This window comes from Panthera tigris, chromosome E1, assembly GCF_018350195.1.
Source record: "Panthera tigris isolate Pti1 chromosome E1, P.tigris_Pti1_mat1.1, whole genome shotgun sequence".
NCBI lineage: Eukaryota > Metazoa > Chordata > Mammalia > Carnivora > Felidae > Panthera > Panthera tigris.
This window is the reverse complement of record NC_056673.1, coordinates 35,698,919-35,768,192: the sequence shown is the minus strand read 5'-3', so window position 1 is coordinate 35,768,192 and position 69,274 is coordinate 35,698,919. Positions and strand designations below refer to the sequence as shown.

Here is a 69,274-nt window from a genome sequence, read left to right as displayed (position 1 = left end):
GCCATGATTATTTTCTTCATTTCTCAGATGACAAAACTGAGGCTGGGAGAGGTTAAGTCACTGGCCCAAGGCCACACAGCCAGTAAAGGACCAAGGCCGGATGCAGACCCAGGTCTAACTCCTCAGCCAGAACCTGAAAGCTGACCTGAGCGTACCTCCCACCCTCCTGGGACAACTATTCGGGGCTAGGGTTTGTTTTATTGATTTATCTTCATCCAAATCGCGCCAACCAGTTGGCCTCTTCCACCTGGAATCCTCTCCCTCTTCAACTCTGTCCCCAGCCTGCTCGTTCTTTTGAGCCTAGGGCAATGCCTGCCTCTTCTGGGAGGTCATCCTGGATTTTGTAAGCCTTCTCCGCACACTGGAGATAATCCGCGGAGTGTACTTGATGATGAACCTCAAGGCAATACTTCTTCCCCTCTGCCCCCCCCCCCCGGTTCCTAGAGTCCCCCATGTGGGGCAGGCCTGCCCTGCACAAGGCCCTACAATGTTTGTCCACGTTGCCCTGGACGGCCTGGGATGGGTCTTCTCTTCTTTTTTTCTTCTTCTTTTTCTAAGGTTTATTTCTTTTTGAGACAGAGACAGACAGAGCATGAGCATGAGCAGGGGAGGGGCAGAGAGAGAGGGAGACACAGAATCGGAAGCAGGCTCCAGGCTCCGAGCTGTCAGCACAGAGCCCGACGCGGGGCTCGAACTCACGGACTGCGAGATCAGGACCTGAGCGGAAGTCGGACGCCCAACCGACTGAGCCACCCAGGCGCACCACCACCCCCCCCCCCACCCCCCCAGCCCAGGATGGGTCTTTTCCTTCTCACAGAATGGTGTCTTGGATCCCTTGGGCATCTTTGGGCCGCGCCCGCTACCACCCCAGCCTGGCACCACGCCCCAGGTAAGTACCCGCTCGGTGGCTGTGTCCTGAGCCAAGTGGCTCCTGGCTGCCCCCCAAACTCAAGTTCATCCCTCCCAGCAGGAGGCTTTCCCTTCACCCGGGACAGCCAGAGGCCTGAGGGGCTGGCTCCAAACAGAGTCCCCCCCCACCCCCACCCCCGATGGTGGGGGGCGGGGCTGCTAGGAAGATCGCTCTGCAAAGGACCACACGTGGGTGCTCCTCCAGCAGTGCTGGCTTTGTGCCCCTGGAAAAACAATCCACTAGTGCTCCCCACCCCGCCCCCCCAACTCCGCCCAGCCTGGAGGGACCTTTGGTAGAAGCCAGTGGAGCTGCAGTAAAGGGAGAAGAGCCCACTGTCCTTTGCCCCGAGGGGGCCCCAGACGAAAGCAACCTAAAAGCCTTGGGTTGGAGACCACACCCGGATCCAGGGAAAAGATTTCGAACAATGTTTTCAGCTGCGATCAGGAGACCTGTGGGGCCCTTGGAGGCGCCGAGGGGGTAAATGGGCGTCAACTCCCTTAGTCTCCCCGTAAATTTCTTCCATTCCTGGCTCTCGTAGTCATTGCCCACACGGGCTCTCCAACTAAGCTGCCTGGGTTCGGCCGCCTCTGCCCCTTACTGCCTGTGTAGCCCCGGGCGGGTGACCTAACCTCTCACCTGCAATGGCATGATGACAGTAATCACATCTACTTCACCGCTGGGCTGGGACAGTGATAAAACCCGTAGCATCCGGTGCCTGGCTCTCCGTCGGACTTTATAAAATTAGCTTGTATTATTTTAACCATCTGCTTGTTTTCGTGTTTTTGAAAATTCTCTCTGGCCTATCTGCCAGGCTGAGGGAACAGCTTGATACAAGGCAGGCAAATGCAGAGGATGTCCCCGAATCGGTCCTGCTTCCTGGGAGGCCTTCTTTCCGGCCAGCCAGGGCTCTGGGCACAGAGGCGGAGAGCCAGGTGTCCCATGGCCTAGTGCTTCCGGGAGACCCCTCGGCCTTCCCACCTCTGAGAACATTAGGCCTTTGAGACATGGCCCCAGCCTGCCCCCCAGCCCCCCAGCCTGACAATGGGGGCTTCAGAGGGGACGGGTGGCAGGACACAGCCCCCTCTGTGAACTGGAGCTGAGCGCCAGGCTCAGGACGAATTCCTCAAGGGGCAGGGAAGGACGAAGGGAGGGGGCTGCGCGTACCAGTCCCTCGGCCTGGCCCTGACCCGAGGAGTGGTTGCTGCTGGGGGCTTGGACAAAGGTCCCCTCTTCCCGCTCTCTGTCCTCTTGGCGCCCACCAGGGAATGGTGCCATCAAGGGTCTGTCCCAGGGCCAAGGAGGAAGACACGAGGCTGGGACGCGGTAGGGGTCACCGCCAGGTTGGAGCACAGCACCCACGGCGCCGTGGCAGGGAGGTGGAGACGGGGCGCTCAGCCGTCCAGGGGACGGTCTGCCAGAGCTCTCGTCGCGGCCCCACAGGCCCGGACGCCCTGGCCTCCTTCCCTGCGTTCTCAACCCTCAGCCTCTGGACCATCTCTTGGACACCTTCTCCGTCTTTCCCAGAGTTCTCGTCTTTCTCAGAGTTCTTGTCTCCCGCTCGGGTCTTCCTGGAGTGACCGAGGGGTTGCCTGCCCTAGGCTCGATTCAGTTTTCGCAAAGAAATTCCGTAAGGTGGGAAAACTCTCTCCCCTCATCAAGGTCAGTGTCCAGGGAGCCACGTCCCTTACCCTCCAGCAGGGTGAAGAGAAGTCGGAGCCAGGAAGTTCACTTGCCCTAATACCACTGGCTCCCCCAGGGGGCCCCCCGGCTCACTAGCTGACATCTACTGAGCCTTTACTGTTGTAGCCTTTTTTTAATATTTGTATTTATTTTTGAGACCGAGAGAGACAGAGCACGAGCAGCAGAGGGGCAGAGAGAGAGGGAGACAGAATCCCAAGCAGCCTCCAGGGTCCGAGCTGTCAGCACAGAGCCCGACGCAGGGCTCGAACTCACAGAGTGTGAGATCATGACCTGAGCTGAAGTCGGCCGCTCAGAAGACTGAGCCACCCAGGCGCCCCGACTATTGTGCCGGGTCTTAACGTGCATTTCCTCATTTCATCCTCTAATGGTCCCAGGAGAGAGGTGCTGTGATGATCCCCAACATAGAAGACCGAAGCTTGAAGAGAGTAAGCAACCTGCTCAAGGTCATAGAAATAGGAAGGGGCAGAGCTGGGATCTGGACCCAAGCAGTACTGCTCCCCGCCCCCCGAGATTCATTCATCCGAAGCAGAACCCCGGGAATGATTTCCTCATCTCTGCAAGAGGCCATGTGGGCCGGGACCAATGGTTGCTTGGCTCCTAGAAGGGATTCTAGCTGATAAAGGTAACAGAGACAGTAGAAAGATGAGATTGATACCAAAGAAAAAGGATGTGTCGATGAAGAGGTGATTCTAGGGAATTTCTTCCTAGGAGTCATTAAGTTGCTCATTCATTAATTCCATGCTTCCATCTAATGAGCTCAGTAGAGTACAGTGGTAAAGAACCCGAGCTCTGGAGCTCTGAGTCCAAACCCCGGCTCTGCCGTAATTCGCCGTGTGATCCTGAGGAAGTGGATTCACTTCTCTGAGCCTCAGACCCTTAATCAATAAAACACCCTCCCAACACACACACGCGCACACACACACGTGCACATATGTTCACATACATACTTGCTTCCTCTGCAACATAGTATAGCAGCCAAAATTTAGGTTCTGGAGGTAGGTAGGCTTCAGCTGAAACTTGGCGACCTTGAGTTGAATTAAATAGTCTCTTAGTAAATCCAGACTATCAACAACATTTACCTTATAGGGTTGTTGGAGTATTATCGGACACATTGTACTAGTCAGGATTCTCGAGAGAAACAGAACTCTGTGTGTGTGTGTGTGTGTGTGTGTGTGTGTGTGTGTGGCAGAGAAGGAGAAAGGTTGAGATTTATGTCAAGGAAGTGGTAAATCGGAAATCTGCAGGGTAAGCTGGCTGGCTGGAGACCCAGGGAGGACTTGCCGTTCGAGTCCAGAAGGCAGTTTGTTGGCAGGATTCCTTTTTGCTCAGGGAAGGTCAGTCTTTGTTCCATTAAGGTCTTCAACTAATTAGGTGAGGCCCACCCACATTATGGAGGATAACCTGCTTTACCTAAAGTCTACTGATTTTTTATTTTTTTAATGTATGTGTTTATTGACAGAGAGAGAGAGAGAGAGAATGAGTGGGGGGAGGGCAGAGAGAGAGAGAGAGAGAGAGACAATCCCAAACAGTCATGGATGGCCCTGGGACCATGACCAGAGCCAAAATGAAGAGTCAGATGCTTAACCCACTGAGAGCCACCCAGGCGCCCCTAAAGTCTACTGATTTAAATGTTAAATCGCATCTAAAAAATACCTTCAACAAAACATCCGGAATACAATAAACGTTATTTATCGCTATTCCTTCTCTCCCTTGCCGGGTGCTTGGCTCCTGTACCAAAGTTATAAAGATCTAATGGGCTGCCTCTTCCTCACAGTAGAAGAAGTAGACAGGACACACACGATGTAATTGACACACACAATGTAATAGACACACACCATGTAATAGACACGGGGGAGGTGCCTGTACAAACAGCTTCAGATACATTTACTGCGCCTGGAGGATTAAGGAGGGTTTCCTGGAGGAGGTGACCTTATCTGGGACTTGAAAGCTAAATAGGAGCCGGTAAGGGAGACGGGCAAAGAAAAGATAAAAAGCCATCCCAGCAAGGGAACAGCAGATGTAAAGTGCTCTAGCGTAGAGGAAGCAACATCAAGGAAGCGGTGTGTGTTTTTGTAGCGGGAAGGTACTGGGTTTGGTGTTAGTGTTAGATGAGGGGTAGAGAGAGCAGGAGGCGAGGCTTTACACAGGGGCAGAGCCTCTGAGATCCTGCTGGACCTTGATGCCCCTCCAAGGACCCGGCATTTTCTCTTATGGACAGAGGGAAACCGGCGAAGAGCTTTAAGTAAAGGCAAGGACTGAATTATACATAAGATGCTCTCAGCGAAGTGAATCCTAAGAATTTAGGTTGGACGTGAGAAAGAATTTCTGATGACGGGGGACCCTGGGGATTTCTCACAGCGGAAATCGGGGAGACGGTTGTTGATGCTGAAGGAGCCAGTGGACACAGCTCCTTTGGTGGAAATGAGAGCTGAGCACTGAGAGTTGTTCCTGATGGGAACAGTTTGGCCATAGGACTTGGGACACATTCCGGGACACTGATCCTGCCGACCTCGGACTGCGATCCGGGACGTGTGTGTGCGCATGTACGAGGGTGAGGGCAGGTGGGGCGGTGAAGGGAGGAGGTGTACCCGGCCATCCCTCCACAGGAAATGAATCTCAAGAAACCAGAATCCTAAGAATAAAGCAGAGACAGGGATGGTGAGCACCAGAACCTCTTGCTTTTGGAGCCTGAGGGAATCTTTTGCTACCCAAACAGCTTGGAAGTACCGACCTGGAGTCTTGTCCGCCGCGGACAAGACCTGCACCAATCCTCATGTGCAGTCAGGCCGAGAAAGAAAAACTACTCCAGAATATGCTCATTCAGGCTGGGGCAGGGGGTTCAGAACTCCCTTCCCAGCGGATAATCCAGAAATAGCATGCGAGCCACACAAAGTCTTAGCCCATGGCCCCGTGAACAGCTTTCCTAGTAACCCCAGAAGGGCAAGTGAGGGGTATCCATTTCAGGAAGGGGAAGGGGCAGGAAGGGCAGCCCCCTCTCAACTCTGTCCCCGCCAGCCCCTTGGAAAGTGGCTTTGTCCAGTGTTTGAGGCACAGGGCTAAATATAGCCCGGGCTGGGGGCTGAATTCAGGCTATTGAGGGAACAGGCCTCTCTGTTGCCCTGCCCCAGGCCCAGGCTGCGAAAAGCTGGAGAAGAGGAGGCTGGGAAAGGAGGGAGTAGAGGTGGGGAGACAGAGTGGGGGCCCTCCCAGAGGGCGGCGATGGGTGGGAGATAGTCGGCCTGTGGAGTTGAAAGGGGAAAATGAGGGGTGCCTGGGGGGGGGCTCCGTCAGCTACGCGTCTGACTTTGGTTCAGGTCATGATCTCATGGTTCGTGAGTTCAAGCCCCGCGTCGGGCTCTGTGCTGACGGCTCAGAGCCTGGAGCCTGTTTCGGATTCTGTGTCTCCCTCTCTCTCTCTCTGCCGAGGGTGCAATATGGAGAAAATGGGGGGGTTTCCTTACCTGGTGCTATGGGCTGAACGGCAACACTCCCACCCCCATTCGTATGTTGAAGCCCTAATCCCTAATGTGACTATACTTGGAAATATCTCTACTTAGCCTATAAGGAGATAATAGAGGTAGAATGAGGTCATAAGGGTGGGGCCCCGATCCCAGAGGATTAGTGCCCTTATAAAAAGAGACACCAGGGGGGCGCCTGGGTGGCTCAGTCGGTTAAGCGTCCGACTTTGGCTCAGGTCACGATCTCACGGTCCGCGAGTTCGAGCCCCGCGTCGGGCTCTGGGCTGATGACTCAGAGCCTGGAGCCTGCTTCCGATTCTGTGTTTCCCTCTCTCTCTGCCCCTGCCCCGTTCACGCTGTGTTTCTCTCTGTCTCAAAAATAAATAAACGTTAAAAAAAAAAATTAAAAAAAAAAAAAAAAGAGAGACACCAGGGGCGCCTGGGTGGCTCAGTTGGCTGAGCATCCGACTCTTGGTTTCAGCCCAGATCATGATCTCATGGTTCATGGGTTCGAGCCCCATGTCGGGCTGGGTACTGATGGTGCAGAGCCTGCTTGGGATTCTCTCTCTCTCTGCCCCTGCCTCGCTCATGCTCTTTCTCTCTCTCTCCCTCTCAAAATTAATATTAAAAAAAAGACAGAGACCCCAAATAACTCCCTCTTGCAGTCCATCTGCAAGCCAGAAAGAGCACGCTCACCAGACACTGAAATGCCTAGACCCTTGCTCTTGAACTTCTGGCCCCCAAAACTGCAAGAAAATAGATTTCTACAGTTTAAGCCACCCAGTCTGTGGCATTTTGTTATGGCGGCCAGAGCGGAGGTATCTTAGAAGCATAACCTGCTTGCCCGTCCCCCTTACCACCCTTCAGCCATCTCCCCCAGAGCCAGCTTCCCTTCCAGAAACTTCTTTAAAGGGAAATCTTTCACTTCCTTAAAGGATGGTCACTGTGGTGACCACTCAACACTCATAAGGAAGTTCTTCTTGCGGTCTAGCCACCAACTCTACAGCCGCGACTAGGTGTGTCTAAAGGCAGGACTTCCCAACCCCTAAAAACACAGTTCTTTCCTTTTTTTTTCTAAAATTTTCATTTCCTCATTTTGAGAGAGAGAGAGAGAGAGAGAGAGAGAGAGAGAGGGAGGGAGGGAGAGGGAGAATCCCAAGCAGGCTCCGCACTGACAACACAGAGCCCAACGTGGGGCTCGAACTCACTAACCACTAGATCATGACCTGAGAGCCGAAACCAAGAGTCTGGACGCTTAACTGACTGAGCCACCCAGGCGCCCCCCCAAACACCTTCCTTTGTTGAAATGCCTACCAGAGCCTTTGGGTAGGCACAGAGGTGCGGGTAGGGGTGGGGGACACAGCTGTCCACCCCATGGAGCGGGGGGCAGACCCAGCCCTCTCCTCTCGCCCAGCCGCTCCTCTTACACACAGCCACTCAGGCGGCCGGGCACCCCTGCAGCACACGCAGCATCCTGGGTACTCAGCTTGGTACCAAACCCCACCCTGCGGAGTGTGGGCTCTGTGGCTCGTCCCCACCGGCCTGGAGTGTTTAAGTGGTGAATTTGCACAGCAGCGAGGCCAGAGGCACATTAAGGATTAACTTCCTGGCTGCAGCCAGCCTGGCTCAGCCTTCCTGTTAGACTATTCTGTGGGCAGCCTCTGCCCAGAGACACGGTTCTGCAAAACCGCAGCCCCCTCCCAGGCCTGGGCCGCCCCTCCCCCCCCCCCCTTTCAGCCCCCGGAGCCCCCTCTGGCGCCCAGGCAGGAGCTGTTCCTACGCCTCTCGCCAAGGCCCTTCCGGGTGTCTTAGAGCAGCTGGCCAGAGCCTGGAGGGGTCTCGGGTAGGGGGGAGGTGTGCGCGCTGCCCCTGCTCTGCTGTCTCAGCTCCCGGGACTGATGCTTCCCAGTCTAAAGGGCTAATTGGTCTGATTACCCTCTGGACTGCCCACCCGGCTGCATGCAGTTCCCAGACTGGATTCAGGGGGTTGGGGAGGACTTGAGTCCTCAGGACTTCGAGTTCTCTGCCCTAGAGGAGACAGTCCCTAACCGCTCAGGGGGCCCCAGGCTGGCGGGGGAGACGCCGCCCTTGCGCTCAGGGCTCCCACTCTGACCAGGGATGTGGAAATGAAGGCGGGGACATCACGGTTGGGGGAGGCAAAGAAGGGATGGCTCTGCTGGGCTGGGGCAGAAGCGGCGGGGGAAGGGGGGTGGCTGAGAGAGGCCAGGGAAGAAGAGGGCCCCGTGGCGGGGTCTAAGTGGCTTTCACTGCAGACTTCTTTTAGAAGTCACCAGGAGGGCCCCAAAGGTAGGATCTGTGCTGTCCATTGGGGGGGGGGGGGGAGCAGGAGGATGGGGTGGGGAGGGCTCTGCCTGGTCCAGGGCTGCTCCTGGCCTTGTCCCCCCCAACTGACAGACGGCCTTGGGGGGGCCCCCTTAGGGCCCAGACTTGCCCGGACTGGTTCAGCCTGTCTCCCAGTAGCCGGCCTGCTGGGCCCTGGGTGCTTTCTTCCATCCCCCCAGCTCTGCTCCCCTCGCAATGCCTGTCTCACAGCCCCAAGTAAGCCAGAAAAGTCGCCCCTGTGGGGGGTGGGGGTGGGTAGTCAGTGTGTGGAGGGGAGGGGGAGCCATTAGGGAGCTGAGTTGCTGCAGGACTAGAGGATTCTAATCGATGGGCTCATGTTATATTTATCAGCCACAGTACTTAGGCGCTGCCCTGAGCAGGACTAATGGTCTCCCCATTGGAGACGCCATTACAGGAAGTGTAGGGGGAGGGGCCGGGGTGCCGAGAGGAGATGGGGACCCGGCAAGGTTTACTTCTCCGGGTGGCCGCCCCCAGCCCCTACCACGGGGGCAGCTGTCCTGCAGGCTGCCGTCATGGAGGGGGTTCCAGGCTTTTCCTCTCCTCCACTGACTGGGAGCAACTACCCAGAATCCTCAGCCAGAGGTCACCCCAGTCACCCCCCTGCGTCCCCTTCAGTGCAGTCTCTGCCTTGACCCTTTCCGGTTTCCTTGAATGAAGCCACGCCCCCTCCACCCTCCACCGTTTGAATGGTGATCACGTGGGCCAACCAAGTGGCTCCGCCTTTCCTGGGGCGGAGCCAGCAGTGGTTGCCATGGCGGTCTTTGGGGTGGTGGGTGGAGGGGGGGGCGCGGATACTTCCTGTAACAGCCTTAATTGCTCATTTATTTAGGGCAATTAGTCCCTGGTGACCCTCCTTTCCTTGACCCCAGCGATGACTATTCTCAGCTCACACAACATTCCACCAAGATGGGGTGGGGCCTGGTCCAGAATGAATCGGGTGAGGGGGTGGGGGGACAGGGAGACAGGGCGCTCCCAAAGTCTGAGAAGCTCCCAAGTCGGAGAAGCCATATTTAGAGGCTGACCTGGTCAGACCATTCCATGCCCTGTCACTGGCCCCTGCTCCCGGCATGCTCTTGGCCCTCTCTGGCCACTCATTCAGCTCTGAGGGTGGACCCACCCGTCTACACTCCCAACGCTGGTGGCCTCTGGATGCCGCACTCTCCACCAATGGCACCACTGTCTTCCTGGCCTGCCCCTAGTCGGGGTTGGCTCCTACGGGGCTTTGCGCCCTCCCTCTCCACAGGCAACTGCTCCAATAGCTGAAGCTCTGGGGTGGGGGGGGGGGTCCTTTTCCTGTGCGACCACCATGCACTGCGTCTCATCAGTGACTGCAAAGGCCCCCTCCTTCTGCGCCTCAGATCTACATTAACGTAGCCTGCTTCCTAGAACTTCTTAGGACTGCTGGGACATTGGCTCCAGAAGGCTCTTATTGCCCCGATGGGGGACACTGAGGCCCGGAGAAAAGAAAATAAGCCCAGGCTTCCTGGGTGAGTTAGAGGCAGAGCCAGGACTAGAACCCAGTGCCGTTAATTCTCAGCCTCGTGCTTAGCGACGCCGCGATGACCTCTCCTTCAAACTCCACTTAGACCACCCCTTCCTCCAGCGGGCCCCTCCTGTCTACCTTCATCGCATCCCGACAACAGAGCCCCCCCCCCCCCCGAAGGCTTCCTATCTGGGCTCCTCGGAAACTCTCTGGTTCACACTCCAGCTCTGTTGCTTTTCCAGGCCATCAACACTTTTCCCTGCCTTCGGCACCCCTAGGTTTTCCTCCGTCGTCTGGGCCCCAGACTCTTCCTCTGTGGAGGGGCTGCTGGGGCAGCGCCTCTGGGGACTTCCCGCTCAGCCCCTTTTCCCAAAGGCTTGTTGGTCACAAGTTGAAGCAAGCCACTGGGGCCTCTAGACCCAGACTCCTTAGTTTTTCCTTTTGGGTTTGGAGCCATCTTTGTAGGCCAAGCCACATGAGAGTCTGGAGACCTTTGTGAGGCAGGGTCCCCCTGTAAGCTGGGGACTTTTTCTCGGCCCCCTTCTCTGGGTGTACCCATCCCGAAACTTCTCCACCTCTACCAGTGCCCGCCACACCAGCCTCCCTCCTTGTCTGAGGGACAAGGGGAAGTCCTTCTTTGGTGTGGAGGTGCCCAAAGCCTTAGGGATAGGGGGTTGGGACAGGGCCTGGACTCAGCCTCGGTGTCTCCTTGGCTGCGGGACAAAGAGAGCCATGTTGGGGGTGACCTCACTCCTTGGGCATCCTCCTGCTGGACAAAGGGCTCAGTTGTTCCCCAGCCTGGAGGCAGGAGGTAGAAGGATGACACTTCAATCCTTGGACCCTCTTTAGAGACCTCGCACTCTCGGCTCGGCATGGGGGGTGGTGGGCCAGTGCAGGGAGGCAGGAGGAGGGCCCGATCTGGATGGCAAGAGAAATGTTTGGAGTATCTGTTAAGCCCTTCCTAGAATCTCACCTCAACCTCAAGACGCCAGAGTCCACTGCTCTGAAGTTAGAGGCAAACACTCTCTGCTTTCCTTTTTTCCCAGGAATGACCTCTCTTTGGGGGGGCAGGAAAGGGGGGCTTTTCTTCTCTTCCCCAGGAGAACAGTGGTTTTCAATTTTTTTTTTTTTTCCCCAATAGTATCAGGACCCTTCACATGAAATCTTCCTAGAAGTCTGATCGGGAAAGCAGATGAAAGTAGAAACTTCTTTGGCTGAGGGGGTGGGAGGGGTGGGGCAGGAGGCAGAGGCCTCCCATCCCTCATCCCGTCCACCCCGCCTATGGCAGCATCTAAGTGGGGTGGGGGTGGGGGGAGGCCACAAAGCCTTGTTTGAACACCACCGCTTTAACCACTTGTGTTCCTTCCTGCTCCCCAAGCATCCAGGGGCCAGGCTCCTGGAGGCGCTTGAAATCTGATTGTTAAAGAAATAAACGAATGGATGTCTCTGTCCCCTCACTTATGTGCCGTGAGGTTTTGTGCTCAGTTCTCATCCGGGCCTGGGCTGGGGCAAGACTCTCCCGTGTGTCTGCTCTAGGTGTGCCTAGAGCTCCTGGAGCTGTCCAACGTCCCCAGGTGGGAAGGGCCAGAGCCAAAGACATCAGCAGGGGCTGCGGAAGTAGCAAGCGAATTGGGGACGCGTGTGCAGAGATGGGCCCGGTCAGCGCACACAATCTGCCTGTAACAGCCGGGACCCCGATGAATCGCGAAGGCGGAGCCTGAAGCGTCACAAAGCACCGGAGGCACGCTCCACCCATCCCCCTTCCTCCTCCGCGAGGCAGGGGCCCCGGATTCTAGCCCCGGCTCTACCATTTACTGCCACGGACCCTTGGGCAAGTCACTTCCCTTCTCTGGGCCTTAGTTTCCTCCCTGGTAAAAGTGAGCGAGCAGGACTAATGGAACGCCCCAGGCCCCAGGGTGCTGAGCCGTGCTCCCACGGCGGGACAGGAACTGGGGACAAGGCCCAGAGTTGGTTGGCAGGGTGGAAGGGGAGGCTACAGAGAAAGGGCGAGACATAATCCTTGCCCCGGAAAAGGTTCATCAGGAAGTTATAGAAGAGAAGGATGGTGACAGAGAGCCTGGCCCATCCTGCAGGGTCCCCTCTTGTGCCCTTGGTTGCACAGCTGGGCTCTTGGTTTAGCTTTTCTCCCAGGGCTAGGCAAAACGTCAACTCCCTTTGTCCCCATGCTCATCATCCTTTGTCACCTTGCCCATAGGGCCTGTGGTCCTACCTCTCCCTGAGAATGAACTTCCCCCCACCACACGCATTCTTTTCTCGTCCAGATCTCCCTGCACTTTCATAATCCTCCTCCTCCTGGAAGTCCTCCCTGATCTCTACTTCCATGTCACTCCCCGCTGGCCTGGGTGCAAAGTCCCCTGAGCTGACGGCTGTCAAGCTGCCATCATCCTTTCAGTTGGAAACGTTTTTGAGGACAGGGACCCTGTCTTTTTGTCCTGGAATGTCCACTCCCTGGCTCACAGCAGGGCCCTGTGGAAGGAAGGACCCAGAGGGGAGCACTCAGCTTGGGGCTGGGGGCGAGTGGCCTTGTGTGCGCTCGGCCAAGCAAACGCTCCAGACCGTCAAACTTGCCCGCAAGCACACACGCATCCAGACAGCCCGGCGCGGACACACGCACCCGCGAGCCAGCGCCCTCTCTCACGCTGCAAACCCCCACATGAGGTAGGGGGTGGGATGTGGGGGAGGAGGCGGAGGGGGCTGCCCTCCAGATGTTGTTGGAAATCCAACACGTCCCCTCCCCCCCTCCCTCTCCCACTTCCCGTTCCATTTCCCCTAAATATTTACTGATTTTTATTTACATTCTTTGCCCGAGGTGCCCGGCCCCTGTCAGGTCCCATTTGCTGGGCCTGCTTCCCTCCTGCCAGCTCCCCCCCTCCTCCCTCAAATCCGGAGCTGGGAGTTGTGTGTGGTTGGTAACAGCCTCCTCCTGGCCCGTGGGTGTTGGGGGGCGGTGAAGGCAGGGGGCTGGCAGCTCTGGGCAGAGCTGTGGGGGGGAGGAGGGGGCTTGGGGACAGGAGCAGCTCACCCACACATTCCTGCCTGCCCCCAGTCTGGGATTGTTTTAGCCCCCCCCCCTTTTTTTCACAGGGACTTCTGGAAAGGACTGATGGATGCCAGATGCCAGGAGCACTGGCACCGAGGGAGGACTCTGAAGAGAGAGGAGGGAGCGCTGGGTCAGACGTCACAGGGCGTGGGGCAGGCGTGCTGGGCGACTACTCCCGAGCTGACCAACCACTCTGGGCCGCCTTACCGCCAGCCAGCGGATCAAGGAGCTTGAAGAAGTGATTTCCCGCTCTGTTCTCAGGCTCCCCGCCCCCTTGGACCCTGCCCTCCTCTTAGCCATTTCATCCATCAGTATGGGGCACCTACTACGTGCCAGGCACTGTCCCAGGTGCTGATGAGACAGCAGCAGACTGTCCCTTATTCTTGCCCTGTGGAGTCTGCTTTCTCGGGAGAGAATGAGTGGGCTGTAAGTGTCCCGGGGAGGAAGAAGCAAGGTAAAGGGAATGGAGAGTGCACTGGGGTGGGGGGAGGGTTGCGATTTTAAATAACACCCTCAGGGGAGGCTTCCTGGAGAAGGTGACACTTGAGCAAAGCCTTGCTGGGGGGGGGTGGGGGGTGGGGAGCGGCCAGGAGGAGGGAGCTGCCTGAGAGCATGGTGAAGTGTTGGAAGTCTGGCGAGGAGCGGTGGGAGTCAGGGTGGGTGGAGACAGGGGATGAAGGCAGGGAGCAGGGTCTCTGGTTTTTGTCCGGATGACATGGGGGCCTCTGGAGGGTTCTGAGAGGACAGTGATATGACCGGACAGATCAAGGTGGAGGGGTGATTCCTACCCCCCTTGTATCTTCCCTTACAGTCTGGTCACCCCACTTCTCCTTGCCGGCTGCCTTCTGCTTCTCAGCTACTCTGCCAGGCTGCCTGTGGCTTCCAGAAAGTTCCTCTGCTCCAGAAAGCCCTCCAGGATTTCTCAGGGGAGGCTGCCAGGCTCTGTCTGGGCAGTAGATGGCCTTTTCTTCATTTCTTCCCTTCCCATGAGAGAGATGCCAAAGAGAGAGATTGTGATCCCGCCCCCCCCCTCCCCGGGGCAACCCAAGGACCAGAGTGGGTGAGTCGCTTTCCCAAGGTGTCTCCTCAAAAGGCCAATATCCTGCCTCCCATGAGCCCTGCTCCTGTCACCCCAGGTTTTTCACGGATGCTCTGTCTTCTCTTTTCTTCCTTTTCTTCCTTCTCCTTCCCACTGGGTCTGTGCCCTTTCGGCAAGGGACTGAAGTCCCCCCCCCCTCCTCTGCGTTGGCATGGGCCTGGGGAGCACCCTTTCAAGGGTAAAGGTGTAGCCAGCACTGGGCTCCCAAGGCTGAGGGCCAGGCCACTGAGGGGGAGCAGCCGCAGTGGGGACTGTGGTAGGATTCATTACTCTAGCTGGCACCCTCCTCTGTACCCAGTCCCTGGACACTGCCTGCCGTGTAGCAAACTCTGCTGGCAGAGCAGAGCGATGGAAAAGACGGCGTGGCTTCCCCAGCTAGACCCTGGGAGTTAGCCCCAGGGCTCCCAGTCCCTGGTCCTAGCTTGACTACCGCCTACCAGGTGGCTTTCCACCAGGTACTTCCCTCATCCGGGCCTCACTCGTTCAACGGCAACTGTTTATTGAGAGCCTGCTATGTGTCAGCCACTACATTAGCCTGAGGATACAGAGGGAGCAAAGGCAACCTGGCTCTTGCCCACACGGAACCCGCAATCTTGTGGGGAGCAGACCTCAGTTAAATGGCCACGCCGATGCAGTCAGAAGGACGATGGTCATCAGTGCACAGGAAAGGGAGGACGTAATGCCCTGAGAGCATATAGGGAGCATTTGAGCAGCCAGGGAAGCTGAGGGGCTTGCCCCAGGGAGGTGATGTCCCAGCTGAAACCTGAGGGAATAGAAGAATAGCCCAGGCAGAGAAAAGAGGAAAGACGTGGCTCTACCTTCTCCTGGCAATGAGTGAGTTCGTGGAGGCAAAACTTCTCCTCCTCGGGAAGGCACTGGAGTGAACTATACGAACAGCGTAAGAATACTCCCCTCGACCAGAGAGTTCTCCCCTGGGTCTACCCCGGGGTCCTTCAGGCTACCCATCCCCCTGCACAACCCTGCACAACCCTGCACGAAACTGCAGTGAGCATGATTTCGATTAGACTGCTCACTGCCAGCAGGGCTAGAGCAATAACGTGGGTAAGAACCAGAGGCAGGGGATGAAAGAGAAGGCAGGGTCCAGGCAGAGGGCCATGTGCCAGGAGCGCGGGAGACAGGCTGTAAACACCTGCGGAACAGTCAGGATCCGGTGGAGTTGAAGGTCTCTGAAGCTGGTGCTGGCCTGGGACCCGGGGGAGCTCAGGTGCAGGAAGCTTCGAAGGACGTCGGTACTCTGTGCCTGCAGAAGGGGCGCTCTCCAGAAACCTGCACAGTCTCATCGGCCCCCTCCCGGAGCCCCCCCCCCCACCCCCATGAGATGGAGGGGATAGAGCATGCTCAGGACACGGGAGGGTGTAGATACAGGAGCTGGGCAGACATACAGGGAACACTCTGGTGTCGTGCAGATGATCTGAGGGGTCTTTCTGGAGGAGGGGGAGGAGGAGAGGGAAGGGGGAAGGAAGGGGGAGGAGGAGGAGGTACTCAGAAGGGGTTTGGGGACTGGGTTCGTCAGCCCCATCTGGTCCAGCTGGGAAATGCTCATTTAAGCTGATGGGAGTTGGGTGTTTGGTGCCCTTATCCCCCCTCCCATGCAGCTCCTCCGTCCAGAATCCCATCTTGCCTTCAGCTCCCAGCCCCCCCGCCCCGCTCCCCGTGAAATGATGATGGGCTCATCACTCTGCCCCCTCACTACTCTTTCTTCCTCTCCTACTCTAGTTGTTAGCCTCCTTGGCTTTGGAAGATCCGCTTGGCTCCCTGCTCCTCCCCTCAGCCCCAGGGAGGCCCATAGTGAACACCTGCTTGGTTGCTGGTGCAGGTCTGCCGCGCCTTCGGTTCATATACTGGCATTTGGGGAGAGGCTGTGTTGTTCCGGTCTTCCCTGAGCACTGGTCCACTCAAAAGAGCCCCCGCGAGGGACCAGCTTTGGCCTGCAAGGTACAGAAGTTCAAGTGCAGGAAGGATTTCCTGGGCCGTGAAGGGGGACAGCTGAGCGGCTGGAATTCGGGGAATCAGTTCATGTGCACCCTGCTGTGTGACAGGTCCATGGCTGAGGGCCTGGCGAGGGAGAGTCAGGGTCTCAGAGAGGACGAAGGAACACAGTGACAGGCCGGCAAACAAAGGCTGTCCGCTCCATGCAGCTGGCCTGGACGTTTGCACCGCACCGTGAACACAGCATCTGGCCCAGAGGAGGCCTTCAGTGAATTCCTGCCGAGAGAAGAGAATCTTGGTTCCCGGCTCAGGTTCCCATTTGCTTTTCCTGAACCTGTAGTTCCCTATCTACAAGATGGAGTAGTAACCCCAGCACTTTCTGTCTCGTCACATTGTCACGGGGAACAAATGGAACAACGATGGCAAAAGCGTTCTGTGAACACGATACACAGGCCGCAGCCCAGCACCGTGGCGGGCCTGCGGTGGTGGTGGCTCGGTATTGAATAAATGAGTAAATGACTCGATCTCCACCAGATGTGAGCTCCACGTAGGCAGAGACCTGGCTTGTTTTTCCTTGGCATTATTTCCCCAGTGCGTGGCACACTGTAGGTGCCCAATAAATATTTGGATCGAATGAATGAATGAATGATACGACTTAACCCTACCCTGGGAAACTTCTAGAACTTTGGAGGTGATGAGACAAACCACAGGGCCATGAACCCAAATGGCTTTGGAGGCATCAAGATCTCGGTCTGAACGCTGACTTCACCAACAAGGTTGAAAGCAGCTGTTATTTCCCCATTTTACGCAGGAGGAAACAGGCTCAGAGAGATTGTGTGACTTACCCAAGGCCCCACAGCTCCCAGTAAGTGAGGCGATCAGGATGGGGGCCCAGGATTCTGCCTCCAAAGCCTGTGCTTTTTCCTACCATAGAAGGTTCTTGCTGTAGCTGATCTGTTGGGACAATGGCCTCTATGACTGTCTACTTGACAAGCTGGAATATTCTGTTGGGGGGAGCTCTCATAATCGCATACCATCTCAGAGACCCCCCCCCCCCCCAGTTGGGGACTGCTGGGATCAATGAGAGGCCAAGATCTATTCAGGGTGTACCAGGTCCAGAAATGCACACACTTTGCCCATGACATCCGTGTTCAGATGCGGAGACAACGTATGGAAGGGAGCTGTTGGAGGGCTCTCCCGGCCCAGGGTCTCTGTCATACCCCCTCAAAACCACACCTCCTCTCTGGCACCCTGGGCCAGTGCTGCTCCCTGAATGCTCCCTGAGTGCTTCCTTAGGCAGGGCCGGGTCGTGTCACAGCTGCCCTTCCCCTCCCTGAATGGACTTGGGGCTTTACCATTCAGTTCCCTGCTTCCCCAGGTATGTTTCATTGAACTGTATTTTGGCTGTTGATAGGTATTTCTTGCAAAAAAGATGGTGTGTGATGGCGTAAGTTTGGGAAGCTGTAAACAAGCTGGAACCTTGCAGGACTTCTCAGGGCCTTTATTGTGCTTATGTTGGACTGTGAATCTCCGAGGGGTGGGGAGTTCCAACAAAGAGCATTTTCCCAAGCGTGCCAGCCCCCACACTCTTTCTTCAGGAGCATCTCGTGGGATTGGTGTGCTCCCGGGCACACTTTGGGGATTATTGCCGTGGCTGTGAAGAGTCCTTGAAGGCATTTAGGCAGAGTTAGAGGATCCGATTGGTGTTTCTCGGAAGACCACCGGGTGGACCGCGGGAGCCAAGACGGGCTGAGGAAGCCCTTAGGAGGCTGAACTGACAGTCTTCGAAACAGGAGCCTTGTCCGTGTCCGCCTGCTGTGCCAAACTTAGGTCTCTGTCCCCAGTGAGCTCGCAGTCGGGGTGATGTGGGAGAGGCCAAGGTCCTACCAGGAATTCTCCTCCGGGGCAGAAGATGCTAAGTGCTGTAAGCACCTCCGATCCAAGAAGACTTCCTGGTGACTTCCTCAATTGGCAGCCCAGAGCTCTGGCCGCGCGCCTCTCCTGTCTCTTTTCAAGAATCAGTGAATTATTTGAGATGAGCTCAGGGGGTCCTTTGCTGTTTTTTCACCTTTATTGGGGGAGGGGGCGTTGATGGTCTCCGCCTTCATCCCCCAAAGTACCATGGAGTCATGCTACCTCCTCACTGGGACACAGAGACCCAAGTCATGAGACTCAGGTCTACGGCGTAAGTGGCAACGCCTAGTTTATTTTTAGTCTATCCTGCTGACAAAGGTCCCGTCTCTTGGCACCGAGGCCAGCTTAGATGAGGCCAGGCTGGGGCGCAGGGCGCAGTACCACCAGCCTCCTCCCCTCTCCCCACCTCTGCTCTATCTGACTCCTGCTCTGCAGCTCTAGTTCATGGGGAAATGGGCTAATGCCACACCTACTCCGGCTCCCCAGGCAGCTACCAAGTCCCCAGAAAAACTGGACAAAAGCCTAGACTCCCTTCGCCATCCCTCCCAAGAGCCAGCATAGGGGACTGGGAGTTCCGCCTAAATCTCAGATCCAGCCTGGGTATTTGTCCAGCTGTTGTGGCGGTTGGGGTTCCCTGGACCTCATGTAGACAAGGGGTACGTGGGCCTTGTCCTCCGATCTGCTGAAATCCTCGAGCCCCCTCCTCCTTGAAGGTCTTCTGTGGGTTCACAGTGGGAAGCATTAGAAACGCCTTTTCCTGGGGCGCCTGGGTGGCTCAGTCGGTTGAGTGTCCGACTTCAGCTCAGGTCACGATCTTGCGGTCCGTGAGTTCGAGCCCCGCATCGGGCTCTGGGCTGATGGCTCAGAGCCTGGAGCCTGCTTCCGATTCTGTGTCTCCCTCTCTCTCTGCTCCTCCCCCGTTCATTCTCTGTCTCTCTCTGTCTCAAAAATAAATAAAAAAAACATTAAAAAAAATTAAAAAAAAAAAAAAAGAAACTCCTTTTCCACTCTGTGCCTACAGGCTGAATTTGAATGGAATCCCTCCCCCAAGCTCTCCTCTCTCCTTGGCACTAACCCAGAAAAACAGGTCTGTTTTCCAACGCAAAATCTGATTGGGTCACTCCCCTCTTCAACAACCTTCAGTGGCTCCCTATTGGCTTCAGGGTAAAATTATCCTTAGAATGACATAAAAAGCCCTTGGTCATTCAGCTCCTGCTTACTCTTGAGGCGTCTCTCCTCCTTCTCAGCCACTTTAAGCTTCAGATATTTGGATTGAGTGAATGAGTGAATGACGAGACTTGACCCTGCCCCTGGAAACTTCTAGAACCTCCGAGGTGATGAGACAAACCACAAGAGCAATGAACCCAATGAACTCTTGGCTTCGGGGGCATCGAGATCTGGGTTCGAATCCTGAATCTCGTTGCAATTGCCCCCCCACAGTTCCATGGTCCACCCCTGTGCCTGGCTTTTTTTTTTTTTTTTTTCTGCTTAGAACAATTTCCTCCTACTGGTTTACCCAGCAAATTCCTATCTGGCCTTCAGTTCTAGGCTCAAGTTCTAACTCCTCTGTGAAGCCCTTTCCTGTTCTCTGAGAATTTCCTATGTATGTGCCAGGCCCCTGTGCCAAGCATTCTCTGTGCACCACGATTTAATTTTTCTTGTGCTTCCGTGTCTGTCGTCCCACCGAACCGTCAGCTTCTCAAAGGCAGGGGACAGAGGTGGGCGGTTAATGCTGGGGGAGGAAGGATGGAAGAACTTGGGGGGGGGCGCTCCGCAGGGTTCCCCACCCGAGCCACCCCAGCCCTGTGCAGTTAGTAATTCATTAGCAATTAGTTACCGATTGCTGCCGTAACTCATTACCACGGATCTCGTGGCTTAGAAAACAGACACAGGTCAGAGGTCAGAAATCTGAAATGGTTCAGCAGGACTGGCTCCTTCTGAAGGGGAGAATCGTTTCCTTGCCATTTCCAGTGACTAGAGGTTGCCTGCACGCCTCGGCTCCCGGGTCCTCGCTCACACCCCTCTGATAGCTGCTCTCATCGCCACATCTCTGTGACTCTCCTGCCTCCCTCTTTCCCTTATAAGGACTCTCGTGATTATGCTGAGCTCCGATATGATCATCCTGGATCATCCCCAAAACAAAATCCTTAATTTTTTTTTTATTAAAAAAATTTTTTTTAATGTTAATTTATTCTTGAGAGAGAAGCAGACAGAGACAGAGTGTGAGTGGGGGAGGGTCAGAGAGAGAGGGAGACACAGCATCGGAAGCAGGCTCCAGGCTCCGAGCTGTCAGCACAGAGCCCAGCGCGGGGCTCGAACTCATAAACTGTGAGATCGTGACCTGAGCCGAAGTCGGACGCTTAACCGGCTGAGGCACCCAGGTGACCCAGCAAAATCCTTCATTTGATCCCATCTGGAAAGTCCTTTTTGCCATGTAAAGAAATGCATTTACAGGTTCCAGGGATTAGAACATGGACATCTTTGGGCAGGGGGTGGGGGTGAGGGGGCGGTGCCATGATTCTGCCTGCTACGTGCTGGAAACTGAGAACGGGTCAATTTGGGAAGAAGGAAAGTGTTTGGAGTCTCAAATGACACCCCTGTCTGGCCTGAGTTTCCTCGTTTGTAATCAAAGGAATGGTGCCACAGGGTCCCCGATGTACTCTTGGGGACATTTTATGAGCCCAAGATTCTACCTCTGCGGCAGGAGAGGATGAGGTGGGAACACTTCCTCCTGCACAGGTGACATCTGCCCATCCAACTTTGACTCTGACTATCCTCAAAACCCTCCCCCGCCCCCCACCTGCCTGCTCCTTCCCCGGTGCCCTTGGCTTCTTTTCCTGGGACGGGATGGAGGGCTCTGTCTGGGTGCTCTGTGTACCCACGGAGCCCCGACCCATGGCTCAAATGGGGGCGCAGGTGCCCCCCCCCCACCCAGGTCAGTCAGGTGCCCTCAGCAGGCAAAGCCATAGGGTTAAAAATGGCACTGCTTCTCACAGCTTTTTCAGGGAGAGGTTAGAGAAATTTAACTGGGAGACGAAATATTTGCATATAGAACGCCACGGGTGCCTTACGGTGTAGAACACAAAATTGGCTAGAATTTTGGAAACAAAACTGGAGAACTCATCGCGGGACAGCCACTGGAGGAAAAGCTGGAGGAAGCAAGGCAGAGGTCCCTACTGGGGGGCCCTGGAGAGGCTGCGCGGAGGAGTTGAGAGAGAAAACAGGTGTATGTTGCGGGACAACTGGGAGTGAGCGAATAGAGGAGATTAAGGGCGAATCTGTGCTGCGTGGGGCCTGGGGGGAGGCAGGGGATGAGGAAGATGCCCCTCCCACTCTCCCCATCTGTTGCCCCTGCTTCGGCCTTGGCCTCCCCCGGCCCTTCCTCCAGAGCCTTCACCGGGACCTTGTGCAAGAGAGGCAGATGTTTCCAGATGAGGCCAGATGCTGAGACTCGGGGAGCGGGTTGGCCCCTGTGGGCTTGGAAGGGTGGGGGAGAATGAAGGAGGTACAGGAAATGAGCGAGGAGGGAGTGTGATCTCTAGCCAGGGGTCTCCGCTAATCCTCACCACAACTGGGGAGGCAGGTGTCAGGTCTGTTTTTACAGATGAGTCAACTGAGACTCCGCACGACCCACTTTCCAGCCCCACCCCTTACCACTGAGTCCGCACTTCAGACGGATCAAGCACCCAGGGCCCTCCTGTAAGGCCCCTGTCCCTCTCCTAGTCTCACCATAGACCCTTCCTCTTTACCTTTGGCCCTGCTGCTCTGTCCTCACCTTGCCTCCTCCTCCAGGAAGCCCACCTGAGGCCTCCACTCAGCTCTGTCCCGCTGGACTGTCTGTCCCTTCAATCTGTCAGCCTAGATGTGTGTCCCACCTGCGCCCTCCCCATCAGACTGGGAGCCCATTATGAACTCCAGCTGCCCCTCCCATCGGATCACCTAACTCCTCTGAGGTTGAGGGAGGCTCACTTACAGTCCCCGTTGGAGGTGGGGGGCGGGCCGGTCACCATGGCAGGCGACGGGCAAGAGGAGAAGTACAAAGGCAGCCGGCTGGGGCCCCAGATGAGGTGAGAGCCTTGGCTGTGTCCCAGCCCCATAAAGAAGGATGTTAACGGCCTCTTAGGGAGCAGGCGAGGGTCGATCAAAGGGGTGTGCGGGGGTGGGGGGTGGTGGGCTCACTGCTGAGGGAACGAGGGGGAACGGCTCCTTCCAGGTTGGGGGGTCAACCCTGGCACCTCCTTTCTGCCCCAGCAAATGGAGTATCTCATCCTAGAAGGCTACTGATTGAAGGAGAATGATTTCTTCCAGTCTCCGATTCCTCCTTCCTGCCAGGGTCTTCATGATCTCGACTACCCCCACCGGGGTCCACCTCTTCCCCCCCCCCACCCCGGGGACACCCAGCAGTGGGTCCTGAGGAGTGAGAGAGGGCTCGGGTGGTATCAGCTGGGAGAGGAGGAGGGGAAAGCATAGGAGGTGGGGCCGGCTTACCACAACCTGTGCCCCCACGAGCCTGACTATGAAAATCAAAAGCAGTTGGCCATCCCGCTGGCTGACTGACTCAGAACCGGGATCTGGGAGCGGCTGGAAGGCCTGCTTGAAAGTAGGAAGTAGGGAAACAAACGGTGATTTGGGGAGGAGCCCAGGAGAGCCAGTGTAGACACCCGGGCAGAGGCTCAGATGTGGCAGACAGGTGGGGTGCGGGGGGGCTGAGGCTGCCAAGGCCTTGGTGGGACCACGGGATGAGCCCATGCCAGGCCCATGGTCCTCTGAGCCTGTCAAGAGCAACCTACTGTTTTGCACATGAGGAAAGAGACGCTCAAAGACAAACAGGGTCTTGTTCAAGGTCACACACCCCTGAGTCAGCGGCAAAGCCAGGACCAGACCCCAGGTTACGATTTGAGGTTGGTGGGGCGGGAGGCCTTGCCTCCAGAACCATGTGTCCGCTTGAAGGCGCAGCAATGAAATTTTCTTTAGTTTGCTTATGAGGTCTATGTTCATTGCCCTCCCGCCCTCCCCCCCATGAAAGGAGACGCAGAAGGCTGCTGGGCCGCACTCTATTCATTCCTGGGGACTCTCCATGCCCCAGGTCTTTTCCTGTCCCCTGCCTCTGGCCAGACCATTGATTTCCACAATTAACCAAATCACAAGACCTAGAGCCCTCCTCTCAGTGTGTGCCCAACGGGCCTTCTCTCCAACTCCCCTTCTCCCAGGAGCCACCTCCTGGGACAGTTGCTTGTCTACTCTGGGCAGCCCACCCCCAAGGTACAGCTTTTGCTTCTCATCTACCTACCACCTTTCCAGGGTCCTCCGCAGGCCATGGGATCATGAAGCGATACATTTACACAGCCTCAGAGCTGGAGGAGAGAGAGAACCCCAAGCAGGCTCCACGCTGTCAGCACGGGGCCCGACAGGAGGCTCGAATCCACAAACCGTGAGATCGTGACCTGAGCTGAAACCAAGAGCCGGGCGCTCAGCCCGCTGAGCCACCCAGGTGCCCCTGGAAGGGGTTTTAGAAATGTCATCTGTCTCTGCCCATACCCTCACTTAACATAAGGACCCGGAGGCACGCAGAAGAGAAATGACCTGTCAAGGTCACGAACTTCAGTTCCGAATCTGGACTGCCTGACTCCAGTCTGTGTTTTCTGGTCCCTGTGGTTCTCCAGATTGGGTACTTGCAGTGACAGGGGTCACACAGACCTTGGCCAACTCCCAGGACCGCCTGCCTTCCACAGGACTCCTTTAACTGGATGGTTTTTCAGCTTGGGAGCCAGGCCAGAAAAACAGGAAGTTGGAGAATAGAGAAAGAGGAGCGAGAGGGCAGTCCACCCATCTATCAAACCTTTATTGACCGTCTCTGATGTACCAGACCCTATTGGGAAAGCAGAGCTGAACAAGCCACGGCCTCTGCCTCTCAGACAAGGAGGGGCAGACCCCCGCTAACTGTGGTGCTGGTGTGGAATCGCCAGGCTAGCAGTTTGAGCAAAGTGCTGTGGGAGCACAGAGGAGGGAGCACAGCACATCCTCCTGGGGCAGGGCGGGGGAGGCTTCTCGGAGGACACGTACCTGACCTTGGAAGGGGGAGCACAAGCGTGCCAGGTGGAGATGGGGGGCATTCGTGACAGAGGGACAGCAGGAGCGAAGGCCAAGAGGAGTGAAAACCTGGGGACGTCCTGGGGACGTGAGCCAACCCACGTGGCCACCAGCTCACTGGCTGTTGAGAAGGAAGTGTGTTTACCCAGAGGTGGGTTTAGAAAGGTATGCTGGGCCTGCTGGTAGAGGCCTTGTGATGCTCTGTCTTGAAAGCAATGAGGAGCTAACCTGTTTAAGGTAGGAAATGGCGATTAGCGTGTATTTGAGAAAACACACTCTGGCAGCAATATGGAAGCAGGAATTGACTGGGACGCCCGCTGGAAGAGTTCTGGAACTGTCCAGCGGAGAGAGGCCCAGGGCCCGAGCCACACAAGTGTCAGACAGCTGGGAAGTGAGGGCCCAGAGGGGGCCCATTTCATGCAGAACGGATTCTACACTCACCGACCTGGTCACATATGGAGGACGAAGGGGAGAAAGGGGGCAATGTCTCCACGTTGCTGGCTCGGGCAACCAGTGGCTGAAGGCACCTTTTACAGGAGAGTGGGCTGGGCTGGGAGGGAGGGACGGATAATGAGCTTTGAGTTCGACACATTGAGTTAGAGGGCCCTGTGGCACAGCTGGTTGGCGACAGCAACTAGGCAGCCGTCCAAATGAGGCTACGTTCGGGACAGAATCAGAGTCGGGCGGCTCAGAGGCCGTATCTGCTCACGCGCTGAAGTCAGCCAGACGGGGGTTCAAATCCCGTTCCCGTGTTCTTGTTCTGGGACGGTGGACAAGTCTCTGAACCTCTCCAAACCTTAGTAGTCTCATCTGTAAAAGAGAGAGAGGAGTAGTGAAGATCAGATGAGGCCCGGTCGTTGGCCCGCACTTGTCACGTGGCACGCAAAGTTCTGGATGTTTCCCCCTCCGCCTGCTCTGTCTCCCCCGCCACAACTTCCAGTTCTCCAACCGTGATGCCGAGTGTCCCCATAGAGAGCCCACCCTTCCTCCTCTGCTGCTGCCCAGCCTGGACTCCAGGCCAACCATCGCCAGAGTTCAGCTTTGGGGCTTCAATTCAGCCTGCTGGGCTCCCAAGAGCCCAGAGAGGCAGCTCTAGGCCCTGGCAAGGCTGACAGGGTGTGCGGTCCACTGCCAGGCTGAGTTGGGTCCCTGATAAGACCCTTATCTTCTGTGGGCTTCCTCTTCCTCCTCTGTCACGGGAGGGGCGGGTTTGGGTGATGGGGGCTGACCTGGGTCATCCCTGAAGCTGGGTCGGGGGCAGACAACCCCGGATGCAGCCCTCTGTCCCTGGAGGATGGAAGAGAGGGGCCGGGCTCTGGGGTCACCAAGTCTTTTCTCAGGTCTGACCAGGTGGGCTAGAGGGGTGGAGGGGGCGCGTCTGGGAGCGTCCAATGCCCTCGTGCCATGCAAATGTCATGCAAATGCCATGCAAATGCCATGCAAATGACCGCATGCCCTGCTGCCTTCCCCCCTCCTCCCCCCCCCCCCCCCGCGGCTTCCACGACGTGAGGGTCTTAGCGGTTCTAAGACAGAGGGTCTCTGGGGAGGAGGAGGCCCGTCCGGAGGGAGGAAGGACCCCCGCCCTCCCGGCCAGGACCCCACTTGGGTGGGTGGGGGGAGGGGCGAGCCGGTCCGACTAATGGGCTCATGATTCATGGCTGGGCTCTTGTCTGCGCTAATTGGCTCTGCCGGCCGCCTGATTCATGGCAGGGAGCCGGGCTCTAGGGGACCCCGGTGTCCCTCCCCCGCCTCCCGCGCAGGATGGCTGCGTGAGGCTTTTAGACCCAGGATCCGTTCCAAGGGACTGCTGCCCGGCCATCCATCACCGCTGACAGACTGGGGCTCCAAGGTGGGGGGCGGGGGCGCCGGCACCGAGCTGCCATCTGATGTTTCCGACCCCCTCCCCACCCACCTCCCAGCCACCGAGGGGCATCGGAGGGCAGCAGGCCCTTGGCCTTGGGTCTTAGGGAGCCACGCGGGGTATTCAGGCAGGTGTCAGCGGTGAGGAGGGGGGGTGTTTCTAGAGGAGGGGAGAGAAGATGCGGTGGGAGGTGGGAAGGACTTTGGGGGCAGGAGAAAAGGCGCGGAGGCAGGTGAGGGAGGGCCGGGCTCCAAGAGCAGAGACTCGCGACACAGGAGTCTGGTGACTGCCAGCAGAGATCTGTGGCAACAGTACTGACTCCGAAGCTTCCTCTGAGGCTGCCCGGAAGAAGACTAAAGATACCTGAGGCTTTGAGACCTTCTGGACGACCTATGGCAAGTCGCTTAACCAGTCTGAGCCTCCACGTCTTAGGACCTTTAGAAGAGAATCATGCCCAGGCGTGGGCACTCATGGGAAGCAACCTCTGGCAGGGTCTTCGTCTAGGCGTCCAAGATCCCCAGGAGTAGTGTCTTTCATTCATTAGAACCTCGATGACAAAAAGTATACATTGGTCCCTGCCCTCCCAGGTACAGGGATTGGTGGGGGCTGTGCTCCCTGAACAGGGACATCTCCCCCCACCCCCCGCCCCCACCCTACGATCTCCGCCAGAGCGTGTCACTGCACAGTTTTTTCAAGCTCTCCAAGGCCCCCCATGTCTACGCCGCCGCATCTGGGCTGAGGCAGTAGAAAAGGCCACACCCACCAGGCTGAGGGGGAAGCAGCTGTCAGCCCTGACTGTCAGAAAAGGGGGCGGGGGTAGTTCAGGGTCAGGGACTGGGGGCTGGAAGGAGCCTAGCCGAAGCTGAAGGAATACCTCCTGCGGGAATGAATCCGTGAATGAACAACCGTCCCGCAGCCTCCGCAGAGGGAGGCCTGGCCTTGCAGCAGGAGATGAATGGAAAACGGTCCGCAGCGAGGCGCCACCAGCCTCGTGTCTCCACTCCTCCTTTTGACCCGCAGCCACATCCAGGTCCTGTTGGCTCTACTTCTCAGCCAAACCCCGATCGGGCTCTTCTGTCTGTCCGGGCTGTGGGCCGGACGCTGCCGCCAGCGGTGGGTCCCGTCTCCCCTCCCAGCCTCCGTGCTGGCACCTGTAATCCATTCTCCATTCAGCAGCCGGATCTTGTAAAGACATAAATCAGATCTCATTGCTCCCCTACGCAAAACTCTCTCATGGTTTTCTCTCACATTCAGCAGAAAATTCAGCCTCCTTGCTTTACCTCACGAGGCCCTACGTGATCTGGCCCCTGGCTACTTCTCTGACCACACTCGTTCTGGCCTGCTTGCTCTGGCTCAAAACCATTCCCATTTCAGCACCGTGGCACTGGGGTTCCTTCCGCCCAGAAGGCTTTCCCCCCACCCCCACCCCCAGTTCTGCACGTGGCTGACTCCTTCTTGGCCTTCAGATGTCAGCGGAAATGCCACCGCCTCAAAGAGGCCCTCCCTGACCATCCCATCTGTCGCAGCCCCCAGGAACTCCCTACTTATCACGACAATCCATTTGTCTTCGAACCCGTAAAACTACCTGATGAATTCTCATTTATCTGCTTGAAAATCTGTCCTCCCCGGGGTGCCGGGGTGGCGCAGGTCATGATTAGTGAGTTCGAGCCCCCGCATCGGGCTCGCAGCTGTGGGATCCTCTGTCCCCTCTTTGCCCTTCCCCCTCTTGCGGGCTCTCTGTCTCAAAAATAAATAAACATTAAAAAAAAAAATCTGTCCTCCCCCAGAGAGTCCTGTCTCCTGAGGCTTCCCTGCTCTGGCTGCTGTGTCTCCGGGATGTCCGGGTCTCTCCCAGCATTCCAAGGGTTGAAGGAAGGACTCACAGGGCAGGCCTTGCCACCAGCTTTTCCTAATGGAATATTTTTCTTTTTCTGTGTGGAAATATTGTCTGCCCGATGTCCTCCCCCGGTAGTTGGACGGCTGCCCCTCTCCACCATCCTGCTCACGGCCACCTTCTCCCTCCCCACTCATCTCACCCCACTGCCTCCCCTTGGCAGGAAGTCTGGGGTCAGAGCTGCGGTGGGGGGGGGGGGGAGGGGAGGGACGATCGCGGGAGGGTGGGGTTGCCCCTCCCCCCCGCCCCGAAGGGCTCCGTGGCTTTGTAATGGCACAGGTGGCTTGTGGGTTTGTGAAGGTAGTGAGGAGAGATATCCCAGCAGCGTCTGGGAGTCTAGCACCTTCCACCACACCACAGCCTCCCCTGCCCCCAGGGAGGAGGAACAAAAAGAGGCTATGTCTCCCGAGAGAGAGGATCCCCATCGCAGCCTGGGGGCTGGGGGGGTGGCTATGCCCAGCAGGGTCACTGCTGCTAGGCCAGGAAGTCCCTCTAACCTAGTATCCATCCACTCTGCAATTTGAGCTCTGGAGTGACCCTCTACTCCTCACGTAGGATTTATTACCCTCCCCCCCGACCCCCGCTGCAGAGGAAACTGGAGGTCAGGGGTCAGGAGAGAGGAGGCCAAGTTCATGTCCTCAGTGCTTAGAAGCCGGTGTCCACGGGGAAAAGCTCTGATTTACAATTAGCAGTGGGGCCAGACCGGAAAAACACAGCCCCATTTTCCAGAGGGAAAAACTGAGGCCCGGAGTGTTCACTCTACCTGTCTAAAGCCAGGGCGCCAGTTTCCTCCTGCTGCCCCTCCCTCCCCCTTCCTCTGGGGACTCCACCTTCTTCAGGCTTCCACCACAGACCCCTCTGGGGACCCCGCCCTGACAAGGGGAGCCCCTGAGATTTCTGTGCTGCCTCTTCCCTTCCTCCTCCCTCTCTCCTCCTTCCTGAAGGAGTGTGGTGACTCTTAACCCCGATGATGGCCACTGCTGCCTCTGCCTGGTGCTGGCACCTAGGGAGGGCTCCTTGCCTCTGTAGCTGACTCCGTGGCACCCCGAGGCGAGTGTTGTTCCTTCTCTGAGCCTCAGTTTCTCCATTGCGCAGTGAGTCCAGGGGTCCTTTCTAGTTCTGTGAGTTTGCCTTTTGTGAAGTCCGTGTGACTGCGGTTTGGGAGAGGGAGGTCGATGCGCTTGACGAGGGGGTGGGGAGTAGTCATAAAGGGGAGCGGGGTGGAGACTGTCCTACTGTTCTGAGACCTGTCACCGTGGCCACTCTCTGCCCTACCTTGCTGCATTTCTTCACTGACCCCCCTCCTCTCCAGGCCCTCCCTGCTAAGCGGGAGAAGATACCAGGCAGAGGGCTTATGGAGGAAAGCGGCAGAAGGACCCTAAATCACCCCCCATCTTGCTCTAGCTGCCAGCCAGTGACCTTCTCTCCCTCACCACCGTCAGCTGGAGTGGAGGAAGGAGGCGTGGCCCCATACTGGGGGCTTCCACTTATTGGGACCCCTAGTCCCTGTCCCTTTGCTTTGGGATCCATAGGCACAACCCCTGCCCTCGGGTCCTTTTGAAATGAGAGGTGTCCCCGATCTCAGACAGCTCTTGCCCAAAGTCTACGGATATCAAGACATGAAGGCTGATGTTGCCCCAACATCAGGAGGGACTTGGCACCCGCCCTGGCTCCCGGGGGGGGGGCTCAGAGAGGGTGAGTCAGGGGTCTGAGACCACCCTGCGAGTGAGCCACTAAGGCTGTGGAGGGTAGGATAAGCCCACTCTCGGGGGGCACCAGGAAAGGGGCAAGAAACCCAACAGGTTGAATTTCCGAAAAACGCACCAGGATCACGCGTATTTTCCCCAGCCATCCTAAGTGTGGTTTTAAATGGAAAACACAGCCCATCAGGGCAGAAGCATGTTTAGATGAAGCGAGCCCTCTCCCTCCCCCACCCGGCTGGAAGCTTTATTTCTGCTGAGGCAAACATGTGATAATATTTATTTCACAGGCCTGGGAGGCCTGACTGTCACCCCTCCCCTCCACCCAGCTGGGGGCATGAAGATTTAGGTTTCCCGGTCCGTGGTTTCTTCTTCAGGAGCTTGAGGGTGGTAGAAAGTTGCTGGGGGGGAGGGGGGGGAAGGGTATCAGGGGTCAAGCTTCCTCGCTTCTCGGCCTTTTGGCTAAGATCAAGTGTAGGGGTCAAGCCTCTTCTCTGGGTGAGCCTCGTGTTTCTCCATCCGTGAAATGGGGGTGATCAGCTCTCCTGTGGCAGCCAGCCTCCAGTGTGGTCCCCATGAACCTCTCCTCCTGGTTTTCGTGTTCGGAGTCCCCTCCCACATTGAATAGGGCCGAGGGTGTAACCAATGGAATATCCTAGAAATGACAGAGTGTGACTTCATGTAACTTTCTCCTTATTCTCTCCTAGATCACTTAGTTGGGGGCGGGGGGGGGGGGCATTCGCTGCCATGTTGGGAGAACACTCAAGCAGCCCAAAGGAGAGGCCCAGGTGTGGAGCGGCTGAGGCCTCCAGCCAACAGCCGGCGTCAGGTGAGTGCGCCATCTTGGAAGCGGGTCCTTCAGCGCCAGTCACGCCTTGGGATGACTGCCGCTACCAGAGGACATCTGACTGGGACCTTTCAAGAGACCTTGAGCCAGAGCTACCCAGCTAAACGTCTCCCAACTTCCTGACCCGCAGAAACGATGCGAAATAATACGTGGCTGGACTTGTTTTAGGCCTCTAAGTTGGGGGGTACTTTGTGACGCAGCAATAGATAACTAACGTAGCCTGACAGTCCCTTTTCCTTCTGGTTTGGGCCGCCCCAGCAGCTGCCTTCCTCATCTGTAAGCCTTGGGTGCCCCTCTCCCAGTCTTGCCACTGGGAGGCGTGGATCTCCCAGCGTTAGAACCGGCCTTCTTTTGGCTTTCGTCCGCTGTTAGTGTTTCCCGAACTTGCGTGAGCTTAACAATCAGCTGGGACCCTTGTTATTTTTTTTTTAATTTTTTTTAACGTTTACTTATTCTTTTTTTTTTTTTTAATTTTTTTTCAACGTTTTTTATTTATTTTTGGGACAGAGAGAGACATAGCATGAACGGGGATGGGGCAGAGAGAGAGGGAGACACAGAATCGGAAACAGGCTCCAGTCTCCAAGCCATCAGCCCAGAGCCTGACGCGGGGCTCGAACTCACGGACCGCGAGATCGTGACCTGGCTGAAGTCGGACGCTTAACCGACTGTGCCACCCAGGCGCCCCAACGTTTATTTATTCTTGAGAGACAGAGAGAGACAGAGCGTGAGCAGGGGAGGGGCAGAGAGAGAGGGAGACAATCCGAAGCAGGCTCCAGGCTCCGAGCCATCAGCACGGAGCCCGACGCGGGGCTCGAACGCGCGAACCGCGAGATCGTGACCGGAGCCGAAGTCGGACCCTAATCGACTGAGCCACCCAGGCGCGCCCCTGGGACCCTTGTTAAAAACATTTTGTCCCCCTAGCGGATCTGGGTCACCCCCAGAGAGTCCTCAGGACCCAGCAACTCTGGAAAACTCTAAGCTGTGTAGAAGCTTCTTATACAGCTCCTAGCCCATAGCAGTGGTTCAATAAGTATCTTCTCAAAAGTTCTGTTTCTACTGTTCGCATGTTCTCCATCGTGAACACACGTGCCGGGGGGACACGCTACGTGTTAACCTGCTTACTTCTCACTCCTCTGAGGTGGGGGAGGGTGGGGGGGGCCAGAGAGCTGGAAACCCGGCTCCTTCCCTCTCTGAAGCCGACCCTAACCACTCTCCCGGCTGAAGCCCAAAGTGTCTGGTGTCCCTCAGGAGTGCTGGCGGACCCTTCCCTTGCTGTCATACCAGGTCACCCCACTCCGGCTCCGTTCCAGCCAATAGGCAGCACGGCCACCGCCCCTGTGCCGGGTGAGCTCAGCCTGTCGGCCAGCGACTGCCCCCGCTATTTCCCACTGGTACTCCCTGCCTCCACCCCTCCTCTGCATCCCAACCAAACTCGTGGCTCCCTCCGCCAGGAAGTCTGCCTGGGCTGCCCCTGCCTTCTTGCCCACTGCTTCTCTGTTGCTGCCACGCCCACCTGGTGCCTCAGTCTGGATGCCCCACCCCACCCCTGTCTTTCACAGGGGCCAGGGACTCCTCACTGGGCTTACTCAGTTCAGACGCAGTCGGCTAATCTGACCCCTAGCAGCAGATGAACTCGGGGTCAGTCGCTTGACTTCTCCGAGCTTCCGGTTCCCCGTTCGTATACTGGACATCTTGCCCCCCTGCCCCCCCCCCCCCCGCTTGGGGTGAAGGTTTGATGAGATTGTGACTTTGGAGAGCACCCTGCAGATTATAAAGTGCTGTGTAAACGCGAAGGGTTGGTAAGCATGAGCTTTTTCCAACACCTCCTCTGCCCACCCCACCCTGCACACGTTATCACAGCCTTTGCTACAGTCCAGGGGTTACATTGGTCCCCCCCCCACCCCCACCCCCAAATCTGTGCTTGTGTTGCTTTGTTGCCTGGAAGGTTCTGGAAGGCTCTTCCCCCTTTCTCTCTGCCCGGCTTGCTCATAGTCACCCTTCGCAGCCCAGCTCAAGTGTTTCCGCCTCCATGAAGCCCTCTGCTTCTCTCCCTGGTGGAATTAACGCCTTCCATCCACGGCATTCGTGGGTGCCTTTACTGTCCTTGTCACCATGCTTATGTCTGCTTGTATGTCTGCCTCCCCCACTGGACCATCTCATTCACCTTGGTATATATGCATGCCGCAGGCGCTCAATAAGTGCACGTTAGCTTTGCATTCCCTGCTCTCTGTTCCAGTCCTACTTAATAGCAGTTTGCTGCCCTTCCTAGCTCTCCACAGACACTTCCTCTTCCAGATGAGTCTTTACCATTCACTCCCTGCCTCCCCCGCCCTCCAAAATCTTGATCAATTACCTGCCCTCAGCGAAAAGAACCAAAATGAGGCATGACTGTGGTCTGGCGCTGAGCCTCTCTCCTAGGGCCTGGGACAGACAAGAAAGGCATGGGGAGGGGTGCGGGTGGGTAGGAGGCTCCAGCACCCCACCCCCCACTCATGGGGAATTGGCTTTGGCTCCGCTGCTGTGGGGAGGGGGGTGGGGGTGGGGTCAGGGTTTGGTTTTCTGGCATTTCATTTATGCCTTGGAAGTTGGTTTGGGCTGTCAGGGGATCTGGGGAGGGGAGCCAGGCTGGTGGCAGGGGGTGGCTGCATGAGCGGTCTCTGCCATCTCATTGGCTTCTTCCCTGCACTGAAGGCAAGATCAAACATCAAACGCAGCCGGCTGGTGCCTGGCCTAATGGAGGGAGCTGGGCAAGCATCTTCCAGATGTGTGCAGCTGTTTTCTCCCACTCCCCGTCCGGGTCTTGGATTGGAGACCCGTGTCAGCTGCTCCGTGGGTCCCGGGGCCCCGGGTTTGGGGCTGAGGGGGCTGGCCTCCTCCTCTCCCACCCATGACCACAGTTTTCCACTGACGGAGTCTCTCTCACCTTCCTCCGCTCCTCTCCTTCTTTCTAAGGAGTCTTTTCATGCCCTACCCACCCGGAAGTCCTTCTTGCTGTATAGCCCCCATCTTTCCTGCTCTCAGGGACTATCTTCTGGGACTGGACAAAGGTTGCGGGGGGGGGGGGAACTCTCTCAAGCAGAGAGGAAGGAAAGAGAGATGCTCCGGATGATTCGACAGGGGGAAATGTGGGGAGATAATGAAATATGTGAAGCCCAAGTTAATTTGAAAATGGGAGCACTCCACTCCCAGGCACTCAAGCAGTCAGGGAGGATATCAGCCTCTTAGCCGCCCGAGTCCCTCTTCCCAAATGCTATAAGCTTCTAATAAGGATGTAATACAATTGAATCTATTACAAACTGAATTGTTTACAGAAATTTACCCAGCTGCAGACATGGTCAGGGAAGACTGGCCCAGTGGGAAGGCAGGAGGGCTGGAGAAACAGATGAGGAGCAGGGAAAGGAACGGCGGACGATGATGGAGAGATGGGAAGGGAAGGGGTAGAGAAGAACAGAGGAGAGGGATGCAAGGAGGAGAAGGAAGGAGGGACGGTGTCTGGAGGCAGAGTGAGGCAGTCCTCATCACTCCGGGCGGCCCCGGGGCCATGTTGGTGAGAGAGAGCTGTGTGCAAGATGGGCCAATGAGCCTCAGAGGGACAGGCTGCAGTGACACCTCACACAGGTCCAGATAGTGGCCAGTGGGGGGGTGGGGACACCATGGGCGGGGCTTGCGGCAGGGCAGAGTTTCAGACAGGGATGCCTGTGGTTCGACTGTGTGGAATGCTTCTGCAGGAAGGCTCATGGGACTGAGCGGGGCAGTGGGCTGGCTTTTCTGGATCTAGGACTCCCCAGGTCCCTCTGCTCTACATACTGTTGTACCTTTCCTTGGCTGCCTGCTGCCTCAACGCTGGTAAACACCGGAGAGATAAGCACTCGCTTATTCATTCAAAACGAATGCAAGCAAGAAGCAGGTGTCGGGCGCTGCCCTAGGTACTGGGGATTCACCAGCATGGCGCCCATCGTCAAAGAGCTCACGGTTTAAGAGGCAGAGGTAGGGACAGCTGTAGACATAGCCCAGGACATTAGGACGGTAGGAAGAACCACAGAGCCCCGTATGTAATAGGTGGCCACGGAATATGAGCATACCTCCAGGAGCGGAGGGGAGAAGGGGACTCACTGTCTGTGGAAGCTGGCCATAGCACAGAGGGGCAGCATTTGGAAGATCTCAGGTGACTCTGAGCCCCTTGAAGGCAGGGGGCTGTGCCTCAGTCCCCCCCTGCCCCTTGGATTCCACCACCCAGCTCCTGGCACAGAGCAGGAGCGCAGTGACAAATTAATGGTGCGTTAGTCAGGAGCTCTTGGGTTGTAAGTGACAGAAAGTCATCGCAAACTTTTTAAGGGAAAAAAAAAAAAAGGGGAGAGAGAATATTGTTCAACATCATGGAAATTTCCCGGAGGAGGCAAAGTCCGGCAAAGCCAGGCGCAGGTGCTACCTGTTGTCACTGAGCACCTCTTGCCTCTGTCTTCTTCTTGCGTGAGCTTCTCTCAGACCATCTCAGTCAGGCTTTCGTTCTTAGTCAGGGTCTCCCCAAGGGACGGTAAGAAGGCTTATAATAGTCTAGGTCAACATCCCCAGCACAAAGAAAGCACTTCTTTCCCTGTAGTCCCAGAGGAAGCCCAGGACTGGCTGTCACTGGGTGGATTCAGTGATATGCTCACCCTTGAGCCAATCGCATGACAGGGGCATTGTATACACTAATTTACCAGGTTCGGGTCATAGGACCCCTCCCAGAGTGGCCAGGGGGGTAAAAGCAGAACGAAAGTAACCCTCTCCCTACAAGAGAGTTGGGGAGAGGAGGTTTCCCATAAGCTAAAAAGAGCAAAGTGGTGCTAGGCAATAGGTGTCCGTGACGAATGAATACATGAATGACTGGATAAATGAATTGGGCCTTGAAGGGTGAATAGGAGTTCACCAAGCAGTGAGAAGAGAGAGGGTCACCTTATATGTGTGTGTATACGCACAGAGCCTGCTTTAACATTCTCTTTTATTTTTGTTCCTGGCTGCCCATCCATGTCTGTTCCCATCTGTGTGTTTGGAACATTCTGGAAGCCCCAGAGGGCAGGCATGATGTCCGCCACACTCCATCTGGGCACTGCCCAGGCCTGTCCGTTGAGACACTCAATCAGGGCTGTTTAGGCTCTGTGGCCACCCTCCCCTGCTCTCCTCCCCCTCCAGCAGATATGGGCTAGGCCAGGCCACCACCCAGTCCTGGACGAGCAGGTGGGAACAGTGAGGAACCAGAGACACAAGACGGGGAATGATGGGGAACCCCCTGCCCACAATCTCTCCTGTGCATCTGGGGGTTTCTCCCTGTCCCTGACGGCATCGGAAAGTCCTTAAACAGCCATCTGTGAATTGTAAACACGAGAATCTGACATGAAAGGAGGATTCTTAAAAAAAGGAAAAAAACACACAATACAATTGCTCCCTTCTGGCCCTTGGGCGCGTGGCATATTGGGTCGCGTGAGTCGCAATTCTGCTTTTTCCCACTTACCCCTCTCCCTGGGCTGCCCCCTGCTTGCCAATCACGGCGTTTGACAGTCGCTTGAAGTTCATAGAGGGGCGTGTCTTTGACCTCCCCGGCCCACTGCTAGCTGGCGTTTAGGCTGTCAGTACGTCTGCTCCTTCCTTCCTTCCTTCATTCCTTTGTGTGTGCATTCGTGCATCGGCAGTGATCGCATACTTGTTACCCGGGCCAGGAGGACACCAGATGGATAACAGACACAATCGCCGCCGTCCCCAAGGGGCTCAGCGCCCAGATGGAGGGACAAGGCAATCCCCAACCCCCCCCTCCGCGGCACATTGTGCTGGTGGCCGGGAGGGAAGCAGGGTGCCTGGGGTCCACGCGGGGCTCACTCAGACTGGAATAAAAGGGAGGGCTTCCCAGAAGAGGTGATTTCCTGTGCTGGCGAGTAGGAGAGAGGGAGATAGTTCCGGAAGGGGACGTGGTGGGGTGATGAGGCTGGAGAAATACCCAGGGGTGATGAACTGAACGTCATTGGCGGCAGGTTTTTTCTTTGGCTGAGTTCTTTCCCCTCCCCCGCTGCCCCGACTCGGTTCATTTGTTAGCTGGACCATTCGTGCCGCTTACGTATTCCTGCCTGCCTCCCTCAGTGCCAGGCACAGGGCTTAGGCTGCAGCAACCCCTTCACCCTGGCCGGGACTCTGGGGTGTATCCCGCAAGAGGGGGAGGGAAGGACAGGGGGCCCAAGCAGAAGGAAGGGGTGAGAAGGGAGTTATTTTTTTTTTTAAGTTTATTTATTTATTTTGAGAGAGACAGAGCATGCACACGAGTGGGGGAGGGGCAGAGAGAGAGAGAGAGGGAGACGGAGAGTCCCAAGCAGGCTCTGAGAGAGCAGGTGTGCAGCTGGCCCCGGGGCTCGAACCCACGCACCGTGAGATCATGGCCTGAGCTGAAACCGAAAGTCAGACGCGCAACCGACTGAGCCATCCAGGCACCCCCAGGGTTATTTTTGAAATTGATTTCTTATGATTTTATTTTAATGTTTTTAAGTTTGTTTATTTACTTTGAGAGCGAGCGAGCAGGGGAGGGGCAGAGAGGGAGCGCAAGCGGGCCCTGCCCTGTCAGCGCGGAGCCCCATGTGGGGCTCGAACCCACCGACGCAAGAACGTAACCTGAGCCGAAACCAAGAGTGAGACGCCTAACAGACCGAGCCACCCAGGCACCCTCCCCCCCCCTCCTCCAGAGTTATTTTTTATTTAGGAAGAAAGGCAGCATTCTGCTCCTTGAGGGTCCGGAGCTGGGCTGAGATTGAAGGTCACATCGTAATCCCCTCCCCATAGTGCTTTGGTGACTCTGTGCTCCCAATGCCTGTCCACTAGAGGAGAGGTCTCCAGAGAAGACTGGGGTGGCGGGGGCACCTGGGTGGCTCAGTCGGTTGAGCGTCCGACTTCGGCTCAGGTCATGATCTCGCCGTCTGTGAGTTCGAGCCCTGCGTCGGGCTCTGTGCCGATCGCTCAGAGCCAGGAGCCTGCTTCGGATTCTGTGTGTGTGTCTCTCTCTCTGCCCCTCCCCACCTCATGCGCGCTCTCTCTCTCTCTCTCTCTCTCTCTGTCATAAATAAACATTAAAAAAAATTAAAAAAAAAAAAGAAGACTGGGGTGGTAGAGGGACCTCAAAAGGCAGAGGCAGGAGAGAAAAGCCGCCGGGAAATTACACGTTTCCGAAGCCTCCGGGGCTGCACTAATGAGAACCAGAGAAGGGTCTAATGGAGATCAGATTGCCCGGGGGCTGGCTCCCAGCAGCCCCCTCCCCAGCCTGCGGAAAGGAGAGGCCCGGGGACAGGATGTAGGTGGGAAAGGGGCCACTCTCCCCACCTGGTCCCTCCCTTAATCTCCCTCCCTTAATCTCAGCTGGAGTGGAGGGGGTCGAAGCTGGAGGAGTAGGACCAGGTGGGGAGAGCGGCCGCATCCGACGGGGGAGGCCACGGCGGTGGGGAAAGAGGCCGGCCAAAGGCAACCCCCCTAGGGCCTGGGGTTCCGTGGTTTCCCCAGGCCACTCGGTCAACCACCTGCCCCACACGTGGAGCCCTCTGGCTGGGAAGGACCAGGGCAGGGCACTCAGAGGGAGAAGAAAGCCCGGGCTGCCCCCCCCCACCCCCCGGAGGCATTCCCAGTCTGAGGGAAGAGACACAGTCCAGCAAAGCCCCCGGCCTGGGGTGCGGGCCACAGCCCTGCTCTCTGGACCCCAGTCTGGTGGCTGGGCCAAAGCTCCACTGCAGGGGGGAAGGGGGAGAGAAGACTATGCGTCCATGGTGGGGGGGGGGGGCGGCGCTCACAACCAGGGGCCAGACAAGGAAGGGGACATCAGCCCTACTGCAGGACCCCTCTCTCCTCGTACCACTAGGAGTAATGATATAGCCTAATGAGGGTAGTAACAGCAGCCATCTTGAGGTGAGCACTCCTTTCCCGCCAGGCCCCTGGGTGAGAGTTTCGTGCATATTAAAATTTTTTTAACGTTTATTTATTTTTGAGAGAGAGAGGGACAGAGCACGAGCAGGGGAGAGGCGGGGGGGGGGGAGGGGCAGAGAGAGAGGGGGAGACACAGAATCCGAAGCAGGTTCCAGGCTCTGAGCTGTCAGCACAGAGCCCGATGCGGGGCTCGAACTCACGAACCGTGAGATCATGACCTGAGCCGAAGTCCGGCGCCCAACCGACGGAGCCACCCAGGTGCCCTGAGTTTCATGCATATTTACTCTCGTTCAATCTTCACAACCACCTTGCGGGGAGGAAAGGGCTGATCTTAAGGCCATTTTGCGGGGAGGGAAGCCGGAGCTCAAGAGGAGCGAAATTCAGTGCTCCCAGCCCTGGCCTCCCAGGCCTCAGCACCCCCTCTCCTTCCACCTCTGTCCCTCTCTCTGTCTGTCTCTCAGTCCTGCTTTTTACTCCTTCCTCTTGTCTCTTCACTGACTTAGCGCCTCTTTCCCCTTCCCTCTCTGAGTCCCTCCTCCTCTGACTCAGTTCTGTCCCCTGCCCCCCCGCCCCCGCCCCCCCGCCCTGTCCAGCGGGGCATTTGGTCCTGGAAGGTCATGCACAGCCTGCCCCTTCCCCTACAGCAGGGAGCCAGGCTGCTGGGGGGCTGCTGGGGGACCTGGGTGGGGCACACAGACCACAAAGGTCACCGACACCCAGGGAGAAGAGGCGCAGAGGATCTTGACAGGAGGCAGCTGGACACAAGGCTGGAGCAGGTCGGTGGGTCTCCGGCGAGGGTCTCTTGCAAGGTGGCGATGAAAATGCCTCTCCCCCCACCCCGCCCCGCCCCCACCTTCTCCTCCCTGACACTTCCCCTAGACTTGCATTTTCTCTCTTTCTCTCTCTCTCTCCCCCCTTCCCCACCCCTCCTCCTCTATCGATCAGTCTCCCCGGCCCTAGCCAACACGGAGGCCTTGGATGGTGCTCACGGTCTTGCTTTAAATTTATTGCCCAGTAAAGGAGGCAGCAGGTTGGAAGCCTCCATCACCCGGCCCCCACCCTCTGCGTCTCCTCATCCCAACAAAAGCCAATCGAGACGCGAACGTCGTCCATCAAATGCACCAATATGGGGTTATTTATAGGCTACCCCCTTCCAAGAAAGCAGAGTGTTTTTCCTCCTCTCTTTTCTCTTTGAGCTTTCACGGCTCAGGAGCGAGGGGACGGTTGGGTTCGTTATTTGAAAAGCTGCACAATGAGATTCCCATGCCTCGGATTCTAGGGTAGGGGGGCCTAGAAGTGTCTTGATTGGAAATGAATTAATTAGAAGCGAGGCTCTTCAAGTCTCTGAGTTGGGTTATTTATAGTGTTCGGTTAATTTTGATAATTAACACCGGGGAGGAAAAGCGAGTTCCGGGCAAAGCGGGGCCCGCCAACAGAGACACGCTTCCCGCCCCGTCTGCTCCCCTCCCCACGCTGCTCCATTTGGGCTCTGTCTAAATAGGCTACTCCCTGCCGTGGAGTCCCTGGGTTTTCTAAAAGTAGAAGGAAGGAGACAAAGCCCAAAGCTGGGGGGCTGCTTGGGTGAATAGCTCTCTCTGAGAAGTGGGGGACTCAGGCTGTTGGGGATCCAGGCGTCCCGTCCACCCGGCAGCGGGCCAGCACCGCCCCCCCCCCCATCCTCTCCCGACCACGTGTCCTTCCTGGAGGAGCAGGTGCCAGGCTGAGGATCTGGGTGGCATTCGGCAGGGTAGCCCGTGGAACTGAGAGAGCGGGGAGGGCTGTGCCCAAGAGCTGGGCAAAGACGCCCATTCTACCAAAGCAGGCAGGGAGGGAGAAGCCGGGGGGACAAGGGCGAAACAGAGACAGCCATTCCCCAGCCGCCTGGTTTGGAAGGAGAGAAAGGGTGGATTAGGAAGATTTTTGGAGAAGCAGGAGGTTTGGACTATGATCCTGCCAACTGCCACCCCCCCCCCGCCCCCCGCCAGGAGCAGGACGGGCATTTCAACAAGGAAGGGTGATCTATCACTAACAACGGAAATGGGACTTCTGAGTGCCCCCAACCGGTGTGGCCAGCTCCATCCGGGCCCATTTGCTCCCCCATCCCTCGCACAACCCCCACACTGATCGCTCCCTGTCACCCCCCTATACCCCCTGTTCAGAATGTCCTCCCCTCCCTGCCCTGGGAAGGTCCTTTCCTTGGGCATAGTTCATGGTGCACGGGACCTCCCCGGGGCACCTTCGCCGAGTTGGTGGTTCTCGCTGCGCCTGCTCCCCTGACTTCGTCAGGTGCATCCTCAGTGGTGGCAGGGGGCTGGGGCCAAAAGACGGGGGGGGGGGGGGGCGACTCTGAAGCGCCCAGCTGGGACCCTCTCACCAGAGCTGAGCAGCGGGTTGAGGGTTCTGGGCTGCCCCCAGACACCCAGGGGGTTCACCAGGAAGAGAGCGCTTTTCTTCCCCGGGATGAGGACCAAGGGCTGTCCCCTGAGTGGAGGGCAGGTGGGACCACCCAGCACAGGTACCGGAAGCGGTGGGAGGCCTTCCTCCCCGGGCCTGGCGGCTACTTCGGCAGCCTGGCCTCTTTAGCGCAGAGGCGGTCTGGAACACAAGAGGAACTTCAAGGCAACCGTCCTCTCAGAGGGGAGCTCTGCTCCAGGGCTTGCCAGGGGCTGGGGCCAGACCGGAAATGGGATCGGTGACCGAGGGCTGTGGGCTCCTGTTGTTCCCGAAGCCTGTGCCAGCTCCCCCCGCCCCCACCCGCCTTCCTCCTCCCCTGCGGATGTTCTCAGGTGTCTCTACCAAATCCCTTCCTCTGCCACTCCTTCCCTTCTCTCCAGCTCCTGATCCCTGATAGGAGGGAGAGAGAGAGAGAGAGAGAGAAGGGTTGAGTTCTTCTGCTGGCTTCTCCCTGCTCTCTATCTCCCCATCTTCTTAACAAAATGCACCGTGTCCTGGTCTGGCTCCCCATCCCGAAGCCTTCCCAGCCTTCCCACCACTGTAGGCTCCCCTCCCACGCGAGCACCCCGTTCTTCTTTTCCCTATGCTGGGCCCCTGCTGCGTTTGCCTCTGGGTTGTTTGGAAGCTACTAACCCGTCTCTCTCTCTCTTTTCTTTTTTTTATTAAAAAAATTTTTTTAATGTTTATTTTCGAGAGAGACAGAATGAGAGTGGGGTAGAGGCAGAGAGAGAGGGAGACACAGAAGCAGCCGCAGGCTCCAGGCTCTGAGCTGTCGGCACAGAGCCCGACGGGGGGCTCGAACTGACAAGCTGTGAGATCATGACCTGAGCCGAAGTCGGACGCTCAACCGACTGAGCCACCCAGGTGCCCCTAACCCATTTCTTATTTTCTATCCTGTGTTCTCTGGGTCAGGCTCTACCCCTTCTTGAAGGCATGTTCCCACCCCAGACCAGGACGGCGGGGGGTGGGGGGGGCAATCGTGAGGGTTTGTGGGAATGGAGTCCCTTCTGCTTCCCAGCCCATCCCCACCCTAGATATGGGGAGCTCAGCTCCCCTGCTTGTTCACCCACCTGCCTGTGTCCCTGCTCTGTTCCTGGGCCTAGGGGACTCCAGGCCCCCTCTGTCCTCTGCGGGCAGGGCCTGTGGGCGGGTGGTGGCTGTGCAGGCCAGGCCCCTGACCCCAGGCCACCGCAGGCCAACCTTCAGACATCTCTTGAGTGTTTTTCCCTCAGTTTTTCAGCCCAGGGGCCTTCGGGGAGCCGCTGTTCTGTCTCCAGCTTCCTCTGAACAGAGAGCCCATTTTTAATTAAAGTGGAAAAAGAGCTGAAAATCTGTTCGCATTTAATCATCTTGACGACCTTTTTGCTTAAGAGTTTCCAGCTGAGGGGGGACGTTGGGGGGTGGGCAAAGGCTTTCCTGGAGACTGGGCCTGGGTCAGAAAGGAGGCGGGAGAGCCTCTTACACGGATGAATAATGGAACAGGAGCGGAGGTGGCTGAGGCTCTGAGTGCCGACTCAGCACTTTCCTCCGCCCGCTGGCTCCTCCAGGAGATCCCCCCTCCTCGTCCCCCCTGCACCTCCCGCACCTGCCTCCCCTCCTCCGGGCACCGTGGGCTGGACAAGGCTGGGGCTGGACAGGAACCTGGCTTCAGACTCCCTAGAGAGGGGGAGCAGGGGTGGTCTGGGAAGGACCACTTTCCTCTCATGGCAGGTGGGGAACAGGAGAGGCCCTGGGAGTGGTCTCAGGTCACGGAAGTAGGGGCAAGCTGAGGGGACAACCCTCACCTCCTGCCTCCTTCAGCTGAAACTGCCAAAACGGGTTCGTAATCCCCTTCTTTGCAATGGACCCACTGAGCGACTTGGAATACATCGTGCGCTTCTCGGGGCCTCAGTTTCCCCAATTGTAGACGGCCGGGGGGTGGGGGCGGTGGTGGCTTCCACTCCTGAGATCCGAGTCCTGGCCTAGAGTGTGTAACTAGGAGCACTCTTGTGCTCCTGCCCCAGGTGTGAATCACTGTTTGACTGGGAGCCCCTTAGACTGGGAGATCCCTAAGGCCATGAGTTGCCCCTGCCCGCCGCACCCCTGTCCAAGCCCAGCATAGGAGTGGAAAGTGGCGTTGAAGTTCCTCTCCATGTTCCAGACCCGCCTCTCCGCTCCCTTGGGCCAGCAGATTGCAGCCTAGAGACCACGTCTCTCTCTCTCTCTCTTTAGAGCAGGGGGACTTCCAGGGCGAGGGCTCGAGGGCTTGGTCTCCTGCCTCAGCAGGACCTGTCCCCAGGGCAGGGTGGTCTCTTCTCTTTCCTCCGAGGGAGGGGGCGCTCATGGCCAGTGGATATGATAGGACCGAGAGAGCAGGCGGGTGTAGGGAGAGCTGGCTGCCTGGGGCCCTCTGTTCTTACACGTTCAGCCTCGTCTCAGGGCCCCCCCCCCCCAGCCTTGGAAGGGTGGGACAGAGAAGGGATACTCCTGCTTCAGCTCCTTCCCCTTCCTGGGCCCTCTTGGGGGTCTTCCCTTGACTGAGAGACTTGCCAGACTGTGCATTCCTCCCCTTTACCCTCCCCTGCTAGGAACCAACCCAGACAATTGCACTTGACCCTACTTCCCAGACGCGCCAGGGAGAAGATAAGCTCGAGCCTGGGATAGCTCCTCCCCGCAGTGATTCCCGTGGGAATTGTGCGGAGCCCAAGGCCCTGTCACAGGTCTGGCTCTTATCTGCAGCAGGAAGGCCCCGGAGCCTGGGTCTCCAGTGCTGACATGTCATCTCACCCCTCATCCGGTCCCCAGCCTGCAGGCCAGAAGCCATCAGCAGCAGCAGCAGCAAATAGAACGAGAGTAATTGACATCTCACAAGCCCCCTTGACTTTCGGGGCACCCTCACTCAATACTGCTTTGACTCCTTGCAGCAGCTCTGGGAGACTGGGATCTCACACCCATTTTTACAGATGAGGAAACTGAGGCTGAGGGGAGGGGGTGTGGGAGGGGACTGGGCCCAGGGCACTGGCAAATAATGGTAGACTGGTACCTGGGTCTTCTGATGCCCCATCCTCTTACCTTCCCACCTGCTGGCTTTGCCCGGCTCCAGCCATGGTGTAAGCCTGCTTAGTTTTTCTTTAAAATGTCTTGACTGTCTTTGGATGCAGAATAAAAAGTGAGACGGACGACTGAGTCCTTCAGAACTGCGGGACAGCGCTGCGATCCTTGAGGGCTGGCAAGGAGGAACTTTCTGGAGGATAGCCACCCACAGAGACGAGGGCAGAGGCTCGAACAAAAGGCCAGGGAGGGTTGGGCCCTGGAGTTAGCAAAAAGGACCGCCTCCCTGGGGCTTGGGGTACCTGAATCTCTCCCCCACACCCTTACCACAAGGCCTGGAACACTCCACCAAGCCCTCAGGTAGAGCATTGCCCTCTCGGGGCACCCCTTCTCCCAGTCCCAAAGTCTGGGGGAATTAAGTCCCTACTGCGGATGATGTCTGATGAATGGATCGGATCTGTGATTCCTTGATGAGAGATATGGATGCGAAACAGGGCACAGGAGAGAGGGTGGTTTCTGAAGGAAAAGACTACAGATGGGAAGGTAGAAGCCTTGACCAATTTCACTGTTATGTCAAAGGAAGAGAGAAGACCATTCTGAAGGAAGCGGAACCCAGGCAAGGGCTTGCGGTGGGGGGTGGGGGGGCGGCTGATGAATATGGGTCAGGCAGGGCCCTTGCAGGGGGCGAGTGGAGGCCTCTGAGGCTGGGGCAGGAGGTGAGGGAGGGCCCTGTGAACTGGCCCGCTTTGACACTCCAGTTAACCCAACTGGACTCGGAAACTGGCTAATTTCTCCCACCCCCTCACATTTACTGACGCTGCTCCAGAATCAAACTGCACTGACCCAAACCAGTCCCAGGGCGCCCACCCTCCCCCTTTGTGGGTCAGGGTCCCCCTTGCAGCCCAGAAGGAGTCAGCTCAGAGGTAATCACTGCATCACGCTTCAAAGCCACCACTGAGCCAGCTCCTAATGGGGGGCAGCGGGTTTCACTTACCTTGCCTGGCCGCCTGCCCAGGGCAGATGGGCTGCAGCTGGGGGGGGGGAGGCCCCGCACCTCCTCTCCCCTCCCCTCCCCCGCAGAAATTGTTGTCTTCTTGCCCATCTCCCTTCACCCCTTCTCTGGCTGGATTTTGGAACCGGGGGTGGTGGTGGTGGGGGTGCGGGTAGGGGAGGCGATTCCCCCAAAGCAGGAAAAGTGAGCGCTCACTGAGAGAGCTTGAACATCATGCCTTGGAGCAAAAGACAAAGATCGTCCCCGGGGTTACCTCCATTCCTCCCACCTGGGCCCCCAAGCCCAGATTCCATGAACGGGTGTCAGGAGGGGGCCCCTGAGTGGTAGCATGGAAGGACAGAGTACAGTCTCTCTGACATGGCAGGTTCTATCCCCCCAACTCAGGGTGAGGGCTGGAGGGGCAGGGATGGAGGGAAAGAGTGACAGGGAGAAGTGTGGCTGTGGGGGCCTTGTGTATTACACTGGCCACTTACCCACTGCTTCCTGCCTGGGGTGGGGGCAGGGGTGGTTCCTTGGGCCAGTGGCTTACCCTCTTCGAGCCTCAATCTCTTATCTGTAGAATGTCAATCCCAGCACCTCCTTCAGGGGGACCCAGTGAGGATTCGAGGAGGTAATGTGTGGATCTCCCTGCCCATAGGACGTCTCCACAGATGCGAGTTCTCATGGTCTGGCTGGGGCTTCAGGCTGGTTCCCCAGGGACTGCTGGGGACGGGCACAGGGAGCTGTGAGTGGTGTCTTTCAGGGGGCCTGAGGTGAGGGGTCCCCGCGGGACGGGAGGACAGGGGGTGTGTATTAGGAGCTTGCCTCCCGGTGGGGGAGGGCGGGTGATGGAGGGGTGGCCAGGTGCATGCGGGGGGGGGGCCACACATGTTGACTTCTGAAGATGTCGCTTGACCCCCAATGCTACTCCCATTGACATCCTCACCTTCTCACCTCAGGGTCACTATCAGGTTCGGGAAGCCTTGGAGAGTGTGTGGTGGGGGTGGGGGCGCAGAAGCAGGAAGGCGGTTGGCCCAGCAGTCATGGCGATGATGGTGACGGTGGTGGCGATTGTCCCACTGTCATGGTAGTGATGGGGGTGATTGTGGGTGTGGCCGCGATGGCCGTGCTGGTTCTGGTAGTGGTGCTGGTGTCACGGGGATGGTGGTCATAGTACGGGGATGGTTTTGGCACAGGAGGCCGTGATGGTGACAGTCGCGGTGACGGTAATGGTCCCAGCGAAGGAACGTCCCGATCACAGCCACGCTATCTACAGGATGGTCGAGTCAAGGTGCCACCTCATAGAATAGTACTTCACATCAAATACCTAGAACCTGGAAGCCTCCACGAGGGCAGCTGCTATTCACCGCTGTGTCCCCAGGGCCTCCAACAAGCGTGTGGCATGTAGTAGGTGCTCAATAAATATGTGCTGAGTGAGTAAAATGAGATCAAGTCTTTCCTTGTGGTGGACACTGTATTACCTCATTTATTCTTCACCAAGCCCATTTCAGACTTTTTTAAGTGTTTATTCATTTTGAGAGAGAGAGAGAGAGAGAGAGAGAGAGAGAACCTGAGCAGAGCAGGAGCAGAGAGAGATGGAGAGAGAGCATCCCAAGCAGGCTCTGTGCCTTCAGCTCAGAGCCCCATGCAGGGCTCGATCTCATGAGCCACACACAAGATCATGACCTGAGGCGAAATCAAGAGTCAGATGCTTAACTGACTGAGCCACCCCAGCCCCCTCACCCACGGAGCTTTTTATTTTTTTATTTTTACTAAAAAAAAATTTTTTTTAATGTTTATTTATTTTTGAGAGAGAGAGAGAGAGCGAGTGGGGAAGGGGCAGAGAGAGAGGGAGACACAGAATCCGAAGCGGGCTCCAGGCTCTGAGCTGTCAACACAGAGCCCAAGGCGGGGCTCGAACTCACCTACCTCGAGATCATGACCTGAGCCGAAGTCCCACGCTCAACAGACTGAACCACCCAGGCGCCCCCCCACGGAGCTTTTAAAAAAATTCCCACTTGAGGGGTGCCTGGGTGCCTCAGTCGGTTAAGCATCCGACTCTTGAGCTCCGCTCAGTTCTTGAACTCAGGGTCATGAGTTCAAGCCCCGCATTGGGTTCCGCACTGGGCATGAAGCCTACTTACAAAAAAAAAAAAAAGAAAAAAAAAATCCCACTTGATAGGCGAGGAAACTGGGGCCGAGAGAGATGACATAACCCACCTAAGACAACCGGGAGTGCGTGGTGGGGATGGGGTGCGTAGACGCGTACAGCCAGGCCTACCTGACTCTCAGTTCAGTGGTCTTCCATCTACATACTTTGCGGCCCCTCCCCCCGCGGGTTCTCAGCACTACATTGTGGTCTTGCGCTCAGGCTTAATCATAGAAATGCCGCTAATAATAGTAACAATTGCTGTGTGTAATTGTCGAAGTAAGGCTTAAATGATCAAGACCATGGAAATTATTAATAAGCCAGGGCCCAGCCATGGTAGTGTGGGTCATATTAAATCGTGTTGAGACGGATAACCTTAGCAATAATAGTAACCGGGATCATAAATTAATAACAGGAGTATTTAAATTAATGCCACATTGTCGATACCCTTGGTAGTAAGCAGCTCAGATGCCCCTTCCTGCATCGAGGCCCCTTCCTGCCTTCCATGAACTCGGAAAGGAGAGGCAGGGCTGTGAAAAGCTGCCAGAGGAGGAGACAGTTTGGAGGTGGTCCCTGCTGGGGAGGAGGGATTCCTCAGGGATCTCTGGAGATGGGCTAACTGCCTGGCCTCTCCTGCCCAGCCGTGGAGGTGGTGGCTTATCACACTCGTGCTCAAGGACCCAGGGATGCCCACCTGTTCTTTCTGAGGCTGTCCCCTGGACTTTGTTGGATACACGGGAAAGATGCTCCCAGGGCAGATGCCCCCCCTCAGCCCCCCAATGAAGAAATTAGCTTCAGCTGATCTAGGGAGTCACCTACCAACTGCTGAGATACTCTCTTCCCAAGTGTACTTGATCTTCCCCCCTCTTCCTGTCATGTGGGAGGGCAGTACTATTTTTTTTTTTTTTCCTGAGTCAAAACTGAGGTCGACACATGGCCAAGATCAGGGTGTGGGGATGGGCTTTGTAGATTTGCTCCTTACAGGCTCTCTGTTCGGTGGCCTCCTTGTCTGGGAATCAGGAATGTGTGGGGACAAGCAAGGAGTAGGCATTGAGGTGGGGTGCTTCCCCTCAAAAGACTGGTGGCACCCTCCCTGGGTTGCTGGGGGGGGGGCCTGCGATTGGGACCCGCTATGGTTTGTAGGGCACGGTGAGTGTGGTCCTGGGGTTGCTTACGTAGTCCGTGGTATGTAGGTGTGAGCGTATCCAACCCCCTTTCCTCGTAAACCCTTCTACAGACCTTTCCTGAACCAGGCATTCAGATAAGAAACCGAAGTCCCCGCCGGCAGGCAGCTCATAAGCTAATGGAAACACTCGCAGTCTAGTGAGGATACACGTGTGCTTGCGCATGGGTGTGCATGTGTGTTCATGAATGTGTGAGCACCCGGCCGGAAGACTGCACCTGCGAGGGCTTGTGTGGTGACTTGCATGGAGGTGTGAGTGTGCAGGTGAGTATGTGTGTTTGCACGTTATGACCACAAGTGCAATGAGTGTGCACCGCGCACGAGTGTGTAGGTGCACATGCATGTGTAGAATGCACAGGTTTACACGAGTGCAGGAGGGTGGTGTGGACACGTGCGTAAGCACATGTATACGTGAGCTTGAGGGTGTGCGTATTCCTGTGATCTTGTGTGCACACCTGATACCCCGCCCCCGCCTCCAAACCCATCTTTTGCGAACTCAGAAACATCAGGATGGACTCCACCTTGAATGCCCCTGCTGCACGCTGTTGGGCTCAGACCACCTTGCTACCCCTCCCCTCCCCTTCCCCTACGCCTTTGCCCGGGGAAGGGGCAGAGGTAGGGATCGGGCGTGGACCAGGAGGTGAAGGGCCGGGCGGGCCTTCTTGCTGAGAACGGCTGAGAAGGGAGCAGAGCCCCGGGGAAAGAAGCCGAAGCTGGAGGCAGAGGAAGACGGGTTAGAGAGTGAACCTGGCGGGGTCTGCAGCCCAGAGGGAATGGGAGCCGCGGTGGGGACGCCCTGGTCCCAGAGCCCACAGCATCCGGGAGCGACACGCCGTAGCGCGGACCCGGCACTGGGTACCGGGGCGGAGTCGGGAGAGGTTCCGAGGGCCCGGGCGCGGAAAAGCGGCCGCGGGGCGCGCGGGCGCGCAGCTCCCCGCAAGCCCTCCCTTCCCCTCCTCTCCCCTCCCGGAGGCGGCGGGGCGGGCGGGCGCGGTTCCGGGGGTGGGCGGGCTGGGCGGGGAGGAGGCGGGGCCGCCGCACTGGCTTCTCCCGGCCCCTCCCGCCCGCAGCCAGAGCGAGCGGAGCCGCGGCCAGCTCTGGGGGGCGGGCGCTGGAGCGCAGCGCCGCGCAGCCCTATCCGTCCGCGGAGCGGACTCAACTGGAAGCCGAGCGCTGCCGCGGGAGGCGGGCGATGGGGGCAGGTGCCGCGGGCTGCGCCATGGACGGGCCGCGCCCGCTGCTGCTGCTGTTGCCGCTGCTCCTGGGGGTGAGTGCTAGCCGGAGGGGAGCCCGCGCCCTCTCCCCGGACGGGAACCCCAATGGGCTCAGGTTCCGCCAAGGGAAAACAGAACAGAGCGAGGGGGTCCCAGATGCTGGGGGTGGATGGCGGGCGGGGAGTTCCGATGCCAGGATCCACGGAGGAGCGTCTAGGGTTCTCAGAGCGCAGAGGCGACCCTGAGACCGAGGATAGAGATGCGCGAGACAGGGGCGCGGGGATGCGGGTCCTCGGGTACCGCGGAGGGTGTGTACGGCAGAGCCGAGAGGGGCTCTCTCGGATGCCTGGGTTCTTCTGAAGAGGACGCTTGGATGCCGGGATCTCGAGGCGACTTTCCCCCTGAGCATCTTGATCTCTGGAGGGTCGTGGGACGGAAGGAAGAGGAATGGGACGGGGATTGGAGATATGAGGGACAAGCGGGGCTGGGGCGGGGAACCGGAGACGAGGAGATAGAACAATGGGGGAGGAGGTTGGAGGGACTGGAGGCAGAGGGGACCGGGCATCGGACAATGAGGGCCAGGCAGACAATGGGGGGGAGGGGCGTGGGAGGGAGAGCTTCGGGGAACGGGGGGTCGGTTGCAGAGAGAGAAGTGGGTTAGGGAGGGCAGAAAAAGGACGACGGCGAGGGAGATAGATGCAAGCAAATTGAAAGAGGACGGAGAAGGGAGAGCGGACCCTGAAGTGGTCAGGGCCCCGCCTTCTCGCCGAGGGACAGTGGGACAGACAGAACGGAGGGACGGACGTTTCCCGCGCCTGTCGCGTGCTCTTTCTCGCGGCCTCGCCCAGTCTGGGAAATGAGCCTGGGGATCCGAGGCTGGGAAGGGAGCGCCCACTTCGCCGGGGCGAACCCGTTCCCTGGTTCCCCCGCGACCCGCGGGCTCCTCCGACGCGCTGATGTTCGCGGTTTGAAGCAGCGCGTAGGACCGACAGGGATGGAGCAGACACCGCGCGACCCGGTCTGGCCACAGCCAAGTCTCAGGGCGCAGAGCGCTGGGACTCGCAAAGCGGGGAAGGTCCCGGCGGCGCGCAGCCCCGGGTCGCGCTGGCCGAGGTGGCCGGCAGGGGGCGCTGAGATGCGACGGCTGTGCCACCCGCAGCTTCGGGCGCGCCTAGGGCTGCGCGCCGCGCCCGCATTCCGACCCCGTCAAGTTAAGCAACCCGAGCGCCGCGCCCGCGCTTCGCTGGGCTCCAGCGCCCAAGCGGGTCTGGATACCGCCCGTGCCCCGCCCAGCTTTCGGTGGAAGACGCTGGGCACCGAACCAGACGGAGGCGCTCAGGTGCCTCGGATCCTGCCTCCGCCTAGGACTGCGGGTCCTCTTGAGCATCTAAGTCCGTCCGGTAGTCCCAAGATACTCAGGAGATGTGACCTGTGCGGGCCCCTGAACGGCGCCGAAGAGGTGTCATCACTCTCCCTGCCATTTTCATCTCTCATCTGAGCATTGCATCCCCAACCCCCATCTTACAGGAAGGGAGACTGAGAGGCTCTGGGAGTGTAAACGACTTGGCCAAGATCTCGCAAGCAAGTTAACTCCCCAGTGCTTGCTAGGCCGTCCCTCACCTGATTCCCATCTCGGTACTCCCCATACCTCGGAAGGAGGCAGCGCGGCGTCCCAGCTCGTTTCTCCGCGGGGGCGGGCTTGAGGCCATCCCCAGAGTGGGCGGGCGGTGGAATGTGGGGGCCAGGGTGGGCAGAGACCGTCTCCGGGCACTGGCCCCATCCCCGAAGCTCAGCCCCTTGGAGCTGTCAGCACCTGTGGCTTCGCCGGAGATCTGGGAGTGACCGTGGGCATGGTTGCTGACTAACGCGGCGGCTCAGAGAGGCATCTTGACTTGGGGGGTGGGACTGGGGTGGCCAGGAGTGCAGAGCTCAGAGGGGCGAGGGCGTGGGCTCCAGACCAAGGCTGGAGAGAGTCCTCCCCCCACCACCCCAGTAGAGAAGGGGCGAGGAAGGAGGGGAGCTGGGCGCGGAGCGCCTGGGAGCTCGGGAAGGTGGACCCCGCGCAGAACGCGGCCCCCAAGCGCCTGCGGCTCTGGCCTCCGCCTCGCCGCGGGACTGCTGTCTACGCGCTCGCTCTGCGCGCCGCGGCGGTCCGAGGTTCTTCCTGGGCCGCGGCGAGAGAGTGCTGAAACCAGAGCGCGTCCCGGCGGCTCGGCTGGCCGGCCGCGCCGGTAATGGAGGCACTTTGTCATTCAGACGTCTGTAACCGGAGCCGCCGGGCTGGCTAATGCGCCTAATAGGGATGCAACGAGCGCAGCAAATGAGAGGACAGGGCGGGGGAGGCGGCTCGGGGATGGAAGGGGTCCCCGCTCCCCTGTACCCGCCGGGGTCCATTCACACGCCTAGATTCTGCCCTGGGGGTGGGGGTGGGGGGTGGGGAGGTGGGAATAATAAAATCGGGCGAGTGCCTACTATGTGCCACGCACTGCCCTGGTTAATTTCTACTGTGTCATTTAATCCTTATAAGATCCCCGCAGAGTAAATCTAGTTATTCCCCTCATACAGTTGAGGGAGTTGAACCTCCCAGACTTTCAGGCGTGAAACCAGGCTCCCCCAGTTCGGAAGGGGTGGAGCCCCTGTTGGAACCCGGGATGCTTGGCTTCGAGTTTATTCTGTCCTCCGAGTGCCATCACCACCCCACTCCCCGCCAACCCCCCCCCCCCCGCCCCCGCCAGCCTTCTAGATCACGGAGGGACACGAGGTCCTTGACCATCACTAGCCCTCAATATTAGATCTATGTCCTATGTCCTTGGCGCCACAAATTTGGAACTGAGCCCCTGCCCCCCACCCATGGTCTCCCCCCGCCCCGCCCCCTCCCATAGCCTCCATGCAGCAGCATCCTCAGTAATTAGCTCTTGTCTCCTACCCTAAATTCAATCTCTCTCTAAAGGAGTGGCACGCATGTGGCAGTGTCTCTCCTGGGTTTGCATCGACCTCAAAAGACCCTCCACGTATTTGAAAACTCTTCAGCCCCCTGGCGGTGGTTAATGGCTCCATTCACCTAAGGACCCCTTTGCCGAGACTGTTGTGAATGGGTAGGGCTCATCCCACTGAAGCAGTCATATAGTTTCAAATTCTTTCACCTATTTAGTGTGTTTTCTAGTTTGTCCAATTAAAAAAAAAAAACGTTTTAAAAAGTCCGTTCATCAGAGGATGGGTCCACCTTAGTTTTTTGAAAGCCTTGAGATGGCGACAAGATTGCAAAACATTCTCAAAAAATGGGATGAAATCACTCCATTAAGTTGGAAGTGAATAAGTGTAATAGATGTACATTTCAGGCCAATGTGGCTATCATTTTGGTAAATTGATCATTTTGGAGCAAGAAGCCTGAATCCTGGTCATCCCTCCTTGCTTCCTGATATTGCCCCACTTTGGACCGAGCAAAGGTGTGACACAGGCCATGAGTCAAGCCACTTGGCAGAACGGCCTCTGTGAGCCTCAGTTTCCCCATCTGTCAGAGAGGAGATGAAGGCAGTCCCTCAAGTCTTTCCCCTTCAGCATCTTGGCTTCTGATGTCACTGTTTGGAGTGGTATTTTCTCTCCCTCAAGGGACTGTGACTTCCCCCAGGGGTCAGTGACCATGTCGCATTGGAAACTCTTAGTTCAGCGCTCAGTAAATAGTTGTTGACTAGCGAATAGTTGTTAATTAATCAGTTATCTGTAAGGAGAACAATTCCCATCCTCCTTTGGTCCCTGTGCCCTCTTTAGACTCTTCCTGGTGGGTAAGTCTATCTTCGTGCCTATCCCGCCCCCTCCTCTTAGGTAGTTTCCTCTCTCTGGGGCTGACTACAACTCTCCCCTCCCACTTGGGCTCAGCAGCTCAGCCTCAGACAAGACACTTCTCTGACGACCAACATCTATTGAACTCCTTCTACACACCGGACGGACTCGCATAAATTATTTCCTGTAATTTTCATGGCGACCCTGAGCCGTAAATATTACGAAGCCAGACTTTTAGGTGGGAAAATGGAGGGCTCAGAGAGACTGCGACTTGTTCCCAGAGTAGCATACTGTTAAGTAGCAGATCTGGGGTGTTTTGAAATAGGACACATAACACAAGCACAGGAAACGCCTGGGTACTAATTATGTGGCCTGGTGTCCAAATGCAAGACTTGGGAGAAGAGAGAGGATCGCAGGGAGGGCAGGCCTCGAGGAAGAGGGGGCTTGTACGGGATGCACAACTGCCATCGACAGACCCCCTCAGCGGGCCCAGCTCTCTGCTGACCTCAACCAACTGGAACCCAGCCAAAAGCCACAAAAGCAGCAGGAAAGACCTTGGGGGGGTGGGGGGGGTGGGGAAGAGGGATCTTGAAGTGTATAAACACCTTCTTCGCTTAATGCCTACAGCAATGTTATGAGACAGGTATTGTCACCATCACCTAAAGATGAAGAAACTGAGGCCCAGAGACACTTCAGCCTGGCCCAGGTCACCCAGCTCTAAGTGATGAGCCAGGATTCAGAGCAATGGAGACCCCTGAGGAGGAAGGCAGTGTAGCTTGCCCCTTTTCCCCGGAGAATGGCCCCCTCCTGGTTCAGATCCTACCTACACTCCGGGTTTTATCCCTCCCTACCCAGGCTAGTTACATGCTTTCTACAGATTCAATTAGGTCTCATAAGTTAGGGTGGTGGGGGAGGGGCTGCTCAGGTCACACTCTGGTAGCAGCGAAATTGACAACTGATATCTTGACAGGAAGGAGGGAGGCAGAAACACTTTAAAAAAAAAATAAAAGGGCTGACAGAAGAACTCAGACACAAGAGTGTGACAGTTTGGGGTAAAGACACAAGGGCTTCACTGCACAGCAGCCCAGAATAATCACTGGGGTTTAGCACTGAGTTCCTGAGTCCTGGGGAAACTGGGCAGGTATGTTCTGGAGTCAAAAGGGCGCAACCATGATGCTTTACAACGAAAAGCATTAGAGCGGCAAATCGTCTAGTTCACATTGTACTTTCATGTTCTTAAATTCCATAAACATACATGTTTTGAGTCCCTACTATGTACCAGGTGCAGGGGCAACCACAGCGCTGCCCCTGGGTAGCTGACGGTCCAGTAGGGACTCTGCGGACAAGAGCAGTGACCAGGGAGAACTGTAACAGGGCACCTCCACCTGATCTGAGAGGGGTGGGGGCCACAGGACCACTTCCTTGACATTTAAGCGGAGCCCTCGAGGATGAAAAGAAATCCAAACAGACCTTTCTGGAATCTCGCTCTCCTCCTGGGGGAAAGCCTGCATCTGGGACACCACCCACTCCCACCCCTCATGGCTTCCGCTCTGCAGATGTTCCCAGGTCGGTGTTCCTACCACCTGGGAGGGGATGGTGGCAATACCCAAGGCCCCCCTCCTGTGCTGCCTGCACCCTCCCTGCTGGTCACTTGAGGACCACGAGCCCCCTCCTAGACTGATCCCACCTGTCCATCCCCCTCCATCCACCAAACCCTAGGGAGACCTCAGAGTATTTTATTTATTTATGTTTGAGAGAGAGCGAGTGGGGTGGGGCCGAGAGAAGGGGAGGCAGAGAATTCAGGCACTGTCAGCACCGAGCCCGATGAAGGACTCGAACTCACGAACCGGGAGATCATGACCTGAGCGGAAATCAAGAGTTGGCCGCTCAGCCGCCCGAGCCACCCAGGCACCCCTAAACCTCAGAATATTTTAAAGGACTGGAGGGAAAGGGAGTATTCTTGGCTCTGATCTGGCCAGTGTGGAAGCAGAGGGATATCCAAAATGACCTTTAATACTCCCCTCTGGTCCCATGACCCCAGAGCCCATACTTCCTCTTGGCATCAAAGGAGGGCTGCGTGGTCTGAAGCCAGGGAAACAGGCTTTGGAGTTTTATTAGACATGAAGAATTTTTTTTTTTTTGGTAAGGAATAGAAACATAAAGCAAGCGGCCAGCACTCCCCCCCTCCCCCCACCCCAGGGAATCTGGTGCTAAATCGTTCCATCCATGAGCAAAGAGCAAAGATGCCTCCGTGGCAGGAATCTGACTCCCCTTTCCCCCGGTTCCAGCGCGCCGTTCCCACTGGCTGCATGGGGGGCAGGGAGAGGGGAGGGCTGGTGGCTGGAAATCAAACCCTGGTGGAGTAGGGTGGCCGGATGGTGAGAGCAGCCCCGTTTTCATCATTGATAACAGGCGTGCCTTTCTCCCTTCTTGGCTCCAGACTCTTGCTAATTGGCCCGTTCTCTGCTCTGGCCCTGAGTGGTCTCTGTTGCCATCCACGAGGAGAGGTAGACTCAGAGAGGGAAGGCAGAGATAGTCAGAACTCCAGTGCAGAGTCAGGATTCGAACCCAAGACCCTACCCCCTCTGCCTTCTGTTCTTGGGTACAGACACCTCCCATCTAATATTCAGGATGTGGAAAGGTAGAATTAAGGCCCTGGAGCAGGGCCCTGCTAGCCTTTGTTAGAAAAGGGCTCCCCTCTGGGTAGATGGGGTGCAGGTGCACAGCTTTAGCAAGTGGCATGTGGGCTAGATTTTAGCTTCCGGTTGCCCCGTTGGCTGGGAGCCCTGTGCCAGCTGCAACCTGTACCTGCCCAAAGGCCCGCTGCTGGGTCTCAGGCCGCCTTCCCCAGGTGGCGCATCCTTGGGATTCCAGAAGCTGCCGTAACCCCAAGATGAACTCTGCACAAAGTCAGCCTCCGGGGCTCTGACCTCACACCCCCAGCAGCCGGCAGGGGCGCACTGTCCCCCCACCGCCTTGCTTCCCCACCAGCTTTGATGTGCCTGATGCCTCCGTGGTGAGCTCATCCCCAGCCCAGGTGGTTCCAATAGAAGGCTCTAGGAGGGGGGTGTTGGATCCCCCGGAAGACCCCCTCTCTCCCTTCTCTTGCCAGTCTGACCTTCTGATCTCCCCCCCACCCAGGTGTCCCTTGGAGGTGCCAAGGAGGCATGTCCCACGGGCCTGTTCACCCACAGCGGCGAGTGCTGTAAAGCCTGCAACCTGGGAGAGGGCGTAGCCCAGCCTTGCGGAGCCAACCAGACCGTGTGTGAGCCCTGCCTGGACAGTGAGTACAGGGTGGCGGGTGGGGGGAGGGGCGGAAGGGCACATCGGCCGGGAGGAACATGCCTGCTAGAAGCCTTATGCGCGTTTCTGCCTCCAGGCAGGGTCTCCGGCCCACCTCCGTATGGACACCGGCATGGGTCTGACCCCATAGAGGAAGCCAGGGGGGAAGCGGAGAAGGGATGCGGGGAAGTATGTGGAGGACCTGATCAGGGATCCCCAGGGGGTGCCCCTTCCCAGCCCCCAGGCAGAGAGCCCTGGTAGAAGAATGTGGCCAGGTGGGAGGAGTAGCTGATGCTAAGACCAGCTAAAAATATCATCCGCACTGCAAAATCAATGGCTGCCACTTACCCTCACCGGGTTTGGGGGGGGAGTGGGGGAGGATCACATCCTGGCTGCCCTGGAAACTGACCTTGGGGGATCCTGGGAAGGTGTGGCTACCCTTCCCCCCCAGGCCAACTGTTCTCCAGCTCTGACCAAGGAAGCAGAGCTTTCCAGAGGGGGCGGGAATGGGGGCTGAATCAATGTCAGGATGTCCTCCTCGCTGTGGGCTGGTGTCAGAGGGGAGAGGGCTGCTGTGGCCTGTCCTACCTGGGATTTCCTTGGGGAGGGGGGAGAACCCCAAGGGGATGCATCCCCCTAGGGGATGCAGAAGGATGGCAGGCCTGGGGTCTGCATTCTGGGTGCTTTTGACCCAGAAGTCTCTGTCCCTGCGGGATGCCCCCGGCCTCAGTTGCTGCCTTCAGGCCATGGGCTCAGTGCTCTCTCCCTGCCCAGAAACCTTTCCTCTCTGCCTAGATTCACATTCTGCCTTCTACCTGGCACTCACTGCCCGCCTGGAGAGCCGCTGGGAACCATACTAGATTAGGCTTTTAAAAAAAAGTGTATTTATTTTGAGAGAGAGAGAGCGAGTGAGCGAGCAGAGGAAGGCAGAGAGAGGGAGAGAGAGTCCCAACAGGCTCTGCACTGTCAGCGTGGAGTCCAACAACGGGGCTCGATCTCACGAACTGTGAGACCATGACCTGAGCCGAAATCCAGAGTTGGCTTAACCAACTGAGCCACCGAGGTGCCCTCAGATTATTCTTCAATCATGATGGAAACAAGAGTACAGGAACCGGGAACCCTGAACCCACCCGCCTAATCTGACCTCTGGATGCCTCTCCACCACCACCACGCACGTGCACACACACACACGCACACAGCCGATCGGCAACACCAACTCCTTGGTGTCCCAAAATACAGTTTTCCTCTCTCTGTGCCTGTGGATCCTATAATTCTATCCTGCAGCAGAGAGATGCCTGGACCTCAGGTGGAGAGGCTACACACGCTGTAATGCCTTTTGCCACCTTGCCTTCTGGCCACTGGCCCTGGCCTAACGGGGTTTCCATCCCAGGGTGGGGGTGGGGGTGGGGGTTGGCCAACCATTGGTTACCTGGAACCTCCCGAGTTTGCCTCTCTCGTTTCCTAGACCCCTGCCTGGTGCCTCTCCTCCCTGGACCCTAAGTCTCCCAGGATGGGACCCTATCCCCTTCTGTCAGAACAGGAGGTAGGGGAGAGGAGCCCGGGAGAGAGGGAGGCTCTGGCATCTGCAGGGAAGGGGAGACAGGAGCAGAGCCCAGCAAGGAGGTGGTGGCAGGAGGAGTCCCTCCCTCGAGTCTGCTTCCTCTGTTCCCCTCCCCCCCCTCCCCCACCGCTCCAGCTGTGTTAACAGGCCGCCTTTATAAGCTCACTTTATGGGATGGAGACCCCAGCGGACTTTCCCTCTGTCCTCAAAACGTTTCCACAAGGAAACCCATTAAGCTCCCGCCTTCATTCTCTGCCAAAAAAGGCCACATTTTCCCCCACCCCTTAAAACCCCCTCCCAAGAGTTTTCTACTACTCGTTTTTCTGTATTTTCCCATGGGCAGGGCCCCCCTTCCCCTCCCCCCTCCAGTGTGATTGAAACCCACGCCCCCTGCCACATGCCAACCAGACAGGATCCTCCTGTTTGCATAAACTGGACGTCCTGCTTGACTGTGTTATGTTTGCAAGTCCCTTCTGCTGACTGTATCCTTGCTACTGAAGTTCACGGGGCTTACCACTGCCCACCCCAGGGGGCTCAACCTTTGTAGGGTCCCTGCTGTGTGGCTAGTGCTTTATGGTAGAATTTCATGTATTCCTCACCACAACCCTGTGAGCGGAGACATTATTCTCCATTTGACAGAGAAAGAAAAAAGCTCAGAGAGGTTAAGTAAAACACCCGGAGTCACACAGCTAATAAGTGACAGACGCAGGTTTTGGGTCGAGGTCTGCCTGATCCCCGGGAAGAGAAACACAGGAGTTCCTCTGCCAGAACAGACTTGACACTGGTCTCCCTTCAAGGCTTGTCTTGTCTTCTGTGTTGTCTTCCCCCCTCAGTTTCTTTCCCTTTCATTCGGCTCTGCTTTTCTTTCTTTGCTTCTGCCAAAGATCGTGACCCTGTGCTCCATCTGGACTCTGGATTCCTTTAGACATGGTTAAGCTCAGAATTGCAGGCCTCGATTTCCCCCCAGTGGGGAAACCCTAGTTTACTTCCGCCTCCACATTCTGAACACCCCCTCCTTCCCTGGTTCGCGGTTCCTAAATTCTGCTCTTTCTGCCCTTGAAGCCAGGATGAATCCTCTTGGACTCGGACTGGCACAGAGTTCTGCACCTGGGCGAGCAGGGGTGAAGGATCTGTGCCTTCCCCGCTCCTTGCACACGGAGGAGAGGACCCTGGCATCCCCTGGCGTCCCTCCCCTTATTAGATCAGAGCTCACATCCATTACGAGAGGACTCTACGGGCAAGTCCTTCTTGCTGTCTGGCGTCAATCCCTCCTATTGTTGCCTTGTCGGGGAGACCATCCCCACCCTCAAGAGCCCAGCCCTTAAGCAGCGTGGGGTAGCGCCACGGGTGGACATTCTGCGGTCTCACCCTAGTCAGGCCACACCTGGGACCCCTACCTGGCGCGCAGACGAAGGGAAGGGCAGCGGGGGCGGGAGACTCCCTAAGCGAAGGCCCGCCCGTGCCTGGGTTGGGTTCGCAGTCCAGCTCTGGCCCGCGGGGAGGGCTGGATGGGAACCACGCTCAGATTATTCCTTAATCATGCTGGCAACAAGGGTACTGGGCCGGGAACTCTCTAAGAGAATTTAACAAGAAATTTACCGGCTCCAGGCGGGTTACCCCGCCTAGCCTCGGGGTCCGTGCTTCTGGCCCTGGGGCACTGGGCTGGGGGTGGGGGGGTGGGGAGGGGCCCTTCCCAGACGGCCTGGGACCCCCCCCCCCCCCCGAGGAGGAGGGTGGGGCTCAGGGAGGGGCCCCTGCGGGAAGATACGGGAGGGAGGGAGCGCCTCCAGCCCCCCACGTCCCGGATGCCCGGAGGGCAGGTGCCGAACTTCCGTGCCCACCCCCAACCCGCCCCCACCCGGCCCTTCCATCTGCCCTCAGGCGTGACCTTCTCGGACGTGGTGAGCGCCACGGAGCCGTGCAAGCCGTGCACCGAGTGCGTGGGCCTGCAGAGCATGTCGGCGCCGTGCGTGGAGGCCGACGACGCCGTGTGTCGCTGCGCCTACGGCTACTACCAGGACGAGACGACGGGCCGCTGCGAGGCGTGCCGCGTGTGCGAGGCGGGCTCCGGCCTGGTGTTCTCGTGCCAGGACCGGCAGAACACCGTGTGCGAGGAGTGTCCCGACGGCACGTACTCGGACGAGGCCAACCACGTGGACCCGTGCCTGCCCTGCACCGTGTGCGAGGACACCGAGCGCCAGCTGCGCGAGTGCACGCGCTGGGCCGACGCCGAGTGCGAGGGTGAGCGCGCCGCGGGCAAGGGCGCCCCCTGGGGGTCGAGATGGGCCGGGCCTGCTCGGTGGCCTTGAGCCCGCCGCCACCCTCCCTGAAACCCCCAGGCCCAAAGGACCCCCTCCCACTATTTCCTTCCTTGGGCTGAGTGCTTAGAAAGCCCTCGTCTGGCCCCCAGGCCGAAGCTACTACCCTTGAACTCAGTTCCCGCGGCTTATTCATCTGTGGGGCTGGATGGGCAACAGACAAGCAACTCAAAGGTAGCCTGTGGGTCAGAGCCCAGTGCGGGACATGTTTGGTCCTTGAGCAGCCTCTCTGGCCTGGACGAGGGGCTTGAGGACCCTCAGGAGTTGGGGCCCTTTGGCTCTGAGGCCTGGTCTCAGTCCGGAGTGGTTTATAGCCTTGGGGGATGGAATCTTCGCTGTCGCTCTTGGAGTGACGGTTGGGAGGTCACCCTTGTCTCTGGACCTCAGTTTCCTCATTGGTCATGCAGCTTCCAGGGATGCTGTGGGTTAGGGAAGGTGGCTGGCCCTCTTTAACTTGCGGTGTCTGGGGGAGGGGTCAACAGTCATTGTTACCGTTAGCCGAGGAGGACACTGGACTCAGGGGACACTAAGGAGGTGGTGGGGGCAGAGGAAGCAGGCCTGGGGCTCAGGAGCCCAGAGACAAGACAGAGTGCTCCTGGAGGGCTGTGGGTCTCCAGGGTGGCTGGAAACTGGGTGCACCCACCTTAGTCAGGCATGGCGCCCCGTGGAGATGAGACAGTTCCCGGGATGGGAGGAGGAAGTGCTGTGGCAGCCAGGGCAGACCCATTTTGGTTTCTGGTTGGTGACATCCATCTCCGGAGAGAAGTTGTCAGTGCCTTTCCTTTCCGCCCATTGCCCTGTGGCTGGGTACCTCGTTAGCTACTTGCCTTTGGCTGCTCTCCCCTGAACAGCCTCCTTCGGGGAGCCCCAGGTCTCACGGGGGAGAGACAGCCTTTGCCCCATTCCGATGAGACAGATAGGGTCCCAGGATTTAGTTCCCAGGAAGCCTCTCCCCCATTCGGGGGGGAGGCAGCACAGCCCCTGCCTTCAGTCAGCCCCCAGTCATTTGGGGGGGGATAGATCCCCTGCTCGTGGGGAGCACGCCTGCCTGCCACATCCTGTCATCCCTGGCTCGGGGAGCACACGGTGGGGAGGGTGGTTAAACATGGGCTGAGGCCAGGTATGTGTGTGAAGCTTCACGCACTGGGGTTGGGAGGGGGTGTTGGGGGGGGAGGAGTGGGGCGCAGAACAGAACGATTCCGGTGGCCCTCGGCCAGGAGACAGGCAAGTGGCGTCAGGCACAGGGCAGAGCAGGCAGGCGGGCAGAGCAGCGGGCAGCAGGCAGGCGGGCAGAGCAGCGGGCAGCAGGCAGGCGGGCAGCACGATTCAGGGGCAAGTCTGGACCAGCCGGTGGGGGGACTTAGTCAGGGGTGCGGTGACAGCAAAGAGAGGTAGTGGCTGTGGGAGGGGTAGGCTCTCCCTTCCGAGGCATTCACGCATTCCTCCCAGATACCACCCTACTTTCCCAGCCAGCCTGAAGGAAGAGGGTGCCCCTGAGGGCTGTGTTTATCCCTGCCCCTCTTCCCTTCTCTGAGTTTCTGAAGGGTTAAGTGTCAGCTTGGAACAGAAGGAACATTTCAGGAAATGGAATCGGATTGTGGTTTGGTCACCCCCCCCCCCCTCCAGTGCATTGTACTTTCTTGCATATACATTTCAGGTGTCAACATGGTGACTCACTCAGCCTTGGGGCAGAAGGACACCCCCCCCTTCACCCCCTTGTTCCAGTGAAATTTGGATTTAGGAGTAACCTGCTCCCTCTTTCCACCCCCAAGTCTGACAGCTCCCATTCCGGAAATGGCTGTCAGGACTTGCCAGGGGCTTAGCGGGTTGGAATGCTGGTGGACATGGCCACATCTGGATTTCATCCTGCTGTCCACCCCCCACCCCCGCTAGAGGGGATCAGAGAGATGAGGAGAAAGTGCCCTGGACAGCCCCGTCTTAGCCCGGTCTGTCTCCTTAATGCCACTATCAACCGGTCCCATTTGAGATTTCTCGAATCTCTGTGATGGCCTGATTCACCAACACCCCCCCACACCCCCCGCCAAAACCTTCAGCCTCTGGGGTGGGGTCGGTCCTAGCCAAGTTGTATCTCAGCCTCAGGGCTCAGGCTGCCCCGCCAGTTTGCCCAGTCTCCTCGCAGGGCAAGAGAAGACCCTCCCCAGTCCCAACACCCTGTCTGGGGCTGCCAAAGGACAGGGCCGTGTCTCTTCCACTTCCCGCCCTCCCCACTCCTCGGACCGAGCTAGGGGAGGGGGACGATGGGGCAACAGATGGCAACCCCCTCCCTAATGCCAGCCAGATGGATTCCAGATTCACATCTGGGGGCCTTACCCCTCAGAAGGTGCTGAAAATGGGGGCCTTTGAACCGTCCACATCTTGAGCCAAGGAGGCCCAAGGGACCAGTGGGCAGCCTCAGCTCCGACTTGGGTGGGCAAACTGGGGGCTGGGGGGGGCAGAGCCAGGGAGCGAAGTGCCTCTCCTTCACCCCACTGGCATGTTCCGTCTGCTTTCCCTCCGTGCCCCAGGCGTAGGAAGCGAGGACGGATAGGGTAGGCAACTCTGCCCAGACAGGTACCCCCCGGGCGGTCTGGAGCCCACAGCCCCCGGTCCTGGCCCTGGCTGGGTGGCAGAATGGAAAATCCCACCCACTAGTGCCCGGAGGTGCCAAGTCCCCTGTCAGGGAGGCTGGCAGTGCCCTGCTGGCATGTTCAGGCCAGGTGGGGGGCAAGGCGCACCCCCCCCCACCCCGGCAGCGGGCAGTATCTTCTTTGTAGGTCTTTTCTCCACCAACAGTCTGCTTCTGCCCAGGGAACGGGTGGGCTACCCAACACCATCTCCTCTGGGTGGCGAGATCAGAGGGTTTGGTTTGGGGGCCGCACAGGGCAGGAAACGGAGGCTAGCCACTGGGCGGTTTAAGGACTGGCTGGAGGGGAGCAAACCAGCTGGGCACCCCCTCCCCTGCCCAAGCTGAGAACTAGGACATCAGAGACCGGGAGGGAGGCTGAGTGCCAGCTCCTGGGGAGGTGGTTTGCAGGGAGGTATCTCTCCGTCCAGGCCTGGGTATCTTCATCCTTCCCAAGGACCGGGATGACTGGGGCACTGGGACCAACTGGGACCGGAGACGTTCCAACATTTCCCCAGCGGGCTTCCCGCTAGAAGCTTCCTGGCGCTCGATCTCTCTTCTTTGTGTGTTTACCTCCCTGCCAGGCTTTTGGGTACCCAGGGAAGGCAAAATAGATTCCTAGGACCGCGGCAACAGCTCAGATGGACGGGCGCCTAGACCATCTCTCTTAATATCCCCCTTCTAGAGATGGGGGAATTGAGGTCCCGAGAGGTGTGTGCAGAGTCCCATAGTAAGTCAGTGACAGAGCTGAAGGGGACCCCGGTCCGTCTTCTCCACCGTCATGACTCAAACGCACGATGTCAGCTCTCACCCCTGTGTGCAGCTGGGCACCCTAGCACCTGGAGCCCGGCCGGGGCTGGGGAAGAAGTGGAGGGGAGGGGTGTGGGTGGGGGGTGTGGGGGGGGGCGGGCCCTCACTCCTGTAGTTCCTTCTCCCAGAGATCCCTGGCCGTTGGATTACTCGGTCTACACCTTCGGAGGGCTCGGACAGCACCGCCCCCAGCACGGAGGAGCCAGAGGTACCTCCAGAGCAAGACCTCATAGCCAGCACGGTGGCAGATGTGGTAACCACAGTGATGGGCAGCTCTCAGCCCGTAGTGACCCGAGGCACCGCCGACAACCTCATCCCTGTCTATTGTTCCATCCTGGCCGCTGTGGTTGTGGGCCTGGTGGCCTACATTGCCTTCAAGAGGTGAGAGAGGGGATGGGGGACAAAGCCGGGTCTTTGCTCTCAAGTAGGGCTTAACCGTGACCTTGACCTGAAAATTCATCCCCTTTTTATTTTTTTTATTTTTTTAAAAAATTTTTTTAACGTCTATTTATTTTTGAGAGAGACAGAGACAGAATGCGAATGGGTTGGGACAGAGAGAGAGGGAGACGAATCTGAAACAGGCTCCAGGCTCTGAGCTGTCAGCACAGAGCCCGACGCGGGGCTCGAACTCACGAGCTACGAGATCATGACCTGAGCTGAAGTCGCACGCTCAACCGACTGAGCCACCCAGGCGCCCCTTCATCCCCTTTTTAAACTCAACCCCAAACCATGGTCATCGTCACCAGCAGCTGCCCCATGCCAGGGTGTGGCAGGTCAGCAGGACGCAGGAAAGGGACGGTCTCTGACCTGTTCTGCCACCGGCCCCACCCCCCCTCCCATGCCGCTCCCCTCCCTGACTCCCCAGGCCCCCGCTGCACACACAATTTTCTTTACCAGCCACCTGTGCCTCATCCCTCAAACCCCATTTACCCACAGTCACCTGTGTGTGCCTGTGTCTCTTCCTTCCCATGGCACACCTGGGAAGTTGTGGCACCCACACCCAGGAATTCAGGATGTGCCAGCACTTCTGGAAAGTGCTTGAAATGTTTAAGTGCATTTTCCATTCGTGGAAAAAAAAAAATCATCCAAGGAATACATGCTTGTTTGGGTAAATGCAATACAAGGCCAAGGTCTTGTAAAGGAAAAAAGTAAAAGCCTTCTTTTATCTCCTCAAGTCCCACCTCTCTCCTCATTGGAATCTGTTTGGAATGGATCCTTTCCAACCGTTTTGTGTGCCTCTGTAAACACACGTACGGGAAACTTTTTATAGTTATGTGTAAACACGCAGAGGGTTTTTTGGGGTTTTTTTTTGTTTTGTTTTTTTAGGGATCAGCGGGATCACACTATACATGCACCACAACTTACGTTTTCACTTAATCTCCCTTGGGAGAGCTTTTCGTGGGACATAGGGATTATCTGATTGCTGGTAACCACTCATTCAGTGTATGCGTGGATCATAATTTAGTGGAACAGTCTTCTATTTATCCACCATCCATTCCATGAACGTTCTTTAATTTTTTTTTAACGTTTATTTATTTTTGAGAGAGAGAGAGAGAGACAGAGCGCAAGTGGGGGAGGGGCAGAGAGAGAGGGAGACACAGAATCCGAAGCAGGTTCCAGACTCCGAGCTGCCAGCCCAGAGCCTGAGGCAGGTCTCGAAGCCACGAACTGCGAGCCCATGACCTGAGCTGAAGTCGGACGCTCGACCGACTGAGCTGCCCAGGGGCCCCTCCATGAATGTGCCTTGGACGTTGGCGCTTTCAGTGCGAGGCCGGTGGGGGCGGGGAGGTGGGTGGGGGCGAACATGGAGAGAAAGGAGAACCTTAGGTACCATGGTGGGTTGGGGGTGTAGCTGGGTACCTACCGTGGCCCCGGCCCCACGCATCAGAGCACAGATCCCTTAGCCGCCCGGCCAGTGTGGCCCCTCACCCGCTGACACTGGGCCCGTCCTCTGGCTCCAGGTGGAACAGCTGCAAACAGGACAAGCAAGGCGCCAACAGCCGGCCCGTGAACCAGACGCCCCCGCCCGAGGGAGAAAAGCTCCACAGTGACAGTGGCATCTCTGTGGACAGCCAGAGCCTGCATGACCAGCAGGCCCACACGCAGACGGCCGCCGGCCAGGGTGAGCAGTGAGGCTGGGCGGGGTGAGGCCGGGAGGAAGATTAGACCGCAGGAAGGACCGCCCGAGGGGCTGGTTCCCAGGGAGCAGGGCCTCTGCGGAGGACGGGAGACGCAGGTAAGAGAGGTCTTTCCAGTGGAGAGTTGTGGGAGATGGGAGCTTTGACAGACCGGAGCAGCCAGACTCATCAAGCTAATTGTCCCTCCTAGGGCTAATTACTCCCCAAAGTGGCTGCAATTAGCCTCCTGCTCCGGACTTCTGGGGAACACGTAGTTAATTACGGACCCTAATTAGTGGCCCAGAGCCCAGCTCCAAGATATTTGCTGCAGTTGAGTCTGGGGCTAAGCCCTGTCCCGGCTCATCGTTGAGGGGCAGGGACGGGGTTACACGGTGGGGTTGGTGCCGAAGCTGTGGGGCGACAGGGGATGTGAGTCCGCACCCCTGGGCCCCTCCGCAGCCCTGCCCCACCCCCTCCATCCAGGACTTCATCTTGGACTCCTCTGCCTCTAGGCCCCTGGGGCTTCCCTGCATCGGGAGGAGAAATGCCTCAGCCCTTCTTGGGTCTTACTCCAGGCCCCCCATGCCCACTGGGGGAAAGGGGGTCTGGAGGGTAGCCCCTGACTCCCCCACCCCCACCCCGGGTTCTTGGCAGCCCTCAAGGGGGACGGAGGTCTCTACAGCAGCCTGCCATCAGCCAAGCGGGAGGAGGTGGAGAAACTGCTCAACGGCTCTGCGGGGGACACGTGGCGGCACCTGGCGGGCGAGCTGGGCTACCAGCCTGAGCACATAGACTCCTTCACCCGCGAGGCCTGCCCAGCCCGGGCCCTGCTCGCCAGCTGGGCCGCCCAGGACAGCGCGACGCTCGACGCCCTCCTGGCCGCCCTGCGCCGCATCCAGCGGGCCGACATCGTCGAGAGCCTGTGCAGCGAATCCACGGCCACGTCCCCGGTGTGAGCCGACCCGGAGCCCCCCCGCCCTGCCCCCACATTCCGACGACCGATGCTCCAGCCAACCCCCACGGGCCAGCGTCAGAGCTGAGCTCCTCTGGGCAGGGCCTCGGAGCCCGGACCCCTCCACCGCAGCCCTGTCCTTGCTCCCGTGGGGCCCCCCTCGCTTCTGCTCACTCTCTCCAGTGCCAGAAGTGCCCCTGCCGCCTCTCCCGCCCTGCCCCCGCTCATCACCTCTCAAACCTTCCGCTCCTTTCTTCTCCCGGCACTTCTATAGGTGGGCCAGTCCCCCCCCCCCCCCCGCCCCGCCGCCCCCGACCTCGACCTCAGCAGGTGTCGGGCCTGGGGGGCTGACACCAAGGACGGTGTTGGGGGTGATGACAAAGCCCCAGAGACTCAAAGGGAGAGACTGAGGAACCAGAGCCATGGGCTCTACACTGTGAACTTGGGGAATGAGGGACCATCATTGTGGCCTACATCCTCCCTCAGCCCCCTCACTCCCCTCTCTGGCCCAAGAGGAAGATGGTCAGAGGCTTGTTAGAGCTGGAAGGGGGGTTTTGAAATCTGGTCCGCCCCCACCCCTTGTTTTTTATACAGGACAGTCGGGCCCAGAGAGGGAGTGGCTTGTCCAAAGCGCCCCAGCAATGGAGAGGCCAAATGTGGGCTGCCCCCCCCACCCCACTCTCTGAATTAGGGGGTGTGGCCCTCAGGTTTACGTGAGCCTGAGAGCCGGGGGCAGGCGACCCTCTGGGAAATGTCTCAAAGCCAAATCCAGCCTGCCCTCCACCATCTCCAGGCCCGTCCAACCCCGTGGAGATGGGATGCTGTGCCCAAGGCCTGGCCCGTTGATCCGTCTCGATCAGTGATGGATTCGATCGAGCGTGCTTTGGGGTTTGTGCTTCCCTTCGCTGATCCCCCGCTCAGGCATGTCCGTGTGGCACCCGTGGTGCGGCCCAGCCTGCCGGGTGCCTTCCATGCGCGCACAGACCAAAGCCAACGGAGGCAGTGTCTTCTAGAGCCAGCCCCGGGGGCCAGGGACTAAGGACCCCCCGCCTGCAACAAACAGCTACAGAGACACAGAGAGGATGAGAAATCCCACTTTTCTCCACAAGTTCTTTCCCTTGGGCCGGGGCCGGCTCCTGCCCAGGGCAGCTGCCAGAGAAGCACGGGGGGGGGGGGGGGGGGGGGGGGGGAATTGGGAGTCAGCTTGCTCCGTTCCCTCACCCCTGGTCTGGCGGGCCAAAGACGGCTGAGGCCCGAGCTGGCGTCTGCCTTCCGAGGGCCTGAACGCGGAGGAATGCACCCCCATCCTCCCCTTTCCTGCAAGTGTGGGTTTGGCTGAGCTCCGAAGGTTGCAGTGGAGAAGAGTGGACCCCGGGTGGGAATGCAGCAAGAAGGAACAGAGGTCGACTGCAGCCCGCACACGGCCTCTCCTGAGTTCAAAGGACCCCGCAAAGGACTGTTTGTTCCCTAGCTTGGTGCCAGAAAGGGGCCATGAGGTCTCCTGAGGTCCCTCCTGGCCTGTTCGGTTTTGCTTGATGTTGGAATGAGTGTGGCGCCCCCTCTATTTAGCATGAACGAGCCCCCACCACCCATCCCCGAGCCCCAGGCAGGGTGCGCGCTGATAGGCACCCCTCTGCCGCCCAGGGTTCTCCCGACTCCGTGTAAGGGACTGGGGGCATTGTAAGTAGATGGCATTTCTCTGACCTCAATCTGATGGGAGGAGGAAACTCACCTGCTGGCCCCTCACCTGTGCACCTGGAGAGCGGGACAGAATCTGAGTGTATTTATTTTCCTCCCCAGCAGCTGGGGAGGGGGTTGGGGTACCGCAAGTATGTTTTAGCATGTGTTTGGTTCTGGGGCCCCTCCTGCCTCCCTTTGGGCTGAGATGAAACCCTTTTGCCCTTCTCCGCACCCCCCATCCCGCCCCCCCCCCCCCCCCGCCAACCTCCGCCACCAGCTGGGGGCTGTGAGCTCCAGACTCCCTGTCATGTCTCCCTTGCATCCTGTGTAATCATTTCTTGGGCCTTCCTAAACCTACACATAAAACATAAATGATGAGCATTAAATAGCAAAGAAAGAAAAACCGCGCCAAGAGATTTTTCTGGAAACGCACGTGATTTGAGCCAGTGGGGGCTCCATGTGCGGCGGGGACCCGGGTATCCTTTCTAATTGCGTGAGTTCCTGTCCTATTGTTCCCGCCACCCCACCCGCCCCCCTCCTGAAACGGGGAGTTTTCGCAGAAATCAAGCAAATTCACATGGGTAGCCACGGAGTAAATTTAAGTGGGACAGGGAAGGAGTGGGGGCCCTTTGCCCCCAGATTTGGGAGAGGAAAAGTGAAAACAGCCACGCAGGAAGCTCGACCGCTGTGAACTTGACCAGATGTCAGAAGTGAAAGTGACCACAAGGGAGCCAGAGGCTTGCGGGGGGGGGGGGGGGGCGGACAAGGTCACCACCCCGCAGCTCCCAGCCACCCACGTGGCCTGGGAGACACACACTCACACCCACACACATGCACATACACAGGGTCTGGCTCCAGATGGCCTGGCA

The 69,274-nt window shown here is 57.8% G+C and overlaps 1 protein-coding gene across 1 annotated transcript; it reads left to right on the top strand.

Annotated features, from left to right (window-relative positions):
• Window positions 1-49,156: 49,156 nt before the first annotated feature.
• NGFR (nerve growth factor receptor) lies at window positions 49,157-67,010 on the top strand. The gene is made up of 6 exons (XM_042966170.1): window positions 49,157-49,335; window positions 56,204-56,345; window positions 59,787-60,146; window positions 63,785-64,037; window positions 65,618-65,778; window positions 66,428-67,010. Exons 1-6 carry the CDS (start codon window positions 49,261-49,263, stop codon window positions 66,727-66,729), a joined length of 1,293 nt encoding a protein of 430 aa, XP_042822104.1. The 5' UTR covers window positions 49,157-49,260; the 3' UTR covers window positions 66,730-67,010.
• The last annotated feature ends 2,264 nt before the right edge of the window (window positions 67,011-69,274 follow it).

What these genes read in the sequence shown, in the direction of transcription:
- NGFR (XM_042966170.1), top strand. Translation starts at nt 49,261, where the DNA reads ATGGGGGCAGGTGCCGCGGGCTGCGCCATGGACGGGCCGCGCCCGCTG. An exon ending in TGTTGCCGCTGCTCCTGGGG is followed by an intron (nt 49,336 to 56,203) that starts GTGAGTGCTAGC and finishes CCCCCCACCCAG; the next exon opens with GTGTCCCTTGGAGGTGCCAA. An exon ending in GGCCGACGCCGAGTGCGAGG is followed by an intron (nt 60,147 to 63,784) that starts GTGAGCGCGCCG and finishes TCCTTCTCCCAG; the next exon opens with AGATCCCTGGCCGTTGGATT.